Consider the following 72089-nt stretch of genomic DNA (forward strand, 5'->3'; position numbering starts at 1 on the left):
CAAATAGATAGTAATAATGTATCAAATTTATATGATGAATATATAATAATATAATCTTTTCATAACTATATATTATGAAGTATTCTTATGATAATTATATTATTATAGGCTATTATTGTTATTATTATTATTAATGTTGGGTATTCAAACATATACTTGAAATATTTATTTGAATAACTGCAACAAAAGTTTCAACAGTGGTTTGCAAGCAGACATTTTATTAGGAGTGACTCGGGGCATTATGAAAAGGGTACTTAAGGGTCATCAGTTCTATCTTTACTTTTAAGGGACATTTAAAAGTCCTTTAAAATTTTCAACTAGGTTCTAGGTATTCACCACACCTGCCCTCGGCCAGCAGATTGAAAATATTTTCTGGCTAAACTGGTCTTCAGCAGAAACCTAATTTTTTTAATGAGTATTTTCCCCAAGTATGTTCTGTCTTCCATGAAGAAAAATTAACACTTGTTTTGGCCAAATAATGGAATGCCTAAAAATCAGTAAAGGTTTTCATTGTGGTTGAAGTTTACTGTATTTTAGCTGAAATTAAAAACCTCTTTTCTGAATAGTGTCTTTGCAAACTGTTGTCAATCAGCAATGACTAAACGGCATCTTGTATCACAGGTCTTGGCTTTGCAAGTGCAAAAAACTTTCTTTCTTTTCAGAAGAGGAGAATACATAGTGCCTTCCCAGAGGCTTCAGGCAGTCAGGGAACCTGGCCCGTAAAGAAAAATAGCATTCTGACTGAAATATATGTTTCATATGCATGTTGTGCCAACTAGCAGAAGCCGTAAGACAGTGCGGGTCTCCTTTCAGGGGGTCTATTTTTCTGTTTACCCTTTTCACGTGATTTTTGAAATTTCAGACAGTACTGTATTAAGGAAATAACCAAACCCATAAGTTTTAACTACATATAAGTAGCAGGGTAAAAATTAGAAAAGAAATTAAAAGAAACAGGCAGAAAATCAAGAAATCAAAATGAATCTTTAGCAGCTCAAACATCCCTGCTCCCAAACCTACTGGCTCCTATAATGAGATAGCTGCACCACACTTTGCAAAGCTTTTGATGCGATCTCCCATAGTCCTAGTAGCCAAGCTGGTGAGCTAGAGATTGGCATGATTGCAGGACTCATGGGTTGTGTGACCGTGAGTACAGAGAGTGCCTCTGGTTAGTCACCGTGTCTCCTTAGGGAACAGCATGAGACCCATTCTGCCCAATGCCTCTGTTAATGACCTGCGTGATCACAAGCTCAGCCGCAGCAAGCCTGCCAGTGATACCAAGCCAGGGGATGGCAGATTTGCTGGAGGGCATGCTGAGAGGAAGCTGGAACCCTCGAGAGCCTGTAGAAATGAGGTGTCAGGAGCCTCAGAGAGTTTAACAAGGATTTGTTCCTGGAGGGAACAAACCAGAACACAGGAACAAGAAAATATTTTCATTGGAGAATTTTCATTGCATTGGAACAGCTTCCCCTGAGAGATGGTGGAGTTTTCAGCCCTGGGAGATATTCAAAACTCAACTGACATCTTCAGCCACCTGATCTAGTTGGATCCATTTTGAACAAGATGTTGGACTAGATGACCTCCAGAGGTCACCACTTCCAACCTCACTTATCCTGTGATTCTCCAACACCATAAATACTGTGTTCTCTTCAGATGCTGAAGTTATTAATGCAACAAATCTGTTTTCCTTTGTCAGTCAGACAACTGGTAGTTTCCATGGTAACAAGGGGAATTCCTATACCTCAATTTTCCCCACTTGTTAGATTAATTACCATACTTCAGGAAGATCTAAGTGAAGGTGAAGGATTACCACACGATTATCTTATTTTTCACCATGCGTCTTCTTTATCAGATGGGGATTTTGGAAGACAATGTTCAGTAAATTGTCTGCACAAGGCTGTTGGTGCCAGTAAAACATGGAAAGACATTTTACCATCTGCTTATTGCACAAAAGCAGCTAGAGAAAAGGAAACTACTCTTATCTCTTTTACCAGACTTTCATTAACAGCCCCTAAAGTAAGAAAAACTTAACATTAAATTATTATGGTTTATACCATAAAAAAGGCAATGAGGTTATATTCCTGGATTTAAAGGTATTATTATGAACCAACAAATAATTAATTGTCTTACATTACTTGTTTTGGAAAGGAGCAATTAGGTTTTATATAACCACTGAAATCCCTGATTCTGTTTATCTGATTTTGTGTTGCTCTTTAGGTGATTTAGAAAGGTACTCTGTTTTAGCAGTGTCTGTGGTGCTGGAAAACTAAGTCTTTTTGCTGTTTACCTTAATAGTTCTCAGATTGCATCCCACATAGTTACAAAAAGGGAAACATCAGCTATATTTACAATGTCAAGAAAGACAACTTTTTTTTCCTTAAGCTTTCATCTTGTTTGCTCCCTTAAAAGCACTAAAAATGAATAGAAAAGAATTTCCTGGGGAAAACCCTGAAACACTTAGATAAAATAGAAGGAAATGACAGTGAAAGAGAATGACAGGCCTGTGTGTCATGGATGGGGGTGGGAGACTCCAAATTATGAAGCAGAGGGTAAGAAGCAAAGTCTTTCTTCATAGTCAGTAGCTAAAAAGTCATGACATTATTAATCATTTGTATAGGACAAGAAATGTTCATGGTTCTGTGCTGTGAAAGATAAACAAATAGAAGGATCTGTCATGGGTTTACATTTTAAAGGAAGGGGAAAAGTCAAAGGAACACAGTACTGTACATGTAACCATCAGAGCTTTCAAGTTTTAGAGAACAGCTGAAGTTTTTATAAGGTCAGGAGTTGCTACAATTGAAAATTGTTTTCTGAGTAACTTCTATCCAAAAAAACGTTGCATCAAATCAACCTGTTTCTCTCCTGCAAAGCTGAACTGGCTTGAGTAAAAATTTCTGCAGTCAGAAACGTTTTTTTATTTCAGAAAAGCTTCAGACTGCATTTTGGAATCTATTCTGAAAAGAAAAAAAAAAAAAAAAAAAAAATTGATGTCATTAAATTATATAAGTAACCTAAGTTGTCCTTATAGATGTTTCTGGGTAGCAAATAGAAACATCAGTAGCTCTCTATTTATAGTGTAATGAGTGACTTAGATTTGCATTATACTGAAACATTTTGTGGACAAGAAGTTGGTGTATTTGCTACAAAATTTTATCCAGGTAAGTTGGATGTTCACTAGGAAGTCTCCTTACACAACCAGCAGAGAAAGTGATGTGTGTGTCTGTTTTCTCTGAGCACAAACCATAGGAACAGGGAGAGTAGACTTGGAGGCTAAGACAATTGCTGCCATCCTTTTTGCTGAAAGGGAATCCTAGAAAAGCTTGAGCTCAGAAAGCATTTTTCTGAGACAATGTTTCAAATTATTCTTCAGTTACGCTATTTCAGCTGGCTTTAGGACCAACACACCAGTTTATTCATGCCCCTTTCCCAGTGATGAATTAACTAAATCTCCTATTTGATTTCTGGACTGGGCATATTCCTAGGGATATGCCACATTTCCAAGCAGTCAAGAACCTACTAAATCAGAGTGGTTTTGACTCTCAGCTAACAGCCATTGCTGCTAAGAGCAATTTTGGCAGAGGGGTCACATTGTTATACTTTCTGATTTGTGTGTCATCAGCTGGAGTAATTTTTCAGAACAATGCTGAATGCTTACTACATACTGCTTCGAGCATGTCAGTATATATTAATGTTACACTGAGCAGACATTTAATTTTACAGAAGCAGTCTAGAAGGTTTGGACATAAAAGATGACTCAAATGTGTGAAACAAAATTAATTTTAAAGTACCTAAGGTAAGCTGCATTTAACTTTGTTGTGTACTGCTTTTAAGAATCACATTTTTATCTAGTTTAATTAATATTCAAAGGGAATTTAATCAAGTCCTATCCACAGTACTGTAGCATTTAATTATCTAAATCTATAAGAATGCTCCTCTTTACATATGTACTTGTATTTAGTTCATACTCATCTTCTCAATACCCAATCTGCCAGCTGAACTCCTGTGTACATAAATTTTGTTTTCTTTTAACAAATACAATACGTCTATGCTAAAAGATGTTGGTAACTGTCAAAGTTCATAATTTGACATATTGGTAGTTCTCTAACCTCAGTATAGTTGGCTTGTAGACTCTCATCTACATCTCACTAAGAAAATTTTCAAACTTTTTTTGTTTAGCAAGGGAGGAAACAGTAGAAACTGCTATCTGAGTCACAGACCAGCAAGGTTCTAAGGAAAGCCTGGTCTGTATCAGTCAAAAAGCTTTCTTTGGGACATTCTGCAAACACAGGTGACTGGTTGAGACCAGATCATAAGGGTGCCTATGTGTGAGTGTGACTTGAATCTATCAAAAATGCAGTCAAAAAAGAGCCAGAACCAGCCAAGGAAATACCAGCAGCATGGATGGTCCTGGAAAAGATCCAGACTGGGAGAGAAAGTTCTAATTTTGGACAGAATGCTGGCTTAAAACAGATTTGATTTTCTGAACAAAGAAACTGCCTCCTGTTGCTTGTCCCTACTGTATTCAAAGAGAGAGAATTTTGTGTACTTTCTTTGTAAACAGAGAGTAACACACACCCCAAATTGCAAACTTTCCAGACTTAACATGTTTTATGTAAAGACTCTTGGCTGAAAGCAGATATATGCACCTCAGGTACTTGATGTTTGATTCAAAGCTACTGCTTTTCTAAAATCCTGCCTTTTCAAACTCTCCTCCTCAGCTTTTTTTACACAGTTAGAAGTGAGTATTTATCCTAGGCAGAGAAAAATAGGCAATTCAAGGATCTAAATAAACTTGGTTTTCTTCCTCCATGCATACTGTGCATTGACATAAATAGCAGAACACATCACTGTATCTTTCTTTCCCTGCAGTACTCCCCGGTGATGTCAAGACCACCTCCAGAAAGGCATAGAATCATAGAATCTAATATTGGGAAAGATGTTTAAGATCATCGAGGCATAACACTGACAAGTCCAGCACTAAAACATGTCCCTCAGTACTATGTCTACTTATCTTTTAAACACCTCCAGGGCTAGTGACTCAACCACTTCCTATGCAGACCAGTCCGTACTTGACAACCCTTTCTGTGAAGAAAGTAATAATATCCAATCTAAATCTTCCCTGGAGCAACTTGAGTACCACTTCTCTTATTCTATTATTTGGAAGAAGAAGCTGAACCCATCTGGCTACAACCTCCTTTCAGGCAGTTAAAGGGAGTAATAATGGTCTCCAGAGATTCCTTTTCTCCAGTCTGAGCAACCCCAACTCCCTCAATCACTCTTTACAGGACTAGTGCTCCAGACCTTTCAACAGCTTTGTTGCCCTTCTCTGGACACACGACATCATCTCAACACTTCCCTTGAACTGAAGGGCCTGAAACTGGACACAGCACTCAAGGTGTGGCCTCCCCAGTGCTCAGTACAGGGGACAATCCCTGCCCTGCTCCTGCTGACCACACTATTGCTGGTGCAGGCCAGGATCCCATTGGCCTTCTTGGCCACCTGGGCACTGCTGGCTCATGTTCAGCTGCTGTCAGCAGCCCCCCCAGCCCCTTTTCCTGTGGGCAGCTTTGCAGCCACTCTGCCCCAGCCTGTGGCACTGCCTGGGGTTGCTGTGACCCAAGGGCAGGAGCCAGCACTGGCCTTGTTGGACCTGACCCCACTGCCCTTGGCCCATGATCCAGCCTGTCCAGATCCCTCTGCAGAGCCTTCCTGCCCTCCAGCAGATCAGCACTCCCACCCAGCTTGGTGTCACCTGCAAACAGACTGAGGGAATTGGCTAACACTGTCTTCATTTCTGAGGAGGTTCCCCAGGTGCTGGCCTGGGCTGTTTTAAACCAGTGTGGACCCATATCCTACTGTACAACTTTGTGTGAATGTCCCTTGCCTTAATTCACCTCCAGTGTTTTCTGGGACACTGGGAAACTAGTGGAAATGATTGGCAAGAGGTAATATAATCTCATGGGATCTTGACTCAAAAATGCCATGGTCACAATGATGAAGTAGGTTGGAGGGAAAGTTCTTCTGCCAAAAGTATTATGTTCTTCTACAAATACTCCTACTTCATTCCTGTTGTGTATTTCCTATCTCTCTGGTTTAGGCAAATAGAGAGTACAGAGCCTATATCTAGATATTACAAACTTAAAATTATTCTAATTTCTTTAAAGTCTTTCTTATCAGTGACTTTAATTTCCAGTTGCTCAACTGAACAGTAAAAAATATAAGTGTTAGGGTATAGGCTGTAACAGGTCTTTTTTGTTTCAGCCGGAGACTAATATAAAGGCTCCCCATTTCTTTCCTGCTGCTGTTTCAAGCTTCTCCTTCCCCTTCAGATAAGGACCTAAGGAGACCCTTATTCAAACACACGGCTTATATTGATGTCATAATGTTCTTAGATGGAACAGATACTCCTTCTAACTTGCTGTCCTCCAGGAAGAATACTGTACAACAGCTCAAGTGACAAGACTAATGAAACTCATTTGTGAAACCCATTGTAGACTTTTCTTTAATAGGATTAGAAGTTTCCATGATGACAGAAAAGAATAGGAAGAAAGTGATCTCATCTAACCAACCTAATGGACAAATGATGAAGCCCTTCCTACTGCATTAGTATTCCTAGCCAGCAAGATTAATGTAATCAAACTATGCAGTGACACCTTGAACTCCTTGTTTTGATTACCACCTTTCATGGTCCAAATTTTCACAGGGATTTCCAGGTCACAAATTTACATCTGAATATGGAGTAAGTGCTTCTCTATGAGCTGTAACAGTGATTCTGTATTGCAAGAACTCATTTTTGTCTTTTCTAGTTTTTCCATGGCTAAATGATAGGTTTTTTTCTGCTGGTTAGCACAATAAATCTGAAGTAAAGCCTTGGGTCAAGACCCATATTTCATAGGGTCAAACTGCTCTTTATCTAGCTCAGCATCTTTGACTGCAATGCTGCTCAGGCAGAAGAAGAAGGAAGTTTGCATGTCAGGAAGATTGCTTCCTATTGCAGCATGAATAGCCTAACTGGTAGCAAGTTGGCTGTGTGCCATTAAAAATTGAACAGCCAAGTCAAACTGGGTCAGGTTTACACTTTACCAGGGTAATGCTGTCTAGTCAGACACCAGCACAGGAGCATTTTCAGCTCAGAGTCTGCTCAACCATGGGAGAAGGAAGAGAGAGCAAAGGAAGTTTGGCTGTCAGAAACCTTATTTTATCTTTTATTGTAAATACACAACTGGCAGCTGGTCAGGCATTCAAAGTTGAAAGGTCTACTGGCACCTGTTTTAGGTACATCCCTTCCTCATGGGAAGTAATGGGCTGAAAATGTAAGCTGCAGGCAGCAGTCTCAACTGAGAGCTAAAGCTGTTTTCCATCTGAACTGTGGGGGGGACAACTTACAGTTGTCTTGTAAGTACTGCCTGCATGACTTGCCTAAGGACAAGCTCAGGTTGGTATCATCACTGCCATTGGATGAGGTGACTGCTGCTCTGGCTATCAGGCCCAGTCTGCTGCCCATCAAAGACAGGAGGCAGATCTGAGATGCTGTTCAAGCGTGCTGAACTGTCTCCATGAACTCCTGTTTACTCTTACATGCGTTACACTGGGCTTGTGGTGAAGCTAGTCAGTTCTGAAAATCAATTCAAATTTCCAATAGAACATGGTTTTAAAATTTGCCCCTTCAAAAAGCAACATTAATAAAATGGCTGAAGACAAGAGAATTAAAATTTGCATTTAGACATGGAGAATGCAATCCCATCCACCACAAATATCAAGCTACTCTTACTTTCTCACACAGTGAACCTTAACATGCTTTGGAGCAGTATGCAGCTCTATATTTGGTCTTACAGTCTGGCTAACATAACCACCTACGGCTTCCCACTTGTTAAGAGGATGTGCCAGTAGCAGCTGCCTAGAAGAAAGAATAAGCAAAAGGAAGATAGAGCAGAAAGAGAACAAAGATTGCTAGAAAAGGCAGCTGATGACACTTGTGGCAAGTGATGCTTTTCCCCTTCTCACAAAGGAGGGTTCCCTAACAACTACATGTATACCAAAATTGACATTTTTCAGGTTGTAAAGTCAAAAAGGCCAGCAGAAGTAAAGGTGTGAGGGGATGGACAAGAAATTGGTTCAAATGTCTTCATCAGCATGGAAACCAAGAGAGCTCACACACTCAGTGAGGGAAATCAGTCAGTCATCTTGCTGAGGAAGCAGCAAGATGGAGAGAAGCATTCTGGAGGGCTGAAGGGAAGAAAGTGCTGTTTCCCCCAAGCTTGGAGCTAAAGCTGAGGGCGTGGTATGTCTGCTTTATAGATGTTGGAAACCCACAACAGTAAAATGACAAAAGGAGCACAAGGACTGGATATCCTGGTCAAATGGCTGCTGACAGTGTTATGAGAATGGCTTGTAGCCTGCAGTTGTGAAGGACTTGGGAAAATGGAGGTAGAGCTAAGTGAAGGGAGGAGCTAGAAGAAGTGAAATACACAGCTGTGTCTCAGTTATGACTGCATTCTTCTCCCCTGACTGAGATATGGGGCCGGTGTTCAGCCTAATTGACTGCTCCTGAGTGTATTCATGATCTCCTGAAAGACGCCTTTCTGAAAATAATTCCAGCCACTGTACAGAGTGTGTCTAATTGCATCCACTCAGACTGAACCTTATGGGAGAAATTATAAGTGCTGACACATGGTAGTCATGGTGTACAGATGTAGTTCTCTTTTGTACACTTTTTCAATCTTTTTTTTCCCTAGAGCAAGGCTGACCCCAAATTTGCTGTATGCCACAGGGCAATCCTGACCACATTCTCCCTGGGAGACGGAGTGTCTGAAGCTTGTGACCCTCTGTCACAGTGGGGAAAAGCCTCACTTCTCTCCCACAAACCTGACTGCTGTGGCTTATATCCCAGAAGAACAAGATGAAAAGTTTTGCTCCACAACCAGCTTGCAAAATGCAGCAGACTCCTTGGCTGGAGAGGATAGGGCTGCAGGGCAAGGGAGATGTGGTTCTAATGACAGCCTTGCTTCCAGGCATCTTCTTGTGTAACTGAACCAGAAAGTGACAGGAGGGTCAGAAGTGAGAAAGTACAATAGAGCAAAGATAAAATGCCAAGTAAGTCTTGAAAAGCCACATATTTTTGGAGGGCTTTCAGGTTTGAACAGTGTAGGACAGCATTCTACTTCTATTTGCTGGGTAACTAGGCCTTGTCTTCATGTTAACAACATAAAGCAGCTCTAAAACAAAAGAAATTTTAGGGATGTTTACTATAGAGTTTGGAAAGCATTTAATATTGTAAGATTATCTATGTTATTAATCAAGTAAACCTCCAAAATGATTATGCTGTCTTTCCCTGCTCCCCTAACTGTTTTTGTATGACTCATGGATATTTGGGACAAGATTTTAAGGTGAAAAGTTGAAGAAGCTTGAAAACAAAAAATCAAAATGAGGAAATTTTCTGATGTACAAGCAATTGCTCCACTCCCTAAAACAACACTAGAATTGAGGTGCTTGAGCTGCAGAAAAGAGAGTCACAGAATCACAGAATGACTAGGTTGGAAGAGACCTTCAAATCATCAAGTCTAATCCACCTCAACTAAACCATGGCACTGAGTGCCACATCCAGTCCTTTTTCAAACACATCCAGGGATGGTGACTCCACCACCTCCCCAGGTAGGCTATTCCACTACTTTATCACTCTTTCTGTAAAAGACATTTTCCTAATATTCAACCTGTATTTCCACTGGTGCAGCTTAAGTCTGTGCCCTCTCATTCTGTCAGCTGCTGCCTGGAGAAAGAGACTGACCCCCACCTGACCACAACCTCCTTTCAGGGAGTTGTAGAGAGTGATAAGGTCACCTCTGAGTCTCCTTTTCTCCAGGCTAAACACCCCCAGCTCCCTCAGTGGTTCCTCACAGGATTTGTGTTCCAAGACCCTCACCAGCCTTGTTGCCCCCTCTGGACATGCTCCAGCGTCTCAGGGTCCTTCCCAAACTGAGGGGTCAGAGCTAGACACAGCACTCAAGGTGTGACCTCACCAGGGCTGAGTACAGGGGAAGGGTGACCTCCCTGCTCCTGCTGGTCAGGGAAATCAGTCAGTCATCTTGCTGAGGAAGCAGCAAGATGGAGAGAAGCATTCTGGAGGGCTGAAGGGAAGAAAGTGCTGTTTCCCCCAAGCTTGGAGCTAAAGCTGAGGGCGTGGTATGTCTGCTTTATAGATGTTGGAAACCCACAACAGTAAAATGACAAAAGGAGCACAAGGACTGGATATCCTGGTCAAATGGCTGCTGACAGTGTTATGAGAATGGCTTGTAGCCTGCAGTTGTGAAGGACTTGGGAAAATGGAGGTAGAGCTAAGTGAAGGGAGGAGCTAGAAGAAGTGAAATACACAGCTGTGTCTCAGTTATGACTGCATTCTTCTCCCCTGACTGAGATATGGGGCCGGTGTTCAGCCTAATTGACTGCTCCTGAGTGTATTCATGATCTCCTGAAAGACGCCTTTCTGAAAATAATTCCAGCCACTGTACAGAGTGTGTCTAATTGCATCCACTCAGACTGAACCTTATGGGAGAAATTATAAGTGCTGACACATGGTAGTCATGGTGTACAGATGTAGTTCTCTTTTGTACACTTTTTCAATCTTTTTTTTCCCTAGAGCAAGGCTGACCCCAAATTTGCTGTATGCCACAGGGCAATCCTGACCACATTCTCCCTGGGAGACGGAGTGTCTGAAGCTTGTGACCCTCTGTCACAGTGGGGAAAAGCCTCACTTCTCTCCCACAAACCTGACTGCTGTGGCTTATATCCCAGAAGAACAAGATGAAAAGTTTTGCTCCACAACCAGCTTGCAAAATGCAGCAGACTCCTTGGCTGGAGAGGATAGGGCTGCAGGGCAAGGGAGATGTGGTTCTAATGACAGCCTTGCTTCCAGGCATCTTCTTGTGTAACTGAACCAGAAAGTGACAGGAGGGTCAGAAGTGAGAAAGTACAATAGAGCAAAGATAAAATGCCAAGTAAGTCTTGAAAAGCCACATATTTTTGGAGGGCTTTCAGGTTTGAACAGTGTAGGACAGCATTCTACTTCTATTTGCTGGGTAACTAGGCCTTGTCTTCATGTTAACAACATAAAGCAGCTCTAAAACAAAAGAAATTTTAGGGATGTTTACTATAGAGTTTGGAAAGCATTTAATATTGTAAGATTATCTATGTTATTAATCAAGTAAACCTCCAAAATGATTATGCTGTCTTTCCCTGCTCCCCTAACTGTTTTTGTATGACTCATGGATATTTGGGACAAGATTTTAAGGTGAAAAGTTGAAGAAGCTTGAAAACAAAAAATCAAAATGAGGAAATTTTCTGATGTACAAGCAATTGCTCCACTCCCTAAAACAACACTAGAATTGAGGTGCTTGAGCTGCAGAAAAGAGAGTCACAGAATCACAGAATGACTAGGTTGGAAGAGACCTTCAAATCATCAAGTCTAATCCACCTCAACTAAACCATGGCACTGAGTGCCACATCCAGGCCTTTTTCAAACACATCCAGGGATGGTGACTCCACCACCTCCCCAGGTAGGCTATTCCACTACTTTATCACTCTTTCTGTAAAAGACATTTTCCTAATATTCAACCTGTATTTCCACTGGTGCAGCTTAAGTCTGTGCCCTCTCATTCTGTCAGCTGCTGCCTGGAGAAAGAGACTGACCCCCACCTGACCACAACCTCCTTTCAGGGAGTTGTAGAGAGTGATAAGGTCACCTCTGAGTCTCCTTTTCTCCAGGCTAAACACCCCCAGCTCCCTCAGTGGTTCCTCACAGGATTTGTGTTCCAAGACCCTCACCAGCCTTGTTGCCCCCTCTGGACATGCTCCAGCGTCTCAGGGTCCTTCCCAAACTGAGGGGTCAGAGCTAGACACAGCACTCAAGGTGTGACCTCACCAGGGCTGAGTACAGGGGAAGGGTGACCTCCCTGCTCCTGCTGGTCACACTGTTCCTGATCCAGGCCAGGATGCCCTTGGCCTTCTTGGCCACCAGGGCACACTGCTGGCTCATGTCCAGTCGGCTGTCACCAGTACTCCCAGGTCCCTTTCCTCCTGGGCATTTCAACAGAAGGAGGCAAATAATTTTTGGCTAACAGATCTTTAACTGTTCAACAAGCCCACATATACACAAAAGTAAGTGAAGATTTGCTGGCTGCTCTGCTTTATAAAGCTGTTGCTTTGGCATGATAGGAACAGGATGAGACAACTCTTAAGAATCTGATTGCAGAATTCTATGGTTGTTGTCAATCGAAAGGGAATTTTGTTTCCATTTGTCTTTGAAAAAATTCACATATGAAAATTGATGCATTATAAATATAATCTGGCTGACTGGATTGTTAATTTATGAGATCTAAATATAAAAGAGAGATTCAGAATTTTGACCACTCTGTGCAAATCTGTATGTTCTAACTGTGTGCTCTTACTCGCATACTCACGCTCTGTAATCTGAAAAGTGCAAACCCTGAAACACATTTCAAAATTAATCTAAAATTTATTAAATTAAATCTAAAATTGATTAAATTTTCATTTTGCTTAGTAGAAAGGACTGTTGTACTGTATTCACAGTCTCTTAAAAATGGCAGTCATTCTGTCTGCTCATCCATCACAGTGGGCTGCTCCTTTTTCTTTCAAGTATTTCATAAGAAAAGGATAGAAAAGGCTCTGCCGCAATGTTCTCAGAGGATCATCCTGACCACTCAGAGTGCTTTGTAGAAAGGTGATTGGTGGTCTAAGCACTAGGGTCCTAAGGACAACAAGTAAAATGGAAAGAGAATAAACTTCTCTTTAATTGAAAAAATGCAGAAAAATAAGAATTTTGCTATTTTGCCACTACCTGTAAAAAACATGCAATTAATCTTTCACTCTCCTCTATATGCACAATATGATCTACACAAAAATTGGCTCTACATGAAATCCTAAACATGCACAATTAAAGCCCTAGATAAAAGCCCTAAATAAATCTGTAAGTATCGACCAGGAATGAGTAGTGGTGTGGTTTCATGCTGTACAGGTATTGGATCTGCTAATACAAGTCAGGTAGGAAGACCACTGATGTCACTGCTGAAATCAGGAATGTTAGTGCATATCCTCGTCACATGTTCATTAGTGAAATGGGTAGTAAAATATTTAAAATATTTCTGTGTTAGAGCTGTATGTTACAAAAGAGTGAGTTGAACAGGCAGCACAAGCACGCCTCATCCCCTTCAGAGTGAAATTAGGCAGGTGTGCTTAACCTGCAATACAATATAATTATAATATGTATATTATAATTATAATATATATAATTATAATATATATATAATTATTATATATACATAATATAATTATATTATAATATATTATTATAATAATATTATGGGGATAATAGATTTAAAATGAAGTAGCTGCAGCGCAATGGGTGACATTTGCACAACGCTCCCTCATGATCCATTCTGCCAGCTGGCTGGGGGTGGTTCCTCCCACAGAGCGCTGGTAACAAACATGTATGAGCCACTGTGGTCGTGAGCAACCCCAGACATTTCTGTAGGAAACATTTCAGTGAAATTAGTTTTGCTGGTGTCTACTTTGACTGTTCATGTAAAGTCTGCCTCATACAATCCTTTTAGGAGGATTAGCTACTACTGCTAGGTAGTAGCTTTCAGAAAAACTCTCATTAGGGAATGGCTTTTAATGCTTCCCACCAAAGTAAGATCCAGGCAGTGTCTGCCTGTATGTTTATCAGACCTATATAATTTTGGACCTGCCTGATCTGCTCTCACAGACCTCCAGGATAGATTGTACTAGGCACAATGCTATTTCAATTTTAGTGTAACTTTCTTCATAGCAAGACTGCACCCAGTTGTCAGTTGTCTTTATATTTATGTTGCTGGCTAGCTTTATAACCTGATTTTGAAAAATCATCTTGGCCTTTGAAACAAATAGAAAAATCATTATTTACTCTTTCTAGAAAAAGTCCTATAATTTGTAGTAGAAATTCTGTAAAGAATAAAGCAACTTGCTGAATTTCCTTGCAACATATCACCCTCTATCAATATAAATTCTTCTGGGTTTATATCTGCCAGTTATCTTGTACAACTGTATTTCTTTAAGAGACATTTATGTGACACCTTCTCTGACATTATTAGTCAGTTCTTATCTCCATCAATTTCATAATAGTTCTCCACAAGGTAGAAACACCTTTCTAGTTTTCACAAACCCATCATTGTCAGTTTTACTGCAACCCATTTTTTAGCTGGTTAACTAGTCTCTTGAATTTTTTAGTGTCTTAAATAATAATTTAGTGTCTTGAATAATTTATTCCTCAGTGATTTTGCATTCAGAAGTGTAAGGGTATTTAAGTACTTAAAAAAGTGCAGTACAATCAGAGAATCCCAACTCCAAAAATACAAGCTAACATTCTTTACCAATGTAAATTGATTAAGGTCTTTTGAATGAAATGTTCCCACTACAAGAAATATGTCAGTACCGGAAATCAGTAAAGGGAAAGTCTGGCTTCAAGCAAATTAAATCATTGATGGGATGGATGTAAAGTATAGTTTCAGAGAGGGGAATCAAAATGATAGGACACCGGAAGACTTATTCATAATCTATCTATTCTCTGTTCAGCTGTACTTTCATTGCAGGCAATCATTAGGAAAATCTATGCTATATGATTCATCATATAGCATACAACATCATATCATGCATTACCATATATAGAAGCAGCATTGGCAGTGTGTTTCACCATTAGCAAATGTTGAAATTACTGACATCCTGCATGAATTTTTTAGATCAGATTTTTACTTCAGGAGCCAGGGGGCAAATACATTCAATTACATCACACTACATGAGCCTAAGAGTGTATTAATAGGACAAATTTGGTAAAAGATTGTGTAATAATTTGACTGTCTCCATACCTTTAGATACTCTGGACCTTTCAAGATGTCACTATTTTCACAGAAATGCCCCCCAGGAACATTTGAGAGGCTCTTTCTTCTAATTAATTTCTGATGGTTAGAAAATGCAAGGTAAAGCTTAAGTGACCATGGCTCAATTTTGAACTAAGTTGAAGAGGAACTTTGTGAAAAATATCAAACATATATTTTTTCCAAATTTTTCTAAATCATATTTTTGTGACTGACAAAGGAGAAACTTTGATATTTACTTATACTGAGACACATGGGAATGAACTAGATCACTCTCCAACACATCTTCATCCTCCTCATGTAGAGGTAGTCTATAATCCTAATAGTGGTTGTTACCTACCATAAAAGCATCAGGAAAAACAAAAGAAAATGGTGAAAAAAACAAAGGTTTAGTTCTGGGGGGGGGTGGTTAGCCTCCAGCATGTATTGGATATCCTATTATTTCTCTTATAGCAAGCATTCCTGTTGCTTTCTCTATGCTCAAAAAGTTTAAAACTCTCTCTGTGAAGTCTGATGATGCCAATTCAATCAGGATCTCATTTGAACAAACAAATTCAAAGGTTAATTAGTATTTAAAAGTGACTCTTTCCTTTAGAAAAAGTAACATTAAGTCTCTTATTCAATCTTCTGCTTATTCCTTAAGATATAATGGTATTTCTATTTTCTTAACTTCAGTCTTACAATACATCTGGCTGGTTTTCCCTCTCTTTTTACATCATGCAGTTCTTTAAAAAATCTCTTAAGAAAAAGACCTTTCTCTTTTAGCTTGTCTGAAGCCAAGTTGACAAATACCATAATCACTCCAGGGCATTTTTTATGTCCTCTGTGTAGTCTGCAATAATAAAATTATCTCTCTACCTTAAAAGACCTGGCAGCTCTTCTGCTCTTCTCTTCTAACTCATCCTCCATCATTGATTTAGCCTTCCCTTTACAAGAACCACTCTTCAGTGATGCTCAGAGAAGAATGACCTTGTCAGACCAAACCCAGGCATTTGCCATATAAAATACCAAGAATGCCAAGAACTCCATATCCATTTCAATACAAAGTCCAGCGGCTTCTCCAGTACATATTTATTTGCTTAAATTAATACAATACATCATACATGCTTTTACTATTGAGATAGAAAGCCAGAAACTAAAGATTCACATATAGTTGGTTCACTTCATGAGCTGTGGCTTTAAACAGGAACTCAGTGTTCTACATGAAATAAATATGCAACACATTATTTGAAAAATCTGTTAGGAGTACAAAATGTTAGCTCTGTTACATCTTGTTCAGCTAAGCAGACATGACATTTTCAACACTGTTAATAACTATTAAAACTTCTAGGAATAATAAATACGGTACTTATATTACTTCTTAACTGTACACTCAAAACAGCAGAGTCCCAGCAGCACCATATGAAGACAGAAATCAAAGAATAGGTAGTAGACAAACACAGAGTTGTACAAAGGTGGGTGCAGTAGCATTACTTGGTCTTTCCAGTGACTCGTTTTACAGGAAACAGCACAGGATAAACTTTAATTATGATATTAATCACAAAGTATTTTACCCTTTGAGCTTCTGAACACAGAACACCTGTCTTTTCTGTCACAAACTGAATGCTGTCTGGCAGCCAGAAATACTCAGTTTCACAACGAGATGGCTGAGTCCTTGTGGCCAGACTGAAAACAGTTAATCCCTTTGCTCCAAGGTCATGTACAACTTCACTTTCCCTGCAAATATGTTGTCTATCTTCACCCTTAAACTTTACTAGCCCAGATTTTGGGTTTTCCTCCACCTACTCTGTGCTCCAAAGTGTCTTGCAGAACTCTCCCTGCTACCCTCAACATCAGAAAATCCCCATACTAAATGAACCACATGCCTTCACTTGCCCAGACTCTTTATGGTAGAGCAAATTTATCTTTTCCTCAGCCTGACTTCTGGAAGCATTTCAGATGTGCAAGTTTGTAGCCACTGTAATGCTCTCTGAAATGATGAAACAAGGCTGCATAAACAATGCAGGGAAATGGTATAGATGTTCTTTTATAGAGAGTTGGTGGAGACTGGGCTTTAGTTTCATGTGCCCCCATAAACTGAAAACCCACATAACAGTGAATAGTAGTAAGATAAAGACTTTTTATTTTTTTTCCTCACAACATAGCTAGAAGACGATAGATAAACTCACATTGGGAAAGAGAAAAAGAATTAAATATATCCCCCAATGTCCAGGACACAGGCAATGCCTGTACTGGACTTCTGAGCCTCTACACAAGGCAAAATAAGGAAGCTAATCCCTTGAAAATTACAAATGGGAAATAGCTTCATTATGAGAGCAAATTTCTATAAAGCATTTTCAAAGCTATTAAAAAGCAAAGGCTGTTACTGTCTGTTCCCAAAGCGGTGCCAATGTAAATAGTGTGAAAATAACTTATGTTTGAAAAGCAAGGTGCTTCACAATGAAGACTGTTATTTCACTTTTAATTTGTCCCTTGAGACCTCTTTGTAACAAGTGTCTCAGACCCATCTACACTATGTTCTGCAGTAGGGAGGACTGTCATCTCCTAACCACTTTGCTTGGGTCACTTGGCACTGTCTTCTTACCTCAGTAATAATATTGTTTGTAATTTCTCTTATTTATAACTTACAGTTTTAAATTAGGTTTTTGCTATTCTGACATGAATTAGACTTGCATGTTTGAGAATTAGCTTAGTAACACTTTGTGTCTGGGCAGAATCTCAAAGTCTCATTGTGAAGAAATATTCTGCTTTCTAGTAAAATGCTATGAAAAAGGGTTCACATTATTAATTACTTGCAAATAGTTTTGCCATTCTGGGACTTTTTTCCAGCTGTCTGTATGTGGTTGTCCAGTACTTCTACTCCAGTGAGACTTGCACCTGTAGAAGTGGGTAAATTGACCGCAGTGAGTGTGGTTGAAGGAGTTTGGATTAACCATTTAGACAAGCCAGAACTGTCTTCCTTTCCTAAGGATACATATGGCACATTCTTTTACAAGGTCAGTAAGGAAACTCTAGATTGCGTGCTTCCAGTAGACATAGTTTTTGCAGTTGCAGAATCACATAATCACAGAAGTATTTAGGTAAGAAAAGACCTATTAATATCATGAAGTCCAACCTTTGAGCAATCACTACCTGGTCAACTAGTCTAAGTGCTACATCCAATAATTTCTTGAACACCTCCAGGAATGTCTGACTTGTTGCCCTTTTCTAGACATGCTCCAGCACCTCAATGTCTTTCTTGGAGTGAAAGGCCCAAAATTTGATATAGGATTTGAGGTGTGGCCTCCCCAGTGCTGAGTACAGGGGACAATCCCTGCCCTTCTCCTGCTGGCCACACCATTGCTGGTGCAGGCCAGGATGCCATTGCCCTTCTTGGCCACCTGGGCACTGCTGGCTCATGTTCAGCTGCTGTCAGCAGCACCCCCAGCTCCTTTTCCTGTGGGCAGCTTTGCAGCCACTCTGCCCCAGCCTGTGGCACTGCCTGGGGTTGCTGTGACCCAAGGGCAGGAGCCAGCACTGGCCTGGTTGGACCTGACGCCATTGGCCTTGGCCCATGGATCCAGCCTGTCCAGATCCCTCTGCAGAGCCTTCCTGCCCTCCAGCAGATCAGCACTCCCACCCAGCTTGTGACATCTGCAAACTGACTGAAGGAGTTCTCCATTCTCTCATCCAGATGGCTCATAAAGATATTAAACAGTGATATGCCCAATACTGACCCCTGGGCAACACTACTGGTGACTGTCTGCCAGCTGCAGTTAACTACATTAATCACCACTCCCTGGGCCTGGCCATACAGCCACGTTTTCACCCAAGCAAAGAGTTCATCCGCCCAAGCCACGACCTGTCAGCTTTTCCAGGAAAATGCCATGGGAGATAGTATCAAAGGCTTTGCTGAAGCACAGATAGAATACATCCTATGATATTAGTAGCTGGGAGCTGAACTCTGCTAAAAATGTCTCCTTTGCTCCATTTGTCTGGACTGCAATTGATATGTAATACTTTATTTCTTTCTTGATGAGGATTGTCTAGCTGTCCCATAGCATTGTCCGATTAATAGACAAGATTTTTCAATTGAAGGGCTGCGTACTTTCCTGTTTTACACACCACAGGACTGAAGGACTTGTTAAATTCCACCCACCGGCACAATCACCTTTCTAGAAATTGCGAAGAGATTCACAATTCCTTGCTTGTTCTTTTTATCATATGAACTAATATATCTGGAAATGTGGAGTGGAGTGATATTGAACTATGCACAGCAGGAAACTGCATCTTCAAGAGGGAGACAATTCTAAGAGTTAGAGACTCCCAGCTCTTGGCTGTACACATGCTCAAATGGGAGCTTTTGTCTGGTAGAGACAAGCTAGTGCCAAGAGGTTAACTGAAAGAGTTGCTCCCATTTCTGAGGGACCATCTACTAGACCATGCTGAATTTCTACCCAATCATTTCCCCTACGGTATAAGAAATAATACATTTACACTCATTATTCTAAAACTTTCCTAACTTTTTTGCTTGACCACAATGTCTACCTTGAAAGAAACATGGCTGCTTTTTTAATAGGCATCGTCTTACAGCTAAAGAAAGGAAGAGGAATGTTTATGATAGAACAGTTAATCCCTGAAGAAACATGACCATGTATCTCTAGAATACACCTCAAAGACTTTTAAAATTCTGAAGTGACTTATCTTCCAGTTCAATCTGGCATAACATTTTTATTTTAAAAAATACGCACATCAGACATAAAATTAATTTAGAAGAGTCACCTGGATGTTACTCTTTTATCAATAGCTTTTTCTGCATGAATTTCTGCATATGTTATGCCATGTTTGATTTGAGCCTTGAAAAAGGAAAAGACTGCCTGTAGCCTTGGAAAACACTGCCTGTAGCCTTGGACTACACAAACCCAGTTATATGAGAAATAAGGACTTTTCCCTGTGAATGCTGCTTAACTGGTAGACATGAGGATCATTAATTTGAGAGGTGTGTGTTTTCTTATATGGGCAGAGAGCTGCAGCTATATGACTTGTCTTAGCAAGCCATAAAAGCAGATTACTATATTTAGTTATAACTTGCTATATAGAGAGCATGATTGCAATGCATTTCAAATCAAGAACTTGGCAGGTAGCAATATTTGGAAGAGATGTACCATATATATGGATTTTAACCTTTTGAGCTGGGACAAATTAGGACAAATTTTATGATTAATTAAATTTTTATTTCCACATAAGCAATAGAACGATGCAGGGCTGCTTTTTGTCTTTCTTGAAGATATGGGAACTAATATGCTGTTCAAAGTACTCATGTAATTAGTGAAAAGTTTAATGGAATATGCTTTCCCCATGTTGGTTATAAACTTATAACTGTATGGGAATCAGAGGATGAAAAGGTGAGTTTGACTTGTAATAACAGCATGAGTGAAATTTGTCTGAAAGGCCTGCAGCTTACTGCTCAAAAAGTGTTTAATAAGAGAAGCTTTCTGAATTTAATAAGAGGAAGGTTTTTCTCTGTGAAGTACTGCTTGTTCTGTAAGGGTAGTTTTTACCTTCTGAAACAAAAATTGACCAGATCTGTGTATTTCAAAATTATCCTTACTAGTAATGATAAACTGAAGCGATAAATGGTAAAGCTGCTTAATTTTTTCAATTAAATGACTGTGTTATGTGTAACTGTGGCAAGATTGTGAATGCTGCATGCTGATGCCGCCCTGTACAGGTATTGGTCCAAGCAGGCAGTAGAACAAAATGTCAACACAATCTATGCTATTTCACTTCAAGAATTTCTGAATATTCCCATACTGCCTGAAACACAGCAAAGCGCGAACATTCCTTGTGCTAGAGAACTAGCTTTTGTAATAAATTCCAGTCCTTTCAAAGCCTTAGAGAACTGTCCTTTTCTGCCTCCCAAGACATTAGTTTTTCTTATTGTTTTGTTTCACATTTCTCATTGTAAGTAGTTGCACTAAGAGTCACTTCAGTAAATCAAAGTATCTGGACTGTGTTAGTTCTGAATGTTGACAGCATTTTCATGCATGCCATGTTTAATAGTACTCTGGCTTATAATGTGAAATACTTTGTATTTTCAGGTATTTTTGAGGCATATGGTTAGACGTTTTCCTATATATTCAGTCAGATAATAAATCAGATGCTAAAGTATGTTGCTTTCTGCTAAGTAGAAAATTGGATGTAAGTATCTATCCCCATATAATAGGAAGTAAACTTCTGTACCCAACCTATTGTCTGTTATACATTAAATGGATAAATATTAAAGTGTTATTTTCAATATCTATTATATTTCTTGGTGACCTCAAGCTGCTTTATTCTTTTAATGTACGTGTTTTACCCTAAATTATTTTTAATAATTTGGCTTATTTATTTCTAAATGCTACTACAGACTTCCAGGCTTTAGTAGCTTACAATTCATGTAAAAATCTATCTGGTTACCATTTTTCAGCTGTTTTAAAATGTCCATTTTAAATGCCTATAAGCATTGTTTGCTTTTCCATTTTTCTTTCCAGCAATTCTTTCAAACTCTTATTCCTGTGCTTGAAATACAAGTAATCAGAGAGAGAGTGACCAAGTCTGGCCTTTTCAAAGGATCTAAAGCTGAGATGCTCTTTGCTGTTTGTAAGGTCTCCCTCTTCATGTCTCTCCTCTTTGTCTGAATTTCCTATTCTCTTCCCCAGTCCTCCCTCACTTAACACCTCTTCCTTTTCATTGCGGTAGGACTCCCTGAAGTCCTTCATCATGCACTCAGGTTTGCCAGAGAGATCGTGAGCCATGTACAGCTTGCTGTCATCATGATGGTATGTGGCAGGGCTGTATTGCACCACCTCATAGCAGTTGTCTTCCTCTTCTTCCTGGCATGAGCTTCCCTTGGCACTCTCACCATCAGAATGAAATGAGATTCCCTTCCCTTGGCTTTTCTGGGAAAGATCAAACGGCTCTTCCTGTTCCAAGCTTCTCAAGACATTTGTCTGGGACAGAGCAATCCTTCCTCTTCCAAAACCTTGCAGTGGGTTTGAGGGGAAAGGAAAAGGAAAAAAATTATATACAGGAAATTTTACTACTTGATATGTGGCTAAAAAACCAAAATCTGAGGTGTCTTTGTATTTCATTTTTTACCTTTGTCTTCCATCCAGCTATCTCCAAGCACTTCACTGTTCATATCTCATGGCATCTCCTTCGAGATGCTGCAAAAAGGAGCGCTATTGTATACACTTCACAGCCAGGTTAGGACACACAAAACATTGTTTTATACAGCCAGACTCTGGATGATGCAGCTGGGAAGAAAAGTGAAATGGTCTGGCCTTTTGTAAACTGAATTTTGCCAATCAACCTACTCACTTCCTCCTTCCTATTATTTTTCTAAAATAAAACTTGGATCTAAAGAATCACAGTCTGTAATCCAAGTCCCAGGTTTTGTATCTTACGCTTCAGAGGAGTGGAAGAGACTAAAAATATGGTAATGTATTTCTTCTATGGACACCATGGTTCAAAGTTAATATTTTAAAAATTAAATACAACAGTCTCATCAGTCTATGACTCTCCTTAACTTTTCCCCTTTCATCCACTGAGAAACAATCACCTGAAAATGGTTCTATGCACTAAACAGTGTTTCATAAACAAGCAGATATAGATCCATTGATGATTCCATCCCCGTTCCAGACTGGAATCCAATAAGCTGTGAGAATGGACCATAAGTGTTTCAGATTTTCTTTTTCTATCAAGTTAGGATTAATTTTTGGTTTATTGGCACATGTAATGCTGCCATGTAATGCTATAGTAATATAGCTAATAAAAACTTCACAGGCTTATGGGATTCTACCTCTTGCAATAGCATTGGATCTATGGCACAAGTTTGTGGATCTGTAGTACAAAGCCCATTTGTGTTTATTGATTATATTCAGATCTCACAGAGAATAATCTTGCTGAAAATTATTACCTTGAGAGTGAAATCCTCTTTCCATGACCCCATGTTTGACTTTCATGTGCCTGGTTAGGTTTCCTTTCAAGGTGAATTTGCTGGGACAGTAGAGGCACTTAAACGGCTTACTATCTGAGTGCAAGTGCATGTGTCCCATTAAATTGTGCATTCTGTTAAACTCCTTTCCACACAGCTGTAAAAATGGTTAAAATGAAAATTATTAGTTTGAAGCAGTATTTTCAAGGACAACATTTTTAAAGGAAAGAGGACCCACACTTCTCAACTTAAACTCTGACACTTTTTGGCTGCAATATATTTTTCCAAGTTCCGTCAAAAATCCTACAGGCAAAAACATATGGTTGAGTACCTAAGACACTCTGAACTGCTGACATTTCTTAATATTGGTGATCAGCACACATAGTCCAGGATTGCCCAAAAGCAGTCAATGTTGTTGTAAGGAGGGGAAAGACTTAAGGGAGTAATCTGGAAGGCTCTTGACTTGAATGAAATTCAAAGTAAAAGTTTCTGCCCTGGTGACCCATTCCATTTGCAGTTTATACATCTAGCCTTTAATCACCTACAATGGCAGGCAGGAATGGAATTATAAAATAAAACCAATTTTTCTGAGAAACAGTCAAGCAGAATATTACTTCTTTTTAAACGGAAATTAAATGGCTGCACATTTTGCTTAAAGCTAGAAAAAGCAATTCCTTGGTTTTTTGTGTTTCTTGTTCATCCCCTTTTTTTCACTGATTCTTTCATCATTTGTTTATCAGCTCCTGTGTTTCGGTGTCTCTGGTGAGTAAGCTGCAATTTAAACAGTCATGAGGCTGCAAGAATGACTCAGCTTTCCCTGAAGCATGTTCCTGCCAGCTCAAGCCATTGGTCGTGCAATTTTTCCTTTGATGGAACAATATGGGTGGGTTTTATACATTGTTGTTTATTTAGATGGGTCCTTTTGTAGTCTGGACTCTTATGTATTCTTAAGACATGAGAGTTTGACATCACTGTTACAGGCATCCAGTCTTACTTGTCTTTTGGTCTTTCCTTATCAGGATTTATAATTTTATTCACATTCAAGTGGCTATTTCCATCCTCTGAAAACTTCTGAGCTTGCTTTCTACATTTTTTTTTTCCTGACTTGTTTTATCACTGGATTTAAATTTTTTTAAATTATTCTTATTACTATATGAACCAGAGTCACTATTACCGAGTAACTGAAACCTTCATCTAGCAGGGTAACTATCTGGCAGACAATTAATAAATAGTAATTACTAAGACTCCACCAGATATATTTGTATAATCTGAATTCAGATTTTACTTATTTGGTATTGCAGAAGAACTGATACAGAACTTGTAGATGTAAATTCAGAAAATCATCACCTGGAATATCTGGATGAAATATAAACAGCGAAAGGATCCTTGGAAAAAGAGTACTGTATGCTTTGTGTTTTAAGACCTCTCTTGAGGGAAAATTGAATCAGTTCATTAACACAAAAATTAGCAAGTTTACTGTTTTAAAATAAAAACTAGAGCTGAGTCAGTGCTGCAAAAGAGTCTGAAAACATCCACTTGTTTTTCAAAAAATTATTTGCTTCAGCTGCATAGGTCCATTTGTGTTTTTCTGTCTGTGATTTTACTAAAATGAAATCTCTAGCAAATAAATTTATCAGCAAAGTGTTAGGCAAGACAGTTGGTGGAAAAAAAGAATAGCCACTGAAAGTGAGTAATTAATTTTAAAAAGTAAGATAGCTGTTTCCAAGGGTCAACCATCCACTGAGGAAAGAATACGGTCTTCTTCATGTTCAAAGAAAGTGCAACGAGTAACAGCAGCTGAGTATATCTTGACAGCTGCTGGAACAACCTGTAACATTACTCTTCCTACAAGAATGTCAACCATAATATCTCTCTAATACCTCTTTGCTGAAGGCTTCTGGTTATCTGCTTGTATTGTGGCTGACATATGTTATCACTAGAACTTGCTTTCCTATATCTAGGTCTTCTCTGTCTGAACTGGTAACCATCTACTCATGTTGAGTAGATGAGTGGCTTCAGTACTGCATGCAAACACTTATCTTTATAAGGTCTTGAGTGTTAATATTTATTTAGAAGGAGCATTTAGTTGATTTCTGTCAAGGCAGTATCTGTTTCTCTTTCTTCTTACTGAAAAGACAGGGACTCTGTAAAGGCTATTTACAGCATAAAAGTTCTGTGTCTGAATAAAGTTGATGGGTTTCCCATTTCCCAGAGTCAGGCACATCTTCAAGATACGCAATGTGTTCTTGTCCTGAAATCTCCTCTGGGGACATAAGGAAATGGTACTAGAGTGCAGAGGTGCGGCAGGAAAATTAAAGAAATGCAGATAGGATAATTGTTTTTCAGAATGATGGGTCTCTGTGGCATAGTCTCTGTTTTACTGATCATTTCAAAAAGGCACAAGACACTTTTCAGATTAATATGTATGATCCAGATGTAAAAGGAAGTAGGTTTCTCACTTGTAGGCTGTAAGACTGCAATTCAAATCTAGCTGGAGTACACAGCTAATGCTCAATGAAGAGCTTGAGTCTGCAGATCAAACTAGAAAATTGTACAAGATTTTCTTTCTCTCTGACATGACAGGCTTGTGAGCAGAGTGCAAAAGATGACCCTGAGACAGTTCCATGGGAGGAGCTCCAGAAGAACCCAGTGCACCATAGCACTCAGGGAGATGAGAAGTTTATGCAAGAGAACTTGGGATATTGGCAACAACACGGTTTACTTGTGGACTTTCTGTTAGGCTGTCTAACAAAATAATGTTAGACAAAATAAAATTAAAGCCTTGAAGAGAACACCTCAGCTGCAAGACTGTGCACAGACTTAGTTGCACTGGTTGATGAAATGGACTTCAGTATAGTTTGCTAGAATAGTCTACAGTAGTTCTACCCTAGATTTTTTCCTCCTAAGCTAGCACATGAAGTATCATCCTTCCAGATTTGTCACCACTTTTGTTTCTTCTCAAAGTACTTCTCTCTCACATTTTCTTTGATTTTGACTCCTGTTTAAAAAACACATTTTTTAGATGGGGAAAAAAGTGGTATTCAAAACATCTGTTGCAGATATTTGTCTGGGCTGAAGCAAAATCCATTGCCTCCTTTATTGGAGGTCTGAAACATTGCTTATTTCAGCACTAAAAGCAACAGTAAATTTCATGGAACCTTTCTCTACAAATCCAAATTAGTACTGTTGCACCAGTTATTGGAATACCTTTGTAACTCTTCAGATTTTGGGGGCTTTTTCTTAAACAGTAATAAACAAGGCAAATGGGCTCAGGTCTTTAAATGCAACAGACAAGTTCACTCTTCAGCAGAAAATCAAACAGAGATCCAGGCTGCAGCTGGGTGAGGAAACAGAAGGGACAACTATTTGCTACTCCCTCACTTCTGATAGTATGTGCTTAGTTGTGATTAGACACATAGGAAAGCTCATGTTTTCTTTTGCTGTGAGAAAAAGGTAAAGAAAACCATTGCATGCGGTGAAGTATAAAGGCTACTGCTGTGCTCTCTTTCCCTTGCATTCTTCTTCTTCTTCTTTTTTTTTTTCATAAGAAGGGTGTTCCTTTCCTCAAAGAAAGAAGGAGAGGGAGAATGACTGTAAACTGTCCAAAAGGACCGTGAGAAAACAGGAAGCTTTGAAAAGTACAAGAGAAAGCAAGATGAAATCTATTTGCAGGCGGTTCCCTGGGGACATGTGAGCCATTGTTAAGCAGGCTGTTCATACAGCTATATCCTTCCTTCTGCTGAGGAGGAGCTTGGTGCCAAAAGGCTGCTATCTGGTCATTGCCTTAACCCTCCAAGTACCAGCTAGAAATATTTGCTTTCAAGAGTCTTTGGGAGCTGTCAAAGAGGTAATGTTAGGATGTTCCTAATGGAAAAAGTAATTCCTGATTCCGCATCTGCTTATTGTTGCAATCTTCACTGTCAGGGGCAATGATGCTGATTCATACCCCTTCAAACACATGAGAAAGAGATTCACTATGCTTACTTGTTTCTTTCCTCATTGGAACACTGGGTGGGGACAGAAAAGTAAAAAAAATAAGAAAAACAGGTGTTCCTGTAGAGCTTTTGATACTGTCTGGAAAACATACTGGTGATACTCCATTTCTCAGTTCCAACTATTGCCCTCTCCAAGTTTCAATAGTCTGTCATCATCAAACACTGAGCTGAACACAACCTTCCAGCTAATCTGCACGTACCAAAAAGTCATGTGTATCTACATACTGCACCCACAAAATCTGATCCAAAATTTGAGATTATTTTCTGAAGTTTGAGGAGTCAGAGAAGGACTTCAATCAAATGGGAACAACCGGCTGGTTTGCAGATGTTCTCAAAGAATGAAAACCTCCAGCAGACCTGACTTGTTACACCCTAAGAATTTCAGTAAAATAAATTCTTTTATCAACATAGAGAAATGTAAACAGTACTACACAACATACTACTTTCATAATACCTACATTAAAATAAAACAAAATACTGAAGTTGGAAGACTTTGCTGCTAGTTTTTCAAAGTAAAATGTTTTCAAGTTAAGAAAGAAAAATGATGTAGTCAGAAAGACTCATTTTGACATTTTCTTATATTTATTATTTGACTTAAACTAGCACTGAATTTCATATATTCCTATGACATTTTGAAATTCTACATTTTTTCAAGACAAAATAATTCCATTTAAAATTTTTCATACATCTCTGCTTCTTTGTAAGTTCCTTTTACGAAAAATATTCAATACCATATAGATGTAGGATGAAAGAGTCATAGAAATTGCTTCCAAATCAGTCTTTACTTACTTATGCATAAGCTGGGTAATATGCTCCACTCTGTATTTACAGCCATCTTAGAACAAATTAAAGGGGGAAAAAAATCTACAGCCTTTAACTTTGCAAAGCATGACTACAGTAACAAACCAGATAGGCAGCAAAAGAACTTATGCAGCATCCAATACTGAGTAAGAATATAGATATGAATAATTAATGAGAAATATATTAGAAGTAAACAGGGTCAATAAAGTCTTAAAGGCCTATGGGGAGGGAGAAGAAGAGGGATAGAAAGGGAATGCCAGCCTCCACTGCTGGGGGGAAGTGGCAAACTGGAATTTGCACAGGATTGTAGAAGGCCAGGTGGTCTCAGAGGCTGTTTTGTTAGCATACTGATATCCTGCCTTGAATTCCAGTCTGGTAATTACACTCTACCCATTCAAATCCCTTCTGTAGTTTTATTTTGCTGTGGCTTTTTCTGACTCCTTTCTTGAACTGTTGCATAGCATCACTGCATGAAATTGTGGCTGCTGCTTTTTCATGATCCTCTGCAGGATGCATGACTTGATTTCTGCTTTTTGTCAGTGTTTCAAGCTATTAAGCACTTAAACTTCTGTTTGGAAGCTTGTACTAAGCAAATGTCAGATATGTTTATTGTCCTCAAATGTCTGTGGCACTTAAACAATCACAGGGCAAAAAAAAAAGCCCCAAAACCATGTGAGGATGAATGATCCTGAAGGGAAAGAGAGTAAACCACAGGTATTCATCGCCATTATTTTGTGCTACATAAGCAGAACCTGGATAAAGAAAGACAATCAGACTAGTTTATGTTAATTTTTGAATACAAGTACAGTATGTGTTAGGAAGTTTTGTTTTTCTAATTCTACCATATGATAAGAAGATAATATCAGAGAAATATACTTTAGGTTAATACGCCTGCCACCAAATGCACTTACCTTGCATTTAAAGGGTTTGACATCAGAGTGAACAATCATGTGGGCCTTGAGAGTCTGCTTTTGCACAAAGCTCTTGAAGCACAAGTGGCATTGATAGGCTCTGATATTGGTGTGGATCAGCACATGTCGCTTCATGTTGGCCAGCAGAGTAAATTCCCGGCCACAAATTCCACATTTGTGCTCTTTCACACCCTGAAAGAAAAGAAAAATTCTGTAGATGGAAAATTTTCAAGGTAATTTAACTGTCAGTACAACGACTTATGAATTATTCATTCGGCATTAGCAAAGTCGATAATAAATATTTCTCTTTTAACATTTTTCAAGGTATTTTCTCCCGACAAATTCTTACAAGCTTCTGAGAAGCAAAGAAGTAAAACAAAATGTCAGCTTAATGAAATAATGAAGGCTTTTTTCAAATTAATCAGACATAGTCAGTGTCAGAGCTTCCCTCTCCTGCTCTACTGCTTAAGTAAAGCATTGATAATACATCTCACGTTTATTGCAGAGAGAAAAACCTGGTTATTCTTGGTGGAATTTTCAGTAACCACTATGGAATGATTTAATTTTATATAAGGTTTCTAGAACATTTCCATCACTTTTTATGCTATCCACTCAATTTACTACTGCATAATTCAATATCCTTACTCACACCCATGTGGTCTGTCAGCTTCTCAGTGATTTAGATACTATGAAAATCAAAGAATTTGCTACTAAACAGCTTAAGAGTTTGACTTGCTGAAGGTAATAAGGATTTACTAGTGAGGTGCTCAGAGTAATTACTCCTTCCACAGCCCTTCTTTAGAAAGATGTGAAATGATTGTCAGTGGTTTTCACAGTTCATTACAAAGCTAAAACTGAACATCACCACCAGTTTCAAGTGTCTGCTCATCTGATATGAGGCTGTGTTTAGTCAGCTAAGTACTATAAATTCTATTCATGGTGAATCCACCTGTGGATGCGGACAAAGAAGCATAAGCTCTCTAGGGCTCAGGGGCATTTAATTTCCTGTGACAAAAAAAACCACCAAGTCTTCAATTAGTGGAATCTTCCACAGTAAATCTGAAGAGCAGGGAATCTCCAGAAAGAACAGAAATTATAAGCATGAAGCAGAAAAGAAAAAGCAAATGTGAAAGGAGAGGTTGTGCACTTTCAAAGAATATGTGACTAAAAGACTCAAGAGCTGTAGCTTTCTGTATTTCTAACGTTTTTCATGCAAAAGCCAAAATTCAAATGTTAAAGGAAAAATATGCAAATCTGGAAGCAAACTTTTTTTTAAGTGATAGGATTTCACTTCTCTTATTATTTTTGTAAAAGTGGATAGCCAATTTCAGAGCTTCTTGAATGGAACAATTGCATTTTTCCTATTTTTGAAAGCAATCTTTTTGAAAAAGTTCCAAAGCTTTCTTGTACCCTAAGCTGATCCTGCTGTCACAACTGTCGGCAGAGGCAAGACTGCTGCTTGATATGAATTGGCTGCTATTATGATCCTGCTTGTCCATTTCTATTAACTGGCATTCTGGATAACATATGCACAAAAGGGAATTTTTCTTAGGGTTATTTTGTTTTTTAAATGTCTTATTATAAGGATTCTTCAAAATCTGACGATTTTGACATGAGTAATAACACACCTTTTTTTTTTGCTACAGTCCACCACAAACACACATACTTACTAAGCAAGGGAACAAAGTATCAGAACTGGCTTTAAGTAAAAATAATCTTTTAAAATTTTGGGATTCAGTGGTGGTTATACAACTCTGCAAAATTTGACAGAAGGTCATTCCAAAAAAAACACTAAGAAACAGAGAGATATGAATCCAGTTTGGGGAAGTGATACAGGGGGTTTAGTTGAATTCTTACTTATAACAAAGTTGGGTTTGCGTGTACTTTTTTAAGGCTGACAAAGACATCTGGCTGATACGACTGCCAGCAATGCTGGAGTTTCTGTGTAAGCCTCTGCAGCTGGCAAGAAACCACATTTCTGAGGAGGGACCTACCTATGTGTATCTTTCATGGCCTGTAATCCCCGTACTACCTTCAGATGCAAGGTGAGAGCTGGCTTACCTTGTGAGTCAAGGAGTGCTGCTTTAGGTGGTGGGGCTGCACAAACTCCATGCCGCATTCAGTGCAGATGTATGGGCGGATGTCTTTGTGCTTCATCATGTGGTTTTGCAGCTGACTTGGGTATTGGAAGGTCTTATCACACTCTGTGCAATTGTACTGTATAGGGCCACGGTGGGTGGTTAGATGTCTCTTCAGCTGGGCCAGAGTTGGAAAGTCCAGACCACACTCCACACAAATGTTCTCTCGTCCACTCTCATGCTTAGACTCATGTGCTTTCAGCTCACTGGGGTAGGCAAAACCCCTGCCACAGATCCTGCAGTTGTAAGGTTTGATGTCACTGTGTTGCATCATGTGTCTTTTAAGGTGACTGGTTTGAGTGAAAGCCTTGTGGCACACCTGGCACTTATGCGGCCGAGTGCCCTGGTGTGTCAACATATGCGTGTGCAAGTGGCTCAGCTGCTTGAAAAGCTTGCCACATCGGGTGCAAGCATGTGGTTTAATGCCACTGTGACCCAAGATATGGGTGACCAAGTTGTACTTGGATGTATAGGACTTCTCACACATGGGACATTGCCAGCGCTTCTGTTCACCCCCCACATCAACATAGTAGCTGTCATCTATCTGAAGGTTGACATCTACTCTTTCCACTTTCTGTTTGTTTTCACCACTTTCTCTTACTTCAGTCCTCCTGAAGGGTGGTTCTGGAGGTCTTTTCATTTGAAAAGGGTTCCTGAAATGAAAATTTGGTGGTACAATGAAAGGAAACATTAAGCCAGGGTGGACTTTAGGATAATAAGGGTAAGGAGCCTGCATGAATGCTGGGCTACCGGGCCATGCCGTGTTAGGCTTCACTGGTTCTTGCTTAATGGGTTTGGCTCCAAAATGCTCCAGAGTTCTGTAGAATTGAAAACCAAAGTTGCAGAGGTCGATCATCTGGGAACTGTACTTGGGCTGAGCTGGCTGTTGGAACACCAAGGGGAGACTGGAAGAGCCTATGTCATTGTGATCCTCAGGTCGATCTGGTGATGATGAGGAATCCTCAAGGGTGATGGAAGGAGGCATTTTTGTTGGCATGCTCTTGCGTTTGCGAGACCCTCCTTCCAAGGACCCCTGGAATGTTTCCATGTTTTCAAGAGGAGGAGGACCATAGCGGAAATGTGAGAGGTGTGCTCTAAATTCTTCATCAAATTGCGTTGTTCTGTGTGGCTTTGTAACGGGGCTGAGAGGCTGCAGGCAGAGGGAGAAGGGAGAGGCTCGGGCATTGTCCATATTAAAACTTGTTTCTTCGTTTTTCATCATATTCAATTTTCTTCTCTGTGGCCCAAATTCCTTAAAATAAGCAAAAGAAACACCAAATCTGTTTATTTCTTCATGTTCTTCTGGATTTAACATTCTATTGACCATTTTATTGTTTTGAAGATTGTTGGGTTTTTTAAATAAATACGACTAAGGATTTCTTACGTCCATACAGGACAAAGGCCTTTTAAAGCAGAATCAAACTGGTAAGTGTAAAGCAAAAAACTTTGGTCTTCCTGTAACAGATTTGACCCACACAACATTTTTACAACATAAACATCCTGTACTGTGACACACTACTTCACAGATGAACCAGTATGGCAATGTTTCTGCCTGATTTTATTCAGTCAGTCTGTTTGTGGGCAAAATTCTGTCCTTGGCTGTGCATGAACAGGCTCTAGAAATTGGCGGTGCATCTAAAGGATATGGCAATACAAACAATAATATGCACATTTATTATGGTTGTGACATGAAAAGCCAAAGCCAAAAAATGTTAAACTTCTTTGTATCATTAACATGTGCTGCTGTGAGAGAAAACAATGGCCAAGTGATCTAAGGACACTGTGTACCATCAGGTTTTGCGCCATGTTTCCTGGCTGCTCGCACTTTGTATTGTAATAAGAAGGCGGAGATTAATTTATTTTCTTTGTTTTAATCACAGAGATATTTGCCTGGCAGATCTGGGGGAGGAAAGACATTTGACAACTCTCCAAATTACACTTAGTTTAACAGGCTTTATCTAAGATTTTTTTTTTGTTTGTTTGTTTGTTTCTAAACAGGTGGGCAAAATCACCAGTATAAAACTAAATATAAAACTGATGTCAACAAAACTCCTGGGACTCCAGAGTAACTGACACCTAAAAATGCTCTGAGCATATCTGATGATACAATGTGATGAGGCAGATTAATAATTTTCTCCTGGCAAAATTTTATGTTAAACTGATCATATGGGGAACTTAATCTGAAATTGTGGTTCATCTAAAACATTGGTTATAAGTTTTGGTTAATCTTAAAGGCTGCTACCTTTTCCCTTGTCCTTCTTGAGTCATAGAATCAGAAAACTTTCATTAGAAAAGACCTTTAAGATCATCAAGTCCAGCCATTAATTGCCAAATCCACCACAAAACCATGTCTTTAAATACTACATCTACATATCTTTTAAATACCTCCAAGGATGGTGACTCCATCACTTCTGTGAGCAGCCTGTTTCAGTTCTTGACCACCTTTTCAGTGAAGAGGTTTCTTCCCTGGAAAAACTTGAGGCCATTTCCTCTTGTCCTGTCACTTGTTACCTGGGAGAAGAGAGAGACAAATACCTGCCTGATTACAACCTCCTTTCAGGCAGTTGTAGAGAGTGATAATGTTACCCTGAGGATCCTTTTCTCCAGGCTAAAAAACCCCAGCTCCCTCAGACACTCATTACAGGACTTGTGAACCAGACCCTTCATTAGCTCCATTGCCCTTTCTGGACATGCTCCAGCACCTCAATACCTTTCTTGGAGTGAAAGGCCCAAAACTAGACACAGCACTCAAGGTGTGGCCTCCCCAGTGCTGAGTACAGGGGGACAATCCCTGCCCTGCTCCTGCTGGCCACACTATTGCTGGTGCAGGCCAGGATGCCATTGGCCTTCTTGGCCACCTGGGCACTGCTGGCTCATGTTCAGCTGCTGTCAGCAGCACCCCCAGCTCCTTTTCCTGTGGGCAGCTTTGCAGCCACTCTGCCACAGCCTGTGGCACTGCCTGGGGTTGCTGTGACCCAAGGGCAGGAGCCAGCACTGGCCTTGTTGGACCTCACTGGGCCTTGTTGAACCTCAGCCCACGATCCAGCCTGTCCAGATCCCTCTGCAGAGCCTTCCTGCCCTCCAGCAGATCAGCACTCCCATCCAGCTTGGAGTAACTCACAAACTTAGCAAGGGTACACTTGATCCCCACATTCATCGATGAAGACATTAAACAGGGCTGGGCCCAGTACTGACCCCCAGGCAACACCACTGGTGGTCATCTGCCAGTTGGATGTAACTCCATTCACTACCACTCTCCAGACCAGGGCATCTTGGCATTTTTTTACATAGGAAACAGTGCACCCATGAAGCCATGAGCTGTCTGTTTCTCCAGAGAATGCTGCGGGAAATGGTGTGAGAAGCTTTGCTGAAGTCCAGGAAGACAGAATACATAGCTTTTCCTTCTTCCACTGAGTCATAAAAGGAGGTCCTGTGTGGGAAGTAGAACTTGCCTTTCATGAACCCATGCTGGCTGAGCCTGATCCCCTGCTGAGCTGCTCTATACATGCTGTGTGATGGCACTCAGGATGACCTGATCCACAATCCTCCTTCCAAACATTCTTGTAGGTGGGAGCCATATTTGCCAACCTCCAGTTAACTGGGGCCTCCTCAGACATCCAGGAGTGCTGGTAAATTACGGAAAGTAGCTCGGTGAGCTACTTTCACCAGCCTCCTTGGTACCCTTGGGTGGATCCCATCAGTTCCACAGACTTGTGTGGGTCTAAGTGTTGTAGCAGGTTGCTGATTATTTCCCCTTGGAGTATGGGGGCTTCATCTGGTTCCCTGTCTCTGTTTTCCAGCTCAGATGCCTGAGCTCCCTGAGAACAACTGGTCTGCCTACGTAAGATTGAAGCAAAGAAGGCACAAAGTACCTCAGCCTTTTCTTCATCATTCAACACTAAGTGTCACCCCACATCCAACAAAGAATGAAGATTCTCCTTGGCCCTTTTTTAATGTGAATATATATATGAAAACATTTTGTGCTATTTTTTGTGGGAGTAGCTGGATTAACTTCGAGTTGGGCTTTGGCCTCTCCAGTTTTCTCTCTGCATAAGTTCTGAGGGATGCACTTATATAAATGTGTGTGTTTGTGTGCATGTATCTAGCCAACCAGACAAAGGTTAGGTTGGAAAACTAGACACATTTTCCCTCTATCATCTCTGACATGCTGATTCTATTTATAACATAATTCTTGGAAATGCTGGGTGGAGAGCAAGAAGGTGAGTGGAGCACTAAACACACTCCTATTTCTATTTTAGGAAGTTCCATGCTGGATAAGTCTTCTTCCAAAGATAGGTGAAAGCACATCTCTGTGACCTAGTTAACGCCATGGGCAAGAGAAGGCATCTTAAAAAACTTTCTGCAGACTGTTTCCTTCTAATTCTGTAGACTCAGTAATTATCTTTGAGATAAAAGTGTGAAACTAAAGGCTCAGTGACAAAATTCTAAGACAGAAAGTTTAGACAAAATCATCAAATAACTCCCAAAGAAGGAGGACTAACTGAAGGAAAAAGTGAAGGATATATAAACTTATGACTCAAAAAACCACATTGGATAGAGGGAAAAGAAAAAATAATTGCTTACAACTTGGATACGTATCTCACAATTATACCACAATACTACTTTCAGTCACTAGCGCACTGACTGGAAATAGTGCACACTTATATGCACAATATCAATTCAAGTAATCATGGAATATCCTGATTTGCAAGGGAACCACAAGGATCATCAAAGTCCAACTCCTGGCCCTGCACAGCACACCCTCAAGCATTACACCACATACCTGGGACAACCTGAGTTGTCCCAATGCTTTTGAACTCTGTCAGGCTTGGTGCTGTGACCATTTCCCTTGGGAACCTCTTCCAGGGCTGAACCACCATCTGTGTGAAACATCTACTCTTGATATTCAAACCAAATGTCCCCCTGACACTGTATCAGGCTGTTTCCTCAATTCCTGTCACTGGTCACCAGAGTGAAGAGATTGGTACCTGCCCTGCCTTTTCCCCTCATGAGGAAGTTGTAGACTGCAATGAGGTCTTCCCTCAGTCTCTTCTTCTCCAGACTGAAAAGGACAAATTACCTCAACTGCTCTTCATAGGGCATCCCCTCAAGGCCCTTCACCATCTTTATTTATATCTTTCATATAACGCGGTACTCAAAACTGCACACTATGTGTCTGTGTGCATGCATACATATATATGTAATATATGTGTGTATGTTTCATCAGAGAGAACTTCTACTGGGTATTTATCCTAATGTTTCCTTGTCACCCTAGGTCTCTAGTCAAAATAAGGAACAGTTAGATCTTGAAAACTCTTTGGGTACAAAGGTTTGGCTTATTAAAAAGGGAGAAGGGGAAAGGAATCCCCCAAGTATTGAAAAATCCTCAATTTATTTCCAAAAGAAAAAAAAAATGCTTTTCAAACTCCTTTTTAGCAGAGTAAACTCACACAATTTGAACATAATGCTTATAGATAAAAATCTTCCCTATAAAGTATGTGCCTCAAACATCTTCCAACTTTGTCTCATTCTTCCCCAGTAACAAGGGTACAAATTTCTTAAGAAAGTGCATAGCAATTGAGGACCCAGCTATGTTCTTTACTGCTTTTGTTGGATTATTGAAATGCTGCCAAAAGTACACAGAAATGACAGTGAGTTGTTTCTAATTGCTTTCTTGTTTCTTGGCTGCCAGTTACTCCCCTCTTCCGCACAGAGTTTTGTGCGACGTTTCACTCTTTCTGGAACACAGAGCTGTAGAACCCCTTGAAATTACCAGAAAGAAACATTTTCCTTGCACTACTAACCTTTGACTGCTTTCACTGAGCATATGGGCTTATTCCACTGGCCACAGCTACAGGCATCACAGGACCAGTCCTACAAGGGAAAGTGTTTATAGTCAGCAACAAGCACAATCAGAGATATGCTGTATAATCCAACACAAGAGGACTTAAAAGGAAAGGAGAAGCCTACATATGGATCACCTTGCTGGTTTTTCTACTCCTGAAACCACCATGATATACACATTAATTATTTCTTCTTTCATTCTGGTGGAAACATCTTGCTAATTTGAACTATGTCCAGAACTTAATTCCACAAAAATATGAGTTCTGAGGAAACCACAGAAGAGACAACAGGTTTTACCCCAATGCAAAATATACTGAGGGAAGAGTCTCTTGTTCTTTAAACAGCTTCAACAGAGAACTTTAATGTTTTAGTACAAGTCCACAGTACCCTTTTTCCACCTGACCCTAGAGTAGCAGATGTCATTTTAATACTCAACACCAGGGAGTTTGAACTTAATTTTTTTTGCATTATTTTAATATTTTTTTTATTTCCATATTTTAAAATTCAAATATCACCTAGGGACCTTTTGTGTTTCCTATATAAGAACTTTAAACTTCTTTCTTTCTGCAGAACTTATTATTTAAAATGTAGTGTGATTCTAAACATTGGATGTTCATATAAAATTCTAGCTTTTATCAGTAATAGATAAGCTACTAGGTTTGAAAAGTTGGTTTGGAAACTCATTGAGACAGAGATTTCCATGCTGTATTGGCCTTTCCACATAAACTAAGTGCCCACTAAACTGAGCACTCTAGAACTAAAGTCAGTTTGTGTAGAAGAGACAAGCATCCTCAAATTTTATTTCTTTATGTAAATGGAAATACAGTATTTTTGAAGAATAGAACTACAAATTAGCTCTTTCTGCCCTTTCAAAACAAGAAAAATTAGAGTGAGTTGGGATAGTTCTTGAGGAATTTCTATGCAGCAGCTAATATTCTTGTTAACTTCCATGAAAGAGGAAGAGAGTTTAATGCAGAATATAAACCACCATTTACCCTCTCATGTCCACTCATTTCTAAGACAAAGGATTAGAGAAAGTATGTAAATAATGCTATTCACTCTACAAGCAAATACCTCCAGTTAATATCCAGTAGTGGGGCCAACAGCAAATTTTCTTAAGAATTCTGTAGAATCAAGATTCTGTTTCCTGGACAAAAGTATTTTCTGTCTATAGACTAATAACATATTCAGCCATAAAAATGGGAGGTTATGAAGTTTCTCCAATTTGAACAGCGACTACAACTGTTCTGATTTTTCTCCTGGGCAACGCAATCATAAAACCAGAAACAAGGCTAAGAGGAGTGAATGAGATATGACAAAGGTTAATGGGTTACTTATGTTTGCTCTTTCAGAAGAAGATGAAACACACAAAGTGTAATAAGTCAAAAGGGGCCAAAATGGAAGAGAAATTCTATGGTTAATTGAACATGTAGGACTGCAGAAACCACGCCATGTAAAAGTGCAATTCTGCTCTCCTTTTGAGGCCTGAAATATGGCTGTCTAAAAGCAAAGAATTAAAACTAACAGCTCTTTCTGTTGGATGTGGCAAGGATTCCTGACAAACTTAACAGTATTACATTTCTTGAGCTGGAGTTGAGCAGTTGGTGAGCTTCAGCTTTATTGAACAACCAGCTGGGGGTTTTTTCAATCACTGATTCTTGTCAACTGTTATTATGGCAATAATTATCATTATCTTAATAGGTTTAATGAGCTCTCAGTCTGCTCTTCCAAACATGTTTTGGTTTTAAATGTATTCAGTTATACAGCTGTTGAACTAAGGAGAAAATTATTTACATAGTTTTCTCTCATCTGCTATTTATGCAAAACTTGCATCTGTCTCAGGATCTGACTGAGGGATTTTATTATACTGAATTAATTTCATTTCAGCAGTGAAGTGCTCCCTACTGAATCTAGACAGATTTAACTTATTTGTCAGACTTTGAAAATGCCAAGAACACCTGTACTAAGGTGAAAATGTCCATTACTGGTAACCAAGTATTTTGGGTAGTACACATCTCATCCCTCCTTACAATCTTCCCTGCTATCTTCCTTCATTGAAAGCACAAATCCTTGTAGGCAGAAGGTAATAAAACATGTCAATGCCCATATCTGAATTTCTCTAAAATCAGTGTCAAACCTACCATCCTATTCTTTAGAGAAGCCACTGCAAGGAGCACTCTCCATCCATGTTCTTCAGGCATAAATATCCACATTTCAAGTAGAACATTTGAAAAATGGACCCCACTAACACATATGGAGTGTATGTTAATAAATTCAATCTATCTAAACTCTGTGCATATTATGTGCATTTATAACTAAGTATGTATTAAGACACCCAAATAAGCCTTCAAGCTACAATGTTTGAAGTTAACCTAAAAGATTATTTATGTTTTAAATGAAACTTCTTCTTCTGTCATAGTTTGGAGCTGGGAGAAGACAAAAATTTGGACTACCTTGTGAAATTTGGACTACCTTGTAAAAAAAAATATGGATTTGTAGAAAGTATTCAAAATCAATGAGTGCAGTTGTTGGTGAGGAGACACAAATATAGAGGAAGTTTTCAGAAAAACAAACCTGAGCTGGGAATAATAGTCATTGAGTTTAGTCAAATATTTTTCAATACCACTTCTACAAACACTTATTTTCTCAGTCTCACATGCATTGAAGTGAGATGTCAAAGGAAGTCCATGATTTAACCATTAACTTAATTGTCTATGGGGATAAGGTTTCATCCCATGTCTTTTACAAGGTGTATATCTGCTTAAATGGAGAGTGCTATCACGATAAAGATACTGCCATAAATATTTCTCTTCCCTTTTTGGATTATCATCACTAATAGAACTGGAATTAGAAATAAGTAAGCAATTGTTCATGAACATGATCTGGAATGACTGAAAATGAGAAGTGGAACAGATTAGGTTTTTTCTTCCTACATTAGTATGATAGTACTAAGAAGATCACTGTCTTTTCACTTCTCCCTGGGAAATTACCTTCATCTGCTGGTAGCAGGCTTCAGGATAAAACTTCTTCTTTCCATCAACAAATGTGAGGTTTTTCTCTCAGTGAATACTTTGTAAAATAAAAGTGATAACCTTTGTAATTCTTCACAGGACATAATCAGACCTCATTAAGGCCTGTGGGAAGAATTCCAATGGCACCTGAAAGTACTTCTCACAGTTTCCCTTATGATTTCTTATGGGTTCTGTTGCTCAGTGAGATAGGAGCCCATCTATTCCTCAAACAAATGAAAAAAATACTTTTATCTTCAGAACATATGTCAGCAGGTGGCAACCTTTGCAGACAAGCTTAATGAAAATCAAAGGAAGTTAGTTGATTAAAAATCTGATAGGTTGGTATGACACAGTAAATAGATACAACAAGTAATGAACTTTCAAGGACATCTTACTTATTAAATTATTTTTTATCTTCATTTGCTATTTTGGTATCATCCTAGCTTCTAGTTTGAAGTTCAGTCATTTTAGATATTCCTTCTGGTCTAAGGGCTTCATATCCAGCATAGCTGCATTAATATTGTCTGGGAGGTGTCACCAATACAAAGAAATGGGTCTTCTCAAAGGAAACTGTGCAGTGGAAATATTCTCCTTTCATTGTCTTTGCTTCTCCCAAATTTTAACATTTTAACTTGAATAATCTTTTGTACATTAGCTGAGAAATGCAGAAGTCAAACATATACATTTGCCTGCACTGTCTTTGAAATCAAGATGGATTTGTGTGTAACTTGTATTCGTTTCATTGTTTTCATTTTTAGTGAGCAAGACACTATGAGCACTTTCACAGGAGTATAGTTACTTTGGTGTTCATTATAATAGAGGAAATGCCTTAAAATAGTATCAAAATTATACACATTCACTTTTCCATAATTTACAGATAATTTTTATTTTGATAACTACTCAAAGTATTAAACAAGATTTTCAGATTTCCTCTGATGAAAGTCTGGAGCAGTCCCACCATGTAGCCTGCCAAAGCTGGGGTATTGTTTGTGGCATCAGTTGTGTTTATAGGGTTTATGGCATAATTTGTGTTCCATGTTTGAATTGATTCAATTTAAACCAAAAATAGGTTGACAGATGCTGTAGTGAGGTAGCTGCAGACTTATTCTCTCCAGTGTTTAGTTGTGTTTAGCAAAATGGTTTGCTATCCTTCTTGTTACTTTTATGTGTGCTCTGTCCTTATTCTAGAGACGCCTTTGTTGCCATTCTCTCTACCCTTCTGCCACCTAACAAGGGAGCGGGCAAGGGTGACAGAGCAGTATGTCTGGGTTACCCACAGACCATCTACCCAAGGGGCTTACTGGCAATGCCTCTAGCAGTACTTAGCCCTGTGGACCTCTCTAGTTATTTCAGGTCATGAACAATGTTGTTTTTGAGTATAGTTTAGAGTGCTGGTTTGGATCTTTATTTTTCTTTTCTTATCCTTCTTTCTCCTTTTTTTTTTTTCCCCTTCCTCTTCATGATTTTTCTTAGTCCTTTTCTTCCCTCTTAATTTCTGTATTCTGTCTGTTGTTCACTCCCTATTTCTCTATTCTGTTTGCTAAAATGATCAGCAACACAGAGACAACCTGCATAATGAAATGAATGTTAAGTCAACAGACTCTGAAGTGCTACCTCTTTACACAAAGCCACCCCAAACCACAGCTACACATGATGGGAGCCTGCAAGGCACAGCACATTAAATGGTCTTACAGTGTGTAAATGGACCAAGATTTCACGTCCTCAGCTGAGCACCTGCATCTGCCTGATTTGCTGGTACTGACACGGAATTCAAACCTGTGTCGGAGCACAAGCCACTGCGAACACGCAGCCGCTGGGGCAGGCCTCTGGCTCCACCGTGTAGGCCCGCCCCTTGCCTGCCCGCAGCAGGGTGGGCTCCGGCCGCGCCTCCTGCCTTTCGCCGTTCCTCCGCAGAAGCTTGCTAACTTAGCTTAGCGGGAGCCGAGCTTCTGGTGAGGCACCGGAGGGTGTCAAAGCAGGCATGTCAGCTCAGGCTAGCAGTATAGATCACCCAAGACACTGGTATTGGGAAGAATACAAGAAACAGGAAAGCATATTATGTCAGCTTTCCAGCCTGATCTTCAGGCATCTTAAAAATCTTCCTACAAACAGATTGTAACCTGAAGTTACGCCTGGGAGGAGTCCAGACTCCAGAGGGTTGGAGTCTGCAGCCCCTAACAATCACATCTGACTTCCCCCTGCTCCCTGCCCTTGGCACTTGCACTTCTATTAGCCTAAAGGCCCAATTCCAGCCGAAGGAGACCAGAGAGACCAGCTCAGGCTTCAGGCAGGGCTCAACTCCCCTAGCTCCCCTAAGAGGTTAGAGATGTGGGTCCAAACTCCTTGGGAGGGAAGTTAACCAGTCTCCTGTCTTGTGGCTTTTGTATTTTTCTCCAAATTTGATGTTGTCAGTGCATATTCAGTTAATATAAGTATTCTTACAGGACTTGGTTCCTGAGAGTATTTGGGCATAGGTATCTTGAGTTTTCAGAGCCTGCTCAAAGCTCAGGGCTGACAAGATCAGGTTTCCCGTAATGGTGAGATTTGCGGCACATGTAGCAGAAGAGTTTCAAACATGCAAAGTCTAACTGGTGCCAGAAGGCAGGGTGGAAATGCAATTTGATCCTGCCCTCACTAGGCATTGGAATTAATGATGGATTGGCCAGCTCAGTTAATTACTCAGTTAAACAACTCTCATCCTAAGCAGCCTGCTTAATTCTCTCTCTGACATCATCTGTATTGCACTGAAATAATTATGCAATATCTGGGGTGTAGCTGAGAACAAGATTTGGGATTAGACTGCTGTGAGGTGATGACAATTAGACAAATTTCTTCCTTTTCTTAAGTGGATAAGGCGATCTCATTTTGTAGGCTGGAACCATGGATGTGTCCCTGCCTTTATAAAGTATGTGGAGTCACTTTAATCATTGTTTATAAAAGTCCTATCACTCCATCCCTGTTTCCTGTCTATCCCATATCTGCCAATGCAAATTAAACTAATGCAGTTTTGGCACTGTGGAAATCCTATGTGTTAATAGTTTTTCATCTGGAACATTTTCAAATTGTGTCCATGAAGCTTTAGGGTTTTTTTCTTCTATATACCGATATAAAAAGAGACAGCGTGAACAAAATAATAAATGAATAATACAAATATTAGGAAGGATTTTGTAGTAAAATAGCGATGTTGGATAGAGTGTGGAGTCCTTAAAGAACACTTTGGGTATAATCTTTCCACCTACAATGCACAATCATTAAACACTATAAACAGAACAGAAAGGGTTTGAGCTGTTATTTTAAGAAAAATAACGGCGCTATGAAGAACATCCAAAATTAGAATGATCAAAAAAGCATGCCCTTCCATAACCCTCGTGCTGTCCTATTTGAGCTCTTATTTTGAAAGCGAACATTTCACTGGCATTCATGACCTTTAAAAAGGAAATACACTGAGCTTTCCTTCCTACTGTAATCCCAGTGTCCTTATCACCTATATGGAGGCCAGAGAGATGGTCTGTTCTCCTCCCATATCTTTGTTGTCTTAAATGGTAGCTAAGGGTTCTTCAAGCTGAAGAACCAAGGTAGCTTGGTTCTTCAAGCCAGCCAGCTGGCTCCCCCATCAGCAGTTAATGGCACCTTATGGGCATCGCATGTACCTCAAAAAAGAAAGGACCAGATAAAATGTGTACACATGATTGGAAAAGGGCCAAGGGATTAGAGGATTGCATGGAAGAGATTTTGTAAAAAGTTTCCAAAACAGATTAAGTTTTAATGAAAGGTTAGGCTTTTTTAAACATGGAAGAGTATAATTACTCCTCAGCAGAACCATTGCTTTTTTGTATTTATTTTGTGCTCAATTCCTTGTTTCACACAATTCAAAACTCATAGTGAAACTGAAGGTTTCTAAAATGGTAGGTACCATGTGTTTCAGTAAGACATGTTATATCCTACAAGAACTGAAAGAACAGGATTCCACCCACAAAGTGACAGAAGTGAGTATATATTTGTGTGTGTGTGTGTGTGTGTGTGTGTGTGTGATTTATAAAAACATATCTGCTACTAAACAATTATCTTAGTGTCTATTTATTAAAATTAATCACCAGATAATGTTTTCCTATTTATTTAGGAAAGATGAGTACATTTTATTTCAGCTGAAGACTGAGCAGATTTCTTGCTGGAAAAGCTGCTTGGTTGTAAAGACTGATTAATCCTTATTAGCCTGTATTACTCACTTGTAATTAAGCTGGCTTAGTAATGACTTAGATATTTCCCTCTGAACCTAAGTACAACAGAAAACACAGTAAAGGAATTAGACATATCAGTGCTGTTCTTAGGACACCACTGTGTTTATTTTGTTGAGACCCTACAAGAAAAAAATAAGAATCTTACCAGTAAGAAAGCGTTTAAAAAGGCTCTTAAGGCAAATTGCTGAGCCATTGGAAGGAACTTCTTTTGATATATCTGCATTGTGATTATGGAGTTCTGCTTTCCAAACTGCCAGAGCATAAAACTTCTATTAAAGCTTTGAAAAATGCACTGAATATGTATTTATTGTCCAGAAAAATTATCACTTGCACATACATCTCACAATTTCATTCAGTGAGGATTAATTTTTTTTAAATTATTTAGTTTGAAGAGAAATGTGTTTACTTCTTCAGTTCCAGCACAGAATGGCATTTTTGTCTGATCATATGAAGTGCCTGCAAGAAGTAGTTTAAGATACTCTCTGCCTTTGCCCTTCACTTGTGCTGCCAAACTTGAATCTTTTCCTTGACTGAACAACAAAAATACTTTCCTTCTCTGATCCCCAAAACACATCCTGCGTTTTGCTCTTAATGATTTTGTTAACTTGTAGAAAGTTTAAAAAAGAAGCACTAGTTTGTTGCCGAAACTACAGAAAATCTGAAATTCAAAACAAATTCTGTCTTGCTTCTACAATTTTCTTCAATTAGAAAACAAATGCATTTGGTCAATATGGGGAATAATTCTTGAGGTTAATTATTTTAAACTGAAACAGATTTAAAATGCTAATTTTACTGAATTCAATAAACGAGCATATTGAGTGGGAAAGACAGCTCAGACTTAACCAAGTAGCACCAGCAGATACTGGAACAGAGACTAGAATCACAAATAAATAAGCAATTATTTTTTGGCAAAAAAAAAAAAAAAAAAAAAAAAAAAAAAGTAAGAAGAAAATCAATATAGTTTGAAACCTGAAATTCTGAACATTTTCCAAACCAGTCTAGGACTAGTCTTTCCTTCACCATAAGTGATGCTCTGGATACTAACTCAATTCAGATTTTCATCACAAGAAAAAGGAAACCAAAAACCCCATCAAACCACTGTGACTCAGCAGCATGACTAAGAATGGCCAACTAGCATCATAAAATGAAGTTATGTAAGAAATCACTTTATGTATTAATATAACTCTCTCTACCAATCCCTGCCCATACCTCCACAACGCCATCCCAAATCATTCTATTCAGGACCTTTTTCCTGGAAAAAACAAGTATCACATAAAAAACATGGAAAAATTAATAGGAATTGTTGCAGTCTTTTAGAGGGAATAGCAGGTAAGCCTCTGGTCTGAGCGTAGAAACATTACCGATTGAATTCTGTCATGATTCACTGTCCTAACCAGATTCATTGCCTTCCAGTGGGAGCCTGTTCATTGTTTTTTAGCAGGAAACAAATTAGTCAAAATTCTTGCAGCAAGTCATTCAGGTGAACCCTGAGTCTTGATCCCTATCCTGCAGAATCAAGTAATAGCCATTCAACTGCATTCTTTACCCGTGACTGAAGTTTAAGTGGGGTTCACTTTCTGTGGGATGTGAAAAAATCAATTAATGTGTTTGAAATGAAAGACTGGTATTTCCATTTTTCTGGGAGAGGAAAGAGGAGTTGGTGAACACCGTTCCTCCAATATATGTGACTCTTTCTGTGACATCCTGACAAAATGCTGCCTACAGACACAAAATTCTTCCAGAAATCTTGGTAACTTTGTATTGTGAGTGCAGCATTATGCAGGAAAACTGTTTGATATAGCATTCATACTGCTGTGATTCCTTGCTCTGTGATTCTATAGAAAAAATATCTTCTAATTTGTAAATGGGTGGGCTTAGTTTCTGGTGAACCTATGAACAAATTGTTGTCAGGTGGCTCTTCCAGGAGGTCCTCTACACTTTCATGGAATTCCTATCACAGGACAATGATTTTGGAAAAATACAGGATGATCTTCACAGCTTCAGAAATCTGCACTAAAGAACTAACCTAGGGTGGGCTCGTGCCTACCAGATGCCTCAGACTACTTCTGCTGGTTCTTAGAAGCTGACAGATGCTCTAAAAACAGGTCATTCCTCCCTTTTCCACCTCCTGGTATTGTTTTCATTGCACATGTACTCTAAATACTTTTAAGGAAAAGCAGACTAGTAGAAAAATATTATGCTAACTGGAAGTATTGTATGACAGATGCCGCCTTTTCAAATAATACTCTCAAATAAGTTTTATCTGGAGCTGAAACACCAAAGCTGAAATGCTATATGCTCTAGAAAGCAGCTCAGAGAAAAAACTAAACCTGAAATACTCACTGCATTCCAACACATCCATCCTGGATACCTTTCGATTTGTTTTAGATCCCGTGTATTACGTGTTGGTAAGAGTACATACTCTTTCCAATTTAAAATTTTTAAGTGGCAGATCCAGGATAGAGCCCACCATGAAACAAGAAGTCTTTCATCACTGCAGAAAGGGTCTAACCCTAAAAAAGGAAGACTGAAGTATAAGGGGCTCTTTCACAACGAGCAATAGCAACAAATTTAAAGGAAGGCTAGAACTCATCTTGTCCTTCCCAGCCAACACACTTGTAGCTTATCAGAGGGGCTGGTGTCAGAACAGGAAGGGGCAAAGCCACATGGTTCTCTCCCAGAGCCACCACATCTGATCCTCCATTGTGGGAAGACCAAGATTCTTCCATGCAGGGAAAATTAGATGGTGTCTATTCTTCATCAGGCCTGCAGACAGAGGACTGTGTGGGCCTTGCTGTGCAGTAACGTCACTTCTACTACAGCATCATCCAAGAAGAACAGCTGAAAATGTGTGCTCCTTCTCACAGCCTTGCTTTCAATTTTAAATCATTTTTACCTGTCTCAAGCTCTTAGTAAAATGTGATGTTATCAGTGTAGGAGACTAACTTATCACTTTTAGTAATTAAACCAATCATCAACTTCATATTCAGTGTTCTCTGAATTCTAGTGCTTCTAATGAGCATATGCAGATGAAAAGTTGGGTGTTTTCAGGATTACTTTTTTGAAGATTGACAAGGGAAAAATAGGTTTTCAGGAAACACACGTCTTACCTAAGATTTTTCCTTTAAATCAAATTAATTACTGTACATCCACGAAGTAAGAGGAAAATGTCTTAGTGTTTTAGCTTCCATGGTAGAAGACGGACGAAAGGAAGAGAAATTAAAAATAGGGTGGCATTTTCATCCTACATTTAAATAATTAATAACAGGTCTTTTCTAACATCAAAAGCAGGAAATTAGAAATGAAAGTAAAAAGAAAAAAAGAATTATTCACATAATTTCTTCTCATAACATCCAGAGCACAAAAATATTTTCTTTTATTACGTGATTACTTAGCTTAATTACTATCAGTGACATTACAGTTTTTACAATACATTAAGAATTGTTGGTTGAGAAAGAAAATACTGTGTTTCACTTATCAAGAGCACAGTAATATGTATAAAACCATTTGTTTTACAGAAACAAGGGAAAACGTTTTTACATTTGGAAGGATCTAAACCAAACATTAAGTAATATTTTTCACTGGATCATTAGTATTTTAGAAGTCAAGCAAGAAGGACTAGTACCTGTCTGGAAGATATAAACAAAAAATACACATCCAGCATGCAACTCAATGCATGTTTTAAATAATTGCTGGGGATCAACTTAGGCCTCTTCACTGGATAAAAATCTGAATATCATTTTTAAAATGCCACTGAATTTTTACAGCAATGGAAAGCTGCATTCTCAATTTCAGAATAGCAAATTTTCAGCCAAAATAATCCCATCTTTTTTTTCCCCCCTGAATTTGTTTCTTTCTTTTCAAAGGCTTTGCATTATTTGTGTCTCTATATGTCTTTCTTCTCCAAGATGACATTCCTTTCTTTTTAGTGATCTTCTGAGAATGTAAGCTAGGTCATGGAAAATTACTGCGCAGAAGAAGAAAGTAACTATTTTGTTCTAATAGGTGGTTTCTTTTTTAAAATTTTGCTGGGTTATAAAATTAATCCATCAAACAAATGAATAATTTGACAACAATCTGTAGCAGTCTCACAGCACATATAAGGTCTGTTTGAAGGAGCAGTTTGATTGGATCACTTGGTACTGAAGAACAGGCATTGGTGCTTAAAAACTATGGATCATTTTTATCAACTAGTAAATAAGATGTTGCCTTACACACCATTGATTTGTGTCCTTTCAGCACAGCTACAGAAAATCCCCAATACCTTATGCAGCCTTTATTTCTTTTGTGTCTTCTGATTAGATTCTGCTGACATGTCCAGAAGAGTGGAGCAGTCCACTCTTCTACCTTTCTGCACCACTGAGTCTTTGCAATTTCAAAGATTGAAAACAATGTAAATTCTGTCTGAAATCAATATTCTTCTGTCTCATCATATGGGGCTTGAATTGGGTTGCTTCTATGATTCCTAATGCTTATCCTGTTCTAAATCCTGTATATCTCTCTGGCACTACTAGGAACAGCACCCTAAAGACATGATGCTACATTTGTTTGTGAGATGCACATCATGTCTTTCAAACCATCACTTTCTGCTCTGCACCCAGATAGTCCTAAACAAGGCTCTTGTTGATATGCTTGTTTGTAAGAATGAAAAACAAACAAAAAAAAAAAAACCACCAAAAAAAACCCAACAACAACAACAACAAAAAAAAAAACCAACAACAACAAAAAGAAACAACACCTCCTTGGGATTCAAAGCTTAAAGTTATCTCCTGGTCAAAAGTGTACATTAGACATGCCAAAATGTTACTAGGAATGTAACTCAGTGCTACTATTCTGTATCCAAAAAGTCTCAGTAGTTTGCACATTAAAGAAGCTGGTTTTAAATATAAAAAGGCAATGACATTTATAGAAAGACATCTCTTAGCTTCTATACTTTTTGAACCAGACCTATTAACTTGGGATTTCCACAGGCTACAAATTGTTTCTGTAACCTCTCTGCCATTACTGTTATAGCTTTATTTTTCTATTTCCAAACAAAAGCTATAATCTTCTATATTTTACTTCATTATAATTGAGAACACATCAAATGGAAATAATGGCTTTAAATAATTCTCTGAGGAAATACATACACTGACTTATCATTTACTTATTTATGTTATATACATAAATATGTCTATTACAGTAGAAGCAGTAAGACCTTAAGCAAAATAAACACAAATTGTCTCTTTTTATTCTTGGCTTATAATTTTAAGAGCTGAGTCATTAACCATTAACAGTCCAGTCTCTCACAAACATTGGGGTGAATAACTGAAAATTCATTGCATAAATATTTAATTTGTGCTGTAAACTAGTAGCAAATCTGTACCCAGTAGAGACTCAGACTATGCCTTTCTCTGCTGTAAATATCTCAGTGACGTACGAATAACATGTCAGCCAAAAAATATTTTTTCTGACACCTTAAGAAAGATATTAGTTCTGTTACAAGCTCCTGTTGCACTAAATCACGTTACAGTGGTTCTGACAATAAATTATACAAAGTGAAAATAAATAAGCTCCAAAGGATTGCAAAGATATATTTTCAAAAGTAAAATAAACCTAACAGGTAAATTATAAGAATGAAATTCAAAATTCAAGGTCTGTTTTTTACTGTCAAATTACTAAGCATTCCTTTTAAAAAGTTTTCTCTGTGCTCATTATTGGGGATTGGGTTTTAAAACAGTATGTACTGCTTTTGTTCACCTACTATGATTTGAACAAATTTGTTCATATTTATATATTTCAGACGATGTCTCAGATAAAGGATTTATTGTATATATGATCTAAATCAAGAAAGCACAAATGTTTATCATCTTCAGCAATAAAACCTGGACCTAAAAGCTGCAGCTTACTTTCACCTATGTGGCAAACTTAACTTTTGAACCAACCAGACCAAAAACTTAAAAGTGATTGCAATCCAGACTAATTTCCTGCAGTTTGAAGAAAATACTACCACAAACACAGAACTTATGTAATTTTCTCTGTGTGTTTGGAAGACTCCTATAAGTCTCACTTGATGTAAAAACTGGGATTCCAGGTGTTTGACATGTAACTGTCAAAATAGCTGTCCAAATCATGTCTTTAATTTGAATCAGTATATAGTCACATAAAAATAAACCCAGATATCTCAAGGGGAAGATGTGGCCGATGGTTTTCACGGCAACATCTGGCGGACATTTGTTATTAGCAGATAACAAATTGTTTGTGAGTTAAGTATAACCAAATAAATAATTGACTCGTACCAAACTAGACTGAATGGCAACATTAAGCTAAAGAGGTCACGAAGCAAGTTATTTCCATCTCCTTTGGCAAAACCGCCTTTGGCTGCTCCCAAAGCAAAACTTACCCAGAAACTGGGCTGAATTTGTGGCAGATCATTCCTTCTTATGGAAAAACCTGTAGAAAGACACCAGATAGAGGGAGGCAGAAAGTCCTTTCCACTAGTTGTTTCAGTAAGGGCTGAGAGCAGGAGGCTGTCCCAGGGCGGAAGCAGCCCAGGTACCCTGGTGGGAGCAGGATTTGGAGTAGGGCAGCTGGAGCTGCCTGACAGCCTTTTGCAATATCTCCCCATCATTTGTAGCCTCTCTGTCTGGGCTGTGGGCAGCCTGCACTTCAGAGAGCAGCACCTTGAAGAAACACTTAATCACAAGATGAGCAAATTCTCTTTTTGGAAAGAAATGGACACCTGTCCTATTTCTTGCCCCACGTCTGCATTCTGCTTCTATAAAAGTGTGCAGGGTGGGATTTTTCTCATGCAATATTTGAAACCTGCTCTTGCATTCAGTCACTCATTTCACATGGCAATTCTGATCATTCTGATGCATTTATGATCAACATGAAAAACATTATTGAAGTCTAAAAATTTGCAAACAGATATGCTATTGAGTCCATCCTATTACTGATGTGGGTGATCAGCCTCAGTGCTGTTATGTACTGCACAACATGAACTTTTTCTTTTGTTTTGTTTTTTTCCAAGTGAGATCCAGGAACCATCTTACCACCTCCTAAATGTCATTGTTCCTAGACTAATCATATACACAGATGATTAGAGATAAACATGTGTAATCCTAAACACAATGCAGTTTGAAGGGAACAAAAACAGCCCCAGTAATTCTTCTCCCAGTATAGCACAGGTTGGTGTGTTGGAGCAGACTTCAGTACTGGCAGATGATAAATGAAATACATTGATTCCCATATGACACAGCTCCTCTCTGTATTTTAGCAATTTTGCTGAAACTGTTGGGATAAAGTTAGTGAAGCCTGTAACAAGATTTTCGTGGCAGGACTTATATACGCAAAATTCACAGGAGATTGTATTGTGAATATTATCAACCTCATTAGAAAATACTTTCCTATCTGCTTAGGTTAAACCATATGGTAATAGCACCAGTATCTAAAAACCAGACTATAGGTATCTCTAGCGTAAATAGACTGCTTATTAATGCATATGGTTATTACTCTTTTATCAGTTAAATATGTATCTAATTAACGCCTTTTCTTAATACTAACACAGATATATGTATTGCACTTTTAAAGAGTTAATCATAAAAGCAATTTACTTAACTTACCAGTTGTTGAAGCTGGAAGGAGTCTTGCCCTAAACACTACCTGCTCTGATGTTTGTAATATCTGTGTCTCTCTCCCGCTGTCTCCCTCCCCCCCGTGCAGAGATTGCAGTAAACTTAGAAAACTAGCAGGGACAATGTTTCAAATGACTTAAGAAGGAGAACAGGAACAATCATTTCGTTCTCTTTTTTTTTTCAGATGAGTACAGTACCTTCAGAAAGAAGGAAGGAAGGGAGGGGAGAGGAAGTCAACAACCCTTTGCTTTCCTGCAAAAAATAAGGAAACAGCAGATAGCAATCTCATTTTCTCTCAAACAAAATGTTTGGAAAAATAAATATATCCAATCCAAAAGGAATTCCTTAAGTATTATATCTGCATTATTGGCTTCATAAAACCCTCTTTACAGCTTGTTATGTGCAACTACATGAAATGAATTTCCGAAGTAGTAGGTAGGAATAAGACACCCATATCTTATGTAGAACAATTAGCTGTAAGCTTACATAGATAATGAAGGCTTTTACTCTAGAGAAAGACTAATCATAGATGTATACACAGATCTTGTTTCCATGGTGATATAGGTAAAAAAAATACCTAAAACCCCTGTTTACAGTGATCAAAAGAAAATAGCACATTGGCTATTTATAGAACACTGGGGGAAAAAGAAGGGTGATGGATCACAGTTTGATACTGGCAGGGCAATAATGAGTAATTGATCTCAAAGAATGGCATTATAGAAGGCATACTGATTTAACCAAACAGAACCAATGTACTGTGTTCTAGAACAGATTTTATACTTCATTTGTTTCTTTCATTCTTTCCCCATTAAACATATTTTGACAACCAGATACTGGCCAGCTGGCCGGAGTTAAACTTGGGATAAGTTTAGCCCATTGTGCTCCTCTGTGTTTTTGTTTGCTTGTATCTTTCCCTCTAACTTTATCTATCATCTGAAGGTCACTTATAGTGATTAGATGCTCCCTTTTCTTTCCCATTAATTTTTTTTAATTCTGACATACTTGCCAAGTAAACACCTTCACACTGTCATGGAGCTATGTCTTTAGTTTGTCTAGCAATGTAGTAGTGAATATGAAGCTGCAATTCAGGTTGATTTTTATGAAAGACTTTTTAGGAAAAACCCTTTCAAAAGGTCCTCTCCTACATACTCTGCATCCAGACTTTGCTCTAGAAGCAATAACTAGATAAATGCTGTTGAAATAATTTAGATTACTGCTGTAAATCCACTTTTAATGGAAGAACAAGTTGGTATGTTATCCCATAGAGATTACTGTTTAATTTATTGTACAATAATGAGAATTTATAAGCTTTAAACCAAGATAGGAAGTAGTTCTTTAGCACCTGTGTTCCTTCATGCGATTCCTGGTGCTATTTCCTGAAGCTATCCAGCCATTATTTGGTTGGAGAGGTTTTTATCTTAATATTCATAAAATGAAATCTTTCATAATGGACATTAGCATTTGACAAAGCCTTGCAGGTGCTATGAGTGATCTCTCTCCACCACCACCAGGGTTTTCTGAAATGGTCAAAACCATATAAAAGCAAAAGTATGCAATGCACTTGAATAATATATTGCAAGTGAAGTCCTTAACTCTTCCTTGGGGATGGGGGTCCTAATTGAAGAGATCTCCTCTGCATACTGAGCACAAGGAAAGTAAAGAGGCATGGAAACCCACTAAAGTAATGTGTTGTCCTGCAGGATCATCCTAATGGCACAAAACCTGTAATTTTGTTTCAAAATTGCTTTTCATCATTTTGTAGCTAGGAGCAGCTTCCAGTGCATTCAAGACAGTTTAATTTTTTAGTTTTCCAGGCACAACAGGCTAATGAGACCCTGTATGATGCCATTTAGCATCATATATAGCATTTTTGTTTCTCTCCATTGGGAGCCTAATGCAGAAGCATATTTGAAAACCTATACTGATTAAGTTAGGATCATTCTTAAGTCTCTGAGCATATGTAATAGTCTGTGCAGTCCTCTGTGAAGGACTTAATTGTCACAGCTATTCTATACTTCTTCAAAGAGTCCCTCTTTGAGGACTGCAAAGCTAAGGAGCTGGACACAAACATCTCTGAAGCACCTTCAACAGGGAGTTTACAATCCTGATTAAAGGGGAACTATGAGATACCCCTACTTCAGCAGGGATAGCAGGAGATGTAAGGTTCCTTCACTTAATTCTATCTCATGTTCCATTGTCAGCAGCCCTTCCACCCATCCACGAGGTCAGAACTTACTTAGTTGCCCCAGCTAAGTCCCAGCATGCAGCCACTGAAGTACTTGACCTTTTCTTTTGCTGGTTTCTCCCAACTGCTGCCAGAAAATCACAACCCAATGAGGAAAAGGCACTAAAACTGTGATTTTCATGCCATAAAAATATGTTGTAAGGTCGTGTCTTTTGCAATGCATGTCTTTTGCATGTCAGGTCAATGTGCAATTACTGATGGTGGAGAAAAAAAAAGCACATACAAAATCATTAGTATTTAGAGTCATGCAAATCCAGTAACAAGGCATGATATTTACCAACGTTTTAAGGGACAAGTTGATGTGGCTTTTGGAGCATTTCTGGAAGAAATGTTTGCCTGGTTTTTTGTTGTTTTTATTTTAACCTTTTCTCAGTCTACTCTAACCGAAATGAAGGCACTGATCCAAATTCAAAGAGATACGGTGTCAGCCTCAATGCAGTTAGATGAGCACTGTTGAGTGTAAATATTCCTGGATCCAATACATAATGTCCTGGAAGGAATGGTCATGGAAAAAAAAGCCAGTATTGTATTCATGGTCAAGGTGAATTCTGAAGATCAAGAAGATTCCTCTAGTACCAATTTGTAGGATTAGACTAGACCATTAATTTGAATATATGAAGGCTTTTTTTTTTTTTTTCTTGATTGAGGAATAAATTGTGTTTCACACTCTCTTTCCAATGACAGCAGGGATACTTTCCTACATGTTCAAAATAAGAATGGAATAAACAAGTTCAGCCTCTATCTAGCATAATAGGAGAGAATACAGAGGTAACTGCACCAGTAATTATATTCCACTTCATCCTGAGAAAATCAAACAAGACTAGACAAATTTACTGGCTTTCTTCATTGCCTTAGGACAATAATCATATATATCTGAGTAGCTTGTGAAAAAAATAAGATCAATGTCTTCCTTCTGGTCTACAGCATACCTGTGGCATTTTAGCTGAATAAAAATAATACAGTTCTCATTTGGAGACAAAAGTACTGAAGGACACGTAATTGCTTTGCATAAATCCCTCTCTTATGTGCTTTCCTGGTCTATTTTCCTGCCTTGCATGTTCAACATAGATTGGTCAGGAACAGTCTGGCAGAAAGCTAATGGGACCAGGTGCAGGCTGAATCTAAAGAACTCCTGTGCTCCAGCATGTGGAGGACATAATTCTAGTTACCAATATTATGTAATTTTTTGCAATTTATTGTATTGTGACAAAATAAACCTGCATACACTGATATGTATTTAATTTAGTTTCTCAGTTTATAATATATTAGAATGCTAGGAGATATTCCAAAGATTTTATGCTACTGCCTTTCTACATGACTATGCTACATGACTATGGTATGACCAGAGTATTCTCATGAGTATGTGTTTGCACAGCCAAATTTACTACTGTTTTATCAATGTATTTCTTAATTTTGAGACACAGGTAACACTCAACTGCCGCTTTAAAGAGCAAGTAACATTTGCAGACTATAACCTCTGGACAAACCAGTTATATGTCAATTGTTTTGGGGAAATTTGTATCAAAGAGAGTAGTGTTCCTGGCAATAAATATCATACTATAATTTAAAGTGGCCTTTAAAACTTATCCTGGGCCAAGATAATTTCTGGTAAATTACATTGGCTGCAGTCTTTTAAAGACATGCTTTTCCTGTACCCTGTATGCAATCATCACAACTACCTTTACTAAAACAATGCAATCAGAAGCTATTTTAAAATTTGATGGTCTGATTAAGACGATGTGTTTTCATCTTATAACATGCATGAAGTTAGGAGAGCAGGACTGTGAGCCTTATTCAGGTCAGAGGTGGACAAGAACATGGCTTTGGGCACTAGGTTTGAATTTGGTGTCACAGTGAAGATCTGTAACATGTGGAAATTGACAAAGTATCCACCAAGTTTTTTGGTGGTTTCTCAAAATGACCATTTGGCAGCAGTTTTACCTGCATGTATTTTGAGGTTTGTTTTCTTCAAAATACTTGGTGGAGCAAACATGCCTCAAGTCCTGCTTTATTTGATGCTCTTATTGATTTCTCTAAGCCTTCCCGATAACTGGAAATAATTGTCTTAAGCCCCATACATGTATTAAAGACTACAGGCAGTAGTCACAATGTAAACTAATTGACTGTGATAGAGCATGTGGATTGACACATGAGCTTACAGTACTTCAATACTGTTATCAATAAATAAAAAGTGTTACAAAACGTAGTCAAGAAAAATTTGGGGGAAAGAAAAGAAGACCTCTTAGGCTTGTTAGATTTCCTCTCTTCTTCCAAAAGCTGAAATGGGTTTTGTTTTCAGACAGTACTCTTTTTATTTTAACAAAACACTTTTGCTGAGACTGCTATTGTTTTTCAAAAAAGCATTTGGTTAACATTTAAAGCACAGGAAAAAAAAAAAAAAACACTTACAGGAAAACCTCAGACTACACTAGAAGTCTTATTACTAGAATTTCTTTAGCTCTACATTCACCTTTGGTCCATCAGGGCTGCTTGCTTTGGTTGATACATCATTAGCATACCCTAATATAACTCTGCTCGTGATCATTCTGTATGAGCATACCGCCAGAATATCCCTTCTGAGAAGTTGCTACTCATGCAACAGTGTTGCAGGGATCCTGAATATTTCTGAAGAAGTTGTCTATGTCCTAAAACTTCTTCAATGTAATATTTTTTTAAAACAGCTCATAGATTATGAAGATCTTTTCTTTTCGTTTTACTTCTCCCATGTCTGCTTGAAACACAGATTTCCTTTTTATCTTCCTTGCCAGGAGCTGTCACTGAACCAGATGCATGACAGATAGTCTCGTGAAGATCATTTATGTGTAAACAAAAACAATTTGTTTCTATAACCTACCAAGTGAAAAGTTTTCAGTCTCTGGTGCATCTCATTTTCATATCAACACAATGTCACTGAAGGATAAGATTTGAAGCACTTTGCAATTGCAAGACAGATCACAACCTATTCAAGAATAAACACTTCATAAATGTATCCCCCATTCTTGGAAAGCACAAAAAATGTTCATTTTGTAGGATTTTTATTGCATCCTGTATATCTTTGATATAACAATCCTAGCCTCCTGAGTCCCTTTGTCATTCCGTTGGAAAACAGAAGAAACTCAGGCGTGGCCATTTATGTCAAGAGGTCTCTTCAGATGAGTACCACAAAGAACACATGTATGCAATCACACAGCAGTGCTTGCTAATGGAGAGACCTCCCCATGCCCCAGTCATACCTCCCTGCAGGGGATGGTCAATCAGGAGAAGAAATGCTGGGGGATTTTTGCTCCCTGCACCAGCTAGCAGCACCTGCTGCTGGAGTTCAAGAGAGTGGAGCTTCTGCAAATGTATAGTCTCAATATTTTGGATCACTTTGGACTTGTCACTGCAGGAGACAATGCAGAAGAGCATGGGGAAAGCCTGGATGCCTGAGCTCCCACAGAGTTAATGGAGAAAGAGACAGGACTGTTCAGAAGGCCAGTGAGAGCACATACATTAGATGTCTAAAATTAGACAGTGTGAACACATCTCTAAGGAATTTATGTTGCCTTAGATAAGCTCTAATTGTCTTGTGAAACTCCTAGGAGTTAACCACAGCTCGAAGGACAAATTGAATCCACAACAAACCCTCACTTTTTTTCATGGCTGTCTCACTTTCCTCTCCATCTACCCCTAACAGGTCTCTGGGACCTGTTGGAATATTAGAAAGAGCATGAGAGAGCCTGCTGTATGTCTGTGACCTCCCTAGCAGGCTCCTCAGTGCTAGCAGTCATTCTTCCAGCTGGGCTGCAATGGGGCAGGAATGAGTTACTGGTGACAGAAGAAATGAAAATTTAGAACAGACCTGCAGTGCATTGAGAAGGAAGTGCTTTGGGCAGGAGGTGCAGAGACTGTGTGCTTAAAAGTCATGCCTGGAACAATGATTCATCCTCCCAAACTAAAGGAATAGTCTCTGTTTGCCAGGTCACTTAGAAACAGCAACACTGCTGCACACAATGCATGTAGGGTGTCCTGAAGAGTTCTTGGATCAACAGCTCTGCATCTGCAGCAAAGAGCCCTCCTGGAGCCACCAGGGACTCCCACCCTCTCATTCCTTTAGGCAAAGCTAGAGACAGGTGGTCATTAGTTCTTCCTTTCTTGAGTTGTCTTGCTGGTTTGTTGCTATGTGTCTTGGGACAGCCCATAGAAACAGACTTCCTACTTTTATATCCTCTTTTGCTACAGCAGAATAGTAATATTTGGTCTTGATGTACTTGTGGGATATTTCCCAAAGAATCAGTAGATTTTATTTATTTGGATAAAACCCTAGATAAGTAGGTTGCAGTATACGGGCCTGGTCCTTACCAAAGCAAAATTTTACTTTCAGTGTGCAAATAATTCTCCAACCACAATTTACTGAGGGAAGATTTTCTCAGCTTTACAGAAAATTACACAAAACACAGCACTGTAGTTCCTCAAACATAACCCAGTTCTTGCAAGGTACTGAATTCACCTATAAGAAGAAGTGAGGATGTTCAGCCCCATATTTTGTAGGGGCCTCTTCTATTCCCAATGAGGGAAACTGTGATTTGAAGAGCCAAATAGTGAAGCTAGTACTCCAAAGATGAGTCACTCTCTTCATTGTCACAGCAAATGTCCATGCTTCAGTGTTTTGCATAATCTGTTCCCAACCTAAATTTTCTCACCAGGTTTTAAAAGGTGTCCAGCTTATGATTTGAAATTCTACATTCAATAATTAAGTGCACATATTTTGTTTATGTGATTTCTTATTGGAATTCAAAAACATGTCAAGTATAGGTGAGTCCAAGAGTCTAGCATAAGAGTTCTACACTAATTCTTCCAGCCTCTGACCTGCCTTTGATGAGTTGCCCCATCTGCCTTACTTTAGTACATCAGGTGTTTATTTTGTCCCAGAGTCACACATTTGATAAAAATAGTGCTATTGGATAGAAACTCTGCAGTTTAATATGTATCCTCCTCTTATAGTTTTTATCTAATTATAGGAATGAATTATGCCAAAATAAACTTAAATACTCAATAAAATAACTTTCTATGTAATATAGGGTGGAGATCCTACTGTTAAAAATTTTGAGGCTGAGATGTAGCGAAACCCAGAGCTTCCAACAGTTTATAAAACTTTCCCTTTTTTGAGATGACAGTTTCCAGAACTAATAGGTTACTCCTTGGGATTTGAAATGCACCACAATGATATACTGCAACAAATTATTTAAAACCTACCAGCATGAAAATACTACTAGTTAAGCTTTGTGAAAACTCACAAGAAGACTCTTTCAGCTACCAGCCTCAGCCTTGCATGCTTACCTTGTTACATCGCACCTAAGCAAAAAAAAAAAATTATGCTAATATATAATTATGTTATTACTACACCTGTTTTATGTACAAATTGTCTGTAGGATTCTAAGAAAACAGATTTTTTTTTTCACTGCCTGGTTGGCTTTACTCCCAACAAAGCCCTTTCCAGCTGGCAGAGCAGAGAGCAGGGTTCCACCTGAAATCCACAGAAGTGCCCATCCCTAGTGGCCGTGATCCAGACATGTGCTTTTCTCATCCACCCTGAAATCGGGGTCAGCATCACATTACTGACTGTCCCCAGATAAAATCCACCCTGTCGAGATGAACTGGGAGAGGGATACTTACCCAACACTCTTTGGCATGACTTAGGGTTGGAAACAAATCCACAAATTCAGCCATGCCTGATGTAGCAAAAGGCATTTGTTTCAGCAATTAGTTGTGTGCAGCTTCTCTGTCCCACACAGCAAAAAACAATTTAAAATAATGTAATTTTTTGGCATTCCAGTTAATAGACCCAAGACTCAATAGCTGGTGTTTAGTGTGCTTTTTAAATCAATCAATTTTTTAAGACTGATCTCTCCCCAGAGATCTTAAAGAAAACAAGGCTATTTTTAAATGTTTATAATTTAATTTGAATTGGAGCATTTTTAAAGGTTATTTTTATTTCTTTAGGGTTTTGACTATTGTTAGTTTAGTCCTTTTGAGTCTCAGTTCTCTATTCTGTCTTTTCTGCAATTGAATCTGAGATAAGTATGATATATGAATAACACGGATTTCTGAAGAGCAAACTTTGTAAACAACTACATATGTGAACTAAAAGTGTTTATACTGCTAGATTTTTATATTAATAGAACTTTTTGATTTCCTGCAGGGTATTTAGAGGTTGAAGTATCACATCCATGGTTCCACTCAGTGTTGAGGCTCAATGTCAGAGATATGCGTTACCAAACCAGCCACTGTGTACTAGAAACACAGTGCAGTCATTTTTAAGAAGGTTTATTTAAAAACAGCCCTTTCAATCTGAAACTACAGGAAAATTGAAAGCTAACACAATAGAGGTAAATCAGAATTTAACCAGGACAACATGGAGTAATCTCTTATTATTGTGTAAAGTACTGATGACTTTTAGCCAAAGCTCTGAATGCAGGATTTTTTACCACCTTGCCTGAGTGCAAACACTTGCTTCAATTAATAATCTGTTACTACTAAGTTATCAGCAATAAGGCTTTGGAATATCTTGTTAACCACTTCAGAAAGATGTTGTGCTGGTCAGGTAGTTTCACAAGAAGGGGATATTTAAGTGTGGCAATACATTTTCAAAGAGAGATTGAAAGACATGTTTGTGACATGATATATTTAGTATGAAAGAGCAGTAAGGGCTTTTAAAAAAACCGTAGACCTTTATTTGTCTTGCACTGCTTATTTATTTTCAGTTCTGTATCATGTTTTCTACAGCATCTGAGTTCAAACTAGTTATATATTAACACACTCATAAATTCAAATTTGAAAGAATATTGTTTAGAGATTTTCTTGGTGCTAGTTTTGCATTTACCTTACAGGCAAGAGGAATTCAGGTTGTCTGTTTCTTATTCAGCTTGCGTGTGCACGAAAGATCAGCCTCAGTCTGTCTCTAGTTGTGGGAAGGAATTTTTCACATGGGTTTTAATTAGGAATAGTGAGATGAAATTAAGAAAAGGAAATTTTAGGATGGATGTCAAGAATACCTCTGTGACAGCAAGACATTTTGAATTGTGAAATAGTCTTCAAAAGTAAAAGCTGGAAACTCCAGTGCTTAGGACTTTAAAGGTGACTGAACAACTATGTAGTGGAAATTATAGCACAGGAAACAAGCAAGCCATGAGGGAAGAATGGTGTTATGCTTGAGATGACTCTTGTATTCTATATCTGCATTTCGTTGCATGGAACTGCAGCAGCACAATGCTGCAAGTTGAGATCTATCCAGAATTATGATAACCTGTAGCAGCATGAGCACACAAGCCTTCTGCAGCCATTGGGGAGCCGTGGCACAGCTGGGGACAGTGGGAATGCAAAGACATGCACCAGGCCACCTCTCGTTTTTCTTGCTTGGTGTATGGGAACACATGTGTATCTCAACCCTGGTAGAGCTTCACTTCCATAAATGCATGTATCTTCTTGCTGTGTCTTCCCACTACTGTGGGAATGGTGGAAAACTAACATCAAGGTACTTTGCTTGGAGCCTGTTCTCTGGTGGTGAAAGTTAACTACAGGAAATGTGTAAGTATACAAAATCTTAGTAAAACTAATGAAAATACCCATGCTGCTGCCTCTGATTCTGACTCCTAAATGAACATCACAGCTTTCTCCAGAGCACTTTGTCTCAACAACAAAATTTTTTCCCCCTCTTCCTGAACTAGAACTATTGTGGTACCAAAAATACAAAAGGAAAACACTGAAATACCTGCACAGAATCGGTCTCTGTTAGGGAGAAAGATAGGGTTCATTTGATGCTGTGAGCCTTCCCTGTCAAAAACACAGAAATACAGGAGTCAACCTAGCACTTCACAGCAAACCAGTTATTGCACTGTATACTATGAAAATCACTGCTGTTCCTCTGGAATTGTTTAAAATTAATGGGTCATTGATGAACGAATGGTTGTTTCTCTCCTGGATGTGCTCTGCAGTATGTCAGTGGTTATCTAAATATGACCCCTAGTGTTCAACATGCATGACAATAATTTCAGAAAATCATTGTCCTTACTAGAGTTCCCTTAAGAAGAGAGTCATCTTTTCTGGTATCCCAATATTTCACTTGAAAAAAAAAAAAGACTAAATTATTCCTGATCATAAAGTTACATTTGTTGAAGATATTGCTTTCAAAGCACAAAATACTGGACACTCACTTGAGGATTTTAGAAACAATTGTTACAGACTGGAAATAATCTACATTGAAAATTTATATTCCTGTCTGCATGATAAAATGTTGTTAATGGTCGAGCATCAGTGGAAGCAGTTGTACACTTCTATGCATTGTGTTTAAGGACAATGATGAAGACTTTATAGTACAGGATGGCTGCTGAGAAAGGGCTTCTTTATTTTTTGTTTTGTTCTTGGTTCTGCCACTAATTTTCTGGTACGTTTTTCATTTGGTCATTTAACCTCTGTATCCTTGTGTTTTCATCTTGACAAAATGCACAGACACATTTTTTCTTGTATACACACATACATTTTCTTGTATGAGGTTTGTGAGGTTTAACAATTGTCTGTAAAGTTGCATGACATTTGAATACAAAGGAAAATAAAACTGACTTATTACCTGATATTTTTTTAATTATAGGAAAAGGCTGAGAGAAACTCTACATATATTCTATTTGATTTAAACAACCTGAGACACAGCATGGGACCATAGGCTGCAGAAGAGTGCAAGGCCACTAGATAACACTGTGAGTTGCATTAGGTTAAGTGAGGAAGAGGAAAGGTGCAGTGCTTCAGTGTTCAGGGTGCAGATGTTTAACAGCTGCTCCGCTTTGAGCAAGGATTGACGCACTTAAACTTCTGCTTTAGCAATGTTTCTTTCTTCCTGATACTTGCAATATTGCCACATGTTTTTTAGAAGGACAAACAGCAACAATATGGTCAAAAGAGAGGTCACAGAAAGCTTAGAGAATCAGCAGTGACAACCTGCTTTGCAATGCAGTCCTTTGCTGATTGTTTTACAGTATGTGAATCTGTGGCTACAAACAAACAGTTTATCACATCATGACAGAGAGGAATATGCATGACATGTATTGTGAAAACATGTAATAGAGCCTCCTGCTTCCTGATTGTCTTTGTTAGCTCTGTGCACACAAGGGTCTTGCAAACTCTACTATTTTGCATCTTGTTCAGATATGGAATAGCTCCAGCAGGCTCATTTCCCATCTCATCTAAGTGCCTTAAACAGTAATGCATATCTTGGATGTGTTTTCAAAGCCCTGTGGTTTATTTGCTTGAGTATTGTTATCACTAGAAAAATCAATGTCACTTCAGCTCTGGCCTACAGATCCCTTTTTACAGTATGCTGTTTCTTACAGTCTTGTAAGAAGCAGCACACTTGTTGTTATGTAAATGGTTATTTGTGCCCGTTAAATTTGATCTCCCTGGTAGGAAAGCATGCATTTCCTGGGAACAGAAATCATATATTATTTTTAATTTCATTGCCGTACTCCTTTTAGTGCTTTTGAGCTTAAAAATTGAGTGCTACCATTTCCTAGTGCTCCCATTTTACTTGCCTATGTCAGTGAGACAGGAAATGGGTCCAAACTGTTGCTTTCAAAAGCTGGTGGTGGATGTTGTAAAAGCTTTCTTCTTCACAGTTTTTCCTTGATCCCTCCTGCCACAAAGCGGGAGGAACCACAAGGGCATGCACATACCTTGCATATAGATGTGAACCAGTTTGTGCTTGCAGCCAGGGTAAGCATGGTGTTCAAGGCTGGAGTTTATTTTTCCAGTTAATATAACCAGTGTCCTTTCTGTCTGAGGATAAAGCTCATTCTGGGTGCACACAATGTGAGAATCTTTTTGCTTCCTTACAGCATTCAGCTCAAGGTCACATCCCTCAGACAGGCTTTGGCACCAGAGTCAGAGCAGGGAATTGTCACCAAGGACATCATTTATTATTTTTCCTGCAAGGAAACATTTTGGTGTAGGACCAGAACCAAAGGATCAGCAAGGAAGATAACCAACCCACCCTGCCCTGCCCTGACACAGTTCTGGTATGGATGCTCCTGGTGCCCCAGCATCAGTGCAAGTGTGAAAATGAAAACCAAGAAGGGCCAAGATACAACTTTAAGAGAAAGCACAAAGCCACAGACAATGGGGAGGCATTTCCATCAGTAGGACATCCAGGGTTCATTGTGGTGGGTCACAGTAAATGAAGGAACATGATCTGCACAGGATGCCAGCTCCAAGACCAACTCTTATGTAACCATGGGATTATGTATGGGACCTATGGTTCAGATAAGATCTTTTAGGGACATGCAGTCTGCTGCAAAAATGCAAAATTGTTTCGCCAAGCACAGGTTCTGACACTTTGCCATTGAATGAAAGCCTGCTGTGGTCTTCAAAGGGAGAAGTAAAAGGTCCCTCCTGTCTTTCTCTTGCTTTGACCAAGGATGATAAAAAACATTTAAAGCAGCAGCAAAATTAACACATTAGGATGCTATCAGCAGAATCTGCAGTTCTGTGTTCTGTCTCCCAGGCAGAGCGGCAGGAAGCCAGCAGGGGTTTTCTGCATGCCGAGCATTCCCAAGCATTGCGGAAAAATTTTCCCATCCTTTTTTTCCCAAAGCTGCCTGTTTTCCAAACAGTGATTGAGTGCTGGCAGTATGTTTCTGGTTGCTTGGATGTGAGCAGACCTGTTTGTGCTGATGCACTGCAAGGTGAAAGCTATTTTTTGTTTTCAGAGGATAAAAATGGCAGTTTTTTCTGTTCTCCCCTTATCAGTCCAGAACTTCTATTGCTGATGAGTGTTAAACAAACTGTGGGTATACCTGTAACTATTGCAATTATTGCTGGGTCTTTCCAAAAGTCCTAGATTCGCTTCCCTCCATACCCCCATAGAATTACGGGGTTTTTTAAATCTTTTTCAGTTTGCTATGAAGTGTAGGATTTGGGAAAGTTTCAAAAACGCCTGTGCTGCTCTCTGATTTGTCTGTGCCATTGCCCTTGTGCTGAGTGGCTGTGGGGTTCTTGCCTCACCAAGTCACAGGCTGTTCAGTCACAGCATTTGCGTTATGTTTACCCTGGTCTGTGTCTGATAATGGCAATAGCTGGGGCTCCACATGATTTCAAGGCTGGGTGGAAAATGTTATAGCAGAGACAGGTCATATAACATCCCATGTTGGCACTGCAAAGCCATGTTCTCTCATGTTCAACGACTGGAAGTCCCTCTAACATTTACCAAAATTTTGTTTCTGTCATCACGTCTGGTGGGAATCTGGCCACACTATATCTCCATCATTGGAGGGGTTGTGAGGTCTGTGGGTTGTCTCAACAATCTGGTGTTCACAGCAATCTCCCTGCCTGTCCCTGAGAATCTTTAGCACACTGAAAAATTAAAATACTCAGTTTATGCATTAAATTTTGAGGGCTGAAGATAAAATTTCTGCTACAGATTGAATGGTTTCATGTTTAGAGGCAGAAAAAACACAAAAAATACAGCAGCAAAAAGTATCTAAGGTAAATGTGAACTTATCTTTAAAAGTTTGGTTTGATTTGTTTGTTTGCTTGCTTTCCTGCTGTAGTGCTTTCACATTCCCAGAGGTTTTAATAGCACTTCTGAAATCTGCACTTTGGCTCTGCAATTAGAAGAAGAAAAAGATAATTTGAGTGGATGGATTTTTTGAGTTTGATTGAAAGGCTCTGCTCATGTAAATTAAGCTGGGCTGACTTATACCAGAATATTTGGCCCAACAACTTAGTATAACATCACAGATGGCATATTATCTGTGATCTGACAGTCATTTGCTATTCCATTATGGTGCGAACCACAGTTCGTTAAATAAGACATAAAAACTACACTTTTCTCAAGTTCCAGGAAAATGAACAGATGAATTCTGAAAATAATGAACTACAAAGATAAAGTGGTTATGTTCAGCATTAATAATAATGAAAAAAGAATTTGCATCGTAAGCAGAGCTTCTCTATGTCTTTCTGCTAGAGATTGATGGCATAGATAAAACCTAATGTCACTGAGAACAGGATTTCCTTGAGCAATACAAATGAGAAAGACATACTACTAGAGCAGCATCGCATTCAATCAGAAGGTCAAGTTCAGTGTAATGTTTTCCATTGAACAAGATAGAAGTTATATAGTCCTGAGCCTGTATATTTCACAATCAATGTAGAACTTCATTGGCATGCACTACCTATGCCTGTGTATAGTGCACAGCCTGGAAACAGGACAAATGCAGATCTTGGGAGTCGGAGGGCTTTGTGGTAAAGCTTCTAAGATAGTGTGAAACCTGGCTCTGAGCCCAGCAGCTACCTGGATATAAAAGTGATGGAGATGTAACTACATGGAGAGACTCAAAAAATTTAAAAAGAAGGAAAGGAGCTCAAGCACTCCAAGGCAGCAACATTTCCCATCAGGTCACAACAACAGATAAACAGTGGTGGAAGAAAAACAACTCTGAGGAATCTGAGGCTACTGCTGTTCCTGTCCCAGGTCCCAGCAATGGTCTAGTAACCATAATTGTTTTCAGTCAGGCAACCATAAAGTTTCCCTTTCTCACCTGGATGTTACAGAACACCCTGGTCAAAGAATCTCTGCACAGAATTACAAAAACAAGTTAAGATGTAAAGGAGAATTAATACTTTCCCTCTCAGAAGAAAATATCAGTGAGTAAAAGGACAAAGAAAAAGTTATTTTGCTGAGAGCACCTCAGATCATGCATCCTTCTGTTTACTGGAGCATATGTACTGCAAGTCCATGTAGGTAGTAAAAAAAAAGTTTAAAAAGGTAAAAAAAATTGATGTAGCCATCGCTTTTGCTGGATGGGTAAGAAGGGAAATTTTCCATGTTTCTTTTGCTTCTGTGTTTTTCTCTTCTTTTCTTTATGACTCTCTGCTGTTCTCTTCAGTTTTGCTCGACCTTTCTTGGATCCTTTAAGCCTCTTCAGGCCCAAATTAAGACAGAATACTCCAGGCACAAACTCTGAGATTTCACTCCCAGTGTGACAGAATGAGTGCTTGCTGAGGGAAGCATCTTCATCCTTCAGATCAGGTCTCCTGTAATCACAAATTATGACAGGCCTGAAACTATCCATCAAAAAACCTAAGTGTGAATGTTGTAAAATTAGGCACATGAAGAAATGTGTACCTGTGCCTGGTGTGCATGTGTACATTTTAAACCAACAGAAAATTACTAGATTTCAAGATAATAATTTTATTGTTGATTATTGAACCTGTTTCATTACTTCTTATTGCTCTGAGAAAAGCACTGTATCTCAAGCTCAAGTCATAGAGGTAGATAATTGAATGCCAATGTCATCTTGCTATCCTAGAGATTCATTGTAATTTTGTAATTTCATTATCACTTTTCCTTTTCGCTATTCACTTTTTTATAAAAATGTTAGGAAATATCTAAAGGAAACATTTCTTTTCTTTTTTTTTTTTCTTGATTAACAAAATTACCATAATCTTAGCTTTGCAGCTAAGAGGAAGGACTGTATTGATTGCAATATGTGCTGTACTGGGCCAAGTCTGAAACTCAATCCTTTAGCAGCCAGTGTTTAAAGTTCAATATTAAGGTAATCTGAGGGGTTTTTTAAAAAAGACCTGGTAGATTATTTTTCATTCATCTTGAGTGAGGTGTAGAGCTGGAGGCACCTTCAAGGAGCACGGGGGATGGGTGAATACACAGCTTGCAGTCCACCCCTTCCCTTACAGACAACAACCTGTGACTATTACATGAAATTTGCTTTAGAAATTTCTTTGGAACAACAAGATACAAAACCAGAGAGGAAGTCTTGTAGTATTTTCTTAAGAATATGTGCATCTGGTTTTCTCAGTGATTGCCTGGGAAAGGTATCTAGAAAGACCTTCAGAAGGCAGTCTCCTCAAGCTCTCACAAACTGAAAGTTCTCTGATTCATGATTCATTATTTTCTTTCTGTAGCTTCTTGTTGTTGTTGACCATTGCTCATTTTCTTCCTTACACAACAAAACTACTTCCAGCCTGTTGTCTTAACACTTAATTTATTCATGATCCTGAAGACCTTAAAATCATCAAATGAAGGGCATTAAGTAAATGCAACATGTTACTGATGTTCTCCTTACTTATTATTCATCATAACTGAGAATGGAATGAAATCCAAATGTTAGGATTAAATTGTATTGGTAAATATAGCTAATAAGTGTATTCATAAACTTATAATTTCAAGGTTATCTATTTTCCTTTAATACAAAGAACAGATTTGACCTGCAAAAATTAGGGCCTGACTCAGTCAACCCTCCTGCACATAGGTAAATGCACTGTGATGGAGTAGTTAACTAGATGAGAAAGCCAAATTAGATCCTTAATATTTTCACCTTCCTGCATTGAGGTTTGTATTTCATTACATTAATTGAAATATTCTCGTGTATATTATCTCTTTGAACTATACCTATAATTGATGTTAATAAGACTTAAGATGTCACACCACACCAAAACACTACTACAGGCTATTAGCTTTGAGTCTATCAGTATGATTTCCACCTGAAAAGTAGTACACTAAATCTTTAGCCTAAGTAGGCTCTTTGTATAAGAACTTCTTGACTGATTTTCATGTATTTCATTGATTGCCAACCATTCTTGTTTTGCATGTTTGATGAGGAAGTGCTGCTAAACTCCTGCATGCCTGACATTAAATTATATCATGGAAATATTGAGAAAGAAAATTATCCCATTTAGATTAAATAACATTACTGCTTTGAAAAGATATCCAAATTTGACAGAATAACAATTTCACTAAAGCTATTATACTTTAGGAGATGAGATGACAGGAATTCTGAAGCTTACTGTATGTGTACTCAGGCTGACCTGATGCCTTTTAATCTATCAGTGATATCAATTATGGGCAAAAAGTAACTAAATTGATTGATTGATTGATTAATTGAGTGGGACATGACCTTGAGCTGAATGGAATAGGTGGGTAGACTTTGACTGGGTTCTGAGCAGAGACTTTGCACTGAGATGGCATTTGGAATCTGATACTTCATACTCTTTGTCCCTGACAACACTGGAAACACTGTTCTTGGAAAAATTCTGGGAGAAAAGCGGCCAAGAAGCAGATATAATATCTTGTGAGGAGCCTTTCTAAATGAGTTGTCTAAAACTATTTTCCATCTGTATTATCTGCTTCAGATGAAGGTGGGGATTTTACATGTCTTCTTTGTCCTCTTTGTACTTAGGGAAAATTTGTATCCCACTGCAAGTCTACACTGAAACTTTTGCAACTACATTTTCATTTTGAAGTGGTGGTGGCTGAAGGAAAGACCAGAGAATGAGATCAAGCTATACAGAGGGGTTCCCAAGTTCAGGAACAAATCCAGCATCCCCCAGGCCTCATCACAACTCTGAAACCATTGGACCACTAATGGGTTTGTTTGGGGCATGGCAATGAAGTGAGGACATGGAGGGCAGTGAGGACAGGGCAGCACAGTGAGGGCAGGAAAATGAGGGCAGGACACAGCACTGAGGACAGGGCAGGGCAGTGAGGACAGTGCAATGAGGACAGGGCACAGCAGTGAGGACAGGGCAGGGCAGTGAGGGCAGGGCACAGCAGTGAGGACAGGGCAGGGCAGTGAGGGCAGGGCACGGCAGTGAGGACAGGGCAGGGCAGTGAGGGCAGGGCACAGCAGTGAGGGCAGGACAGTGAGAGCAGAGCAGTAAGGGCAGAGCAGGGAAATGAGAAAGGCAGCTCCTGCAGGCAGGGCGGGCGGGAAGGCTGCCCTCTGCCCATCTGAGAGTAGTGAGTTGTGTAGGGAAACAGTCCCAGTAACTGGTAAGGAAGAACAAAGAGGTCCTTTCAGTCTTTTTAGCATGATAGATTAAGCTTCCTCAGATACGGTATTGACATGCCCTGATGCTCAGTCCCCTGTAGCTGTGAGGGTCACTGAACCAGCCATGTCAGAGGTCTGCAGACAGACAGACCCGCCGATGGCAGATGCAGCTCTCCAGATTCACTGGCTGCTGGGAGTGTCTGATGTCTCTGTGAGGCTGGGACAGAAAGGCTGCAATGGTTGTGGAGCTGTGTCACCAGGTTAGGGAGCTACAGGAAGAAGTGAACAGGCTACATAGTATTCAAGTGAACCAGTTACTTTCAGAGATGCTATAGCCTTAAGACTCTCAAGAGTCTTGAATCCCCTTTTAGTTTAGAAGCAGGTGGATTTCAAACCCTGTGGGGGAATTAGTCAAAGGACTGTTAGCAAAACGTCTGTTAAAGATGAAAGCTGGAAGCAGGTCATGGCACATACCAGGAGGATACCATTCCTCCTCCTTCCCAGGATTTGACAAAGAGGACTTGTACATTCCACAATAGGTATGAAGCTCTGAAGACAGCTGATGAGAGGGGTGAAGGTCCATCTGGAAATGTGGAGCCTCCTAAAATAACATTAACTGTACCCCACATCATGATCTCCTCTGTTAAGAGGAAAAGAAAGGTAGTTTTAATAAGAGACTCCTTTCTAAGGGAAACAGAGATCCCAACATGCAGACCCTAAACTCACCGGGAAGTCTGCTGTATCCCAGGGGCTCACATGAGGGACATCATTGGAGAACTCTCCAGACTAATAAGGCCCTCTGATTACTATCTGCTATTGATTGTTCAAATTGGAAGTGACAAAATTGCATATAGAAGTCTGAGGGCAAAAAAGAGAGTTCAGGGTCCTGGGATGATTGGTAGAGGGATCAGGAGCACCTCAGTTTTTCCAGTAACAATGAGTAATATTGCTAGGACTAGGCAATATGTGAAGTCAATGAATGGCTGCAAGGTTGGTGTAAGAGGAAGAAGTTTGTCTTTGTTGACCATGGGATGATCTATTCAACACCTGGTCCCAGATGGGACACACCTATCTCAGTTGGGAAAATAGTTGTAGCACAGGCTCTAGCAAGGCTTGTTGACAAAGCTTTAAACTATGTTATAAGAGGGAAATCGTCGAATCCAGTGATGAACAATGGGATGGTGTGCCAAAACGTGAGGAAAGGAGAACTAATGAGATGACTTAATATGCTTCACCAGGCATTGACCACAATGTGCCACGCTTGAAATGTTTCTACACTCATGCACAGAGAATCAGGAACAATTAAGAGGAGCTCAAAGCTTTGGCCCAGTCCCAGAGATTTGACATCACTGGAATAAATGAAATCTGGTGTGATGACTCCTGGGACTGGAGTGTTCTGCTGGATGTTTACAGGCTCTTCAGGAGAGGTGGGCAGGAAGGAGAGGTGGGGGGCCAAAGGGGTGAGTTCCATACATTCTAACCCTTCTAAAGTATATAGAAGGGTTAGATTGTATGGAGTTCATGGTTGGCAATGGCACAGTTGAGAGCCTCTGGGTAAGAATCAAGAGGCAAACAAATAATGTCATCATGGGAGTCTGCTATAGACCATCCAGCCTGGACAATGGTGCTGATGATTTATTCTTTGAGGAACTAAGGGATGTTTCCAAGTCTACTGCCCTTGTCCTTATAGGGGACTTCAACTCATCAGAAATTAACTGGGAGCATCACACAGCTGATGCAAGAAGGGTGCACAGCTGGGCCAGAAGGTTCCTAATAAACTTGGATGACAACTCTATGGAACAGGTCCTTAGAGAGCAGGCTCAGAAAGATGTCCTTCTTGATCTTCTGCTTGCCAAGAGAAAGGGTCTTGTTAGTGAAGTGGAGACTGGTGGCTGTCTTTGCCACGGCAACCATAAAGGGATCGAGTTTAAAATCTCTGTTGACAGAAGGAAAAGTGCCAGCAAAACCTCAGCTCTGGATGTGAGGAGAGCAGACTTCAGGCTGCTCAGGGAATCAGTCAGTAAGGTACCCTGGGAAAATGCTTCTGCAGGTGCTGGGTCCCATCAGTGCTGGTCACTTTTTAAACATCACTTCCTAAGGGCAAAGGAGCAGACAATTCAAATGTTGGAAGCTATGCAGGCAAGGCAGGCCAGCTTGGCTGAACAAGGATCTTCCCTTGGAAATACAGCAAAAATGGAAGGTGTATGCCCAGTGCAAACAAGGTCAGGTGATGTGGGAGGAATACAGATCATCAGTGTGGGGAGAAAATTTATGCAGACAAAGCTCAAGTGGAGTTGAAGCTGGCCACAACTGAGGGGGACAGTAAAAAGAATTTTAAAAAAATATATTAATGTCAATAGGCAGTGTAAAAATAGAAGATGGTCACCTCACAAACAAAGACAGTGATACAGTAGAGATGTTTATGCATTTTTTTGCCTCTTCAATACAGAGGATGCATCAAGGGGGCCTAAGTGTCCTGAGCTGGAGGAACAAGAATGGAGGACCAAGAGCCTGGAGGACTGCAAGAGTGATCAATTCCTGTGCAGGACCTGCTGCTTCTGCTGGATTCCTACAAATCTATCTGGCATAATGAGATTCATCCA

The 72089-nt window shown here is 39.1% G+C and overlaps 1 protein-coding gene across 4 annotated transcripts; it reads right to left on the bottom strand.

Moving 5' to 3' along the window:
* Positions 1-18315: 18315 nt before the first annotated feature.
* ZNF366 (zinc finger protein 366) lies at positions 18316-51543 on the bottom strand. 4 transcript variants are annotated; one of them, XM_041426886.1, is made up of 8 exons: positions 51418-51519; positions 50196-50245; positions 36525-36594; positions 33106-33231; positions 30644-31972; positions 28583-28774; positions 22858-23032; positions 18316-21921 (listed from the first exon to the last, which is right to left on the bottom strand). In XM_041426886.1, exons 4-8 carry the CDS (start codon positions 33124-33126, stop codon positions 21386-21388), a joined length of 2253 nt encoding a protein of 750 aa, XP_041282820.1. In that variant the 5' UTR covers positions 33127-33231; positions 36525-36594; positions 50196-50245; positions 51418-51519; the 3' UTR covers positions 18316-21385. The 4 variants fall into 4 exon arrangements, with proteins under 4 accessions (XP_041282820.1, XP_041282818.1, XP_041282821.1 ...); XM_041426884.1 differs by lacking the exon at positions 50196-50245 and having other exon boundaries at positions 51418-51543; XM_041426887.1 differs by lacking the exons at positions 36525-36594; positions 50196-50245.
* Between the last annotated feature and the right edge of the window lie 20546 nt (positions 51544-72089).

This window comes from Onychostruthus taczanowskii, unplaced genomic scaffold (genome assembly GCF_017590055.1).
Source record: "Onychostruthus taczanowskii isolate IOZ18803 unplaced genomic scaffold, ASM1759005v1 scaffold96, whole genome shotgun sequence".
Lineage (NCBI taxonomy): Eukaryota > Metazoa > Chordata > Aves > Passeriformes > Passeridae > Onychostruthus > Onychostruthus taczanowskii.

Excerpts from the sequence above, each read along its gene's own strand:
- ZNF366 (XM_041426883.1), bottom strand. The coding sequence starts at position 32,035 with ATGTTAAATCCAGAAGAACATGAAGAAATAAACAGATTTGGTGTTTCT. Across the intron at positions 28,775-30,643 it reads AGCACTCCTTGACTCACAAG|GGTGTGAAAGAGCACAAATG; the intron begins GTAAGCCAGCTC and ends CTTTTCTTTCAG. Across the intron at positions 23,033-28,582 it reads TCAAACCCTTTAAATGCAAG|CTGTGTGGAAAGGAGTTTAA; the intron begins GTAAGTGCATTT and ends CCATTTTTACAG.